Here is a 72,089-nt window from a genome sequence, read left to right on the forward strand (position 1 = left end):
AGACAATATTTCAGATGTTATAAGTGTTTTACAGCGAAAACACAATATAACGTTATATTAGCTTAGCACAGTAGCAAACCAAACAACAGCATTGATTCCAGCCAAACATAGCGATAACGTATTCACCACCAAAATAATAATTTTTTCACTAACCTTCTCAGAATTCTTCAGATGACAGTCCTGTAACATCATATTACACAATGCATATAGAGTTTGTTCGAAAATGTCCATATTTAGCGGCACAAATCGTGCTTATACAATGCGAAAAGTTGCCAAGCTCCCCAGAAAATTTCGGGCGCCATCTTGGAGAGTCACCTAGTCTAATCAATAAATAATCATAAACTTGACTAAAAAATACAGGGTGGACAGCATATGAAAGACAAATTAGTTCTTAATGCAATCGCTGAATTACATTTTTAAAATTAACCTTACTGCGCAATACTGGGTGCAATACAGGGTGCGATAGCGCAAGGCTACATGGAAAATAATGTCGTCTTATGCATTTTACTTTTTCAACAGAACAACGAATTATCAGCATAAATAGTACTTACTATTAGCTGAACTCCCATCAGAATCTTGGGAAAGGTGTCCGTTGGCCAAAAGAATCGTTGCTGGGTTGGAGAATGTTTCCTTCGACGTTGCAATTAGCAGTACACCATGGCATTCGAGAGAGAGATACCCAACTAAATACAACGTCACAAAATGAAATGCCCAAAAATCGCAATATACTGACATAAACTGATATAAATCGGTTTAAAATAACAAGATTATGATGTCTTTAAAGCCTATAGCGAATAAAAACAGAGCCGGATATATCTAGTTTCTAAAACCAGAGCTTCTAAAAAGACATGCCAAGACCCTCTCTGCGTCAGCGCGAAGTTCCAAAAGGCAGGACACCTCGGTTCCAACCAATTATCAACTTTCTGAACTGCGTAGAAACTCCATTTCAACTCTCCCTATTCGCTAACAACCAGGGGAAGGCGTATGCAGTGCATCTCAACCAATAGAAGACAGGCAAAGTTAAAGACAGGTCTCAGAGCAGATGAGAAAATTTGCCATTCTCACACAGACATAGGAAAAGTGCTCTAAGTCCAGTTCTCTTTCACTTACAGACATAATTCAAACGGTTTTAGAAACTAGAGAGTGTTTTCTATCCAATAGTAATAATAATATGCATATTGTACGAGCAAGAATTGAGTACGAGGCAGTTTAATTTGGAGACGCATTTGTGCTATGTCGAAATGACACCCCCCTAGTGGCAAGAAGTGAACCTGTCTCCTCCCCTTCATCTACAGTGATTTGAAGTGGATTTAACAAGTGGCATCAATAAGGAACCATAGCTTTCACCTGAATTCACCTGTTCAGTCAGGTCATGGTAAAGAGCAGGTGTTCATAATGTTTTGTCCACCCAGTGTAAATACTCTGTTATTGTCCTTGATGGAACCCATGCCAGTGTAGAATTTTAGCTTCCGATCAGGTATCTAGAGAAAAACTGACAGGCTTGATGGAGCAACTCTGAAATGTTTCCTCTATTGGGTCAGGTGTGTATACTTGGAGTGTCAGATGTGATTCAGTAAGCCATGCCTTGTTTCTACTGACAGTGATTCATTTGGACATAAAGAATAACAAGACCAGACGGGTGATTCTGAGGGGGGTACTAGAGGGATCCAACCCACAAATGGAAAGGTTAGGAAAAAATAGTGTTGTGTACATTACCTGTGCATGCATATAAAAAATTTGACAAAGCTGAGATTTCCCTGGCAAGACTGAAAGTAACATTAGACAACATTACTGCCAGGTAGAAAATAACCTAAATCAATAGACCAGATAGTGATGAGCTATGTGTTTCTATGTGGCGTTGCTCGTCATGGAAGACTGTTGTAGACTGAATTGGTCTAGAGATGACAGACTGTAGATCTGTGAATGTACAGACCGTTGCCTGACAACTGACCTGTTGTGATTGGTCCTGTCTGACCTCTGGTGCGTGGCCTACTTTAGGATCCCTAATATCTTGGAGCAACAACAGGACTTGATTGAGACCAGCCTGAACAGTAAGTATTGTGTGTGTGTATAGAGTGTTGCAAACTAGGTGTTTATGTCAACTTGTGCAACAGGAAGTAATCCCTCTCTTTTTCTGTGTGCGACTCTCTGTCTTCCCTCCTTTTCTTTTACTTCTTCTCCCTTTCCGCTCCTCCTCCCCCTCTTTGTCTGCCTGGGTGTGTAGTTGTCGATGTGCAGGACAGCAGTGTGGGGATGGGTAGTCTGTGTGTCTGTAGAGGGACTGGAGGCACTACAGTCTATCATGGAGGACCCAGACCATAACCACACTCCTGTTCTCACTGGAATCAGAGGCAGAGGGTTAAATCACACCACACTTTTCACTAGTGCGAAAGACTGCATCACTGTCTCCTGCATGCCACAAGACTGTGTTGGCTCACTGAGCTAAAGCCTAGGTATTAGCTAGCACAAGTCTTCTGGTCTCAGGCAAGGTTACTTATCTCATAAATGTTGTTCACCAAATCACCACTGTAACACTTTAAATACATTTTACTGCTGTTTACACATGCAATCGTCAATTTGCTTATTTATTCTGGAAGCTACAAGAAGTAAAACATGAAACGTAATGGCGAATATGGTCTATTAACTTATTTTCTATGTCATGATACTGTCATATATATACAGTATGTATCAAATCAGTAATTTGACAATTATACTGTATTTAGGTACTGTATTTTATTTATATATTTTTTTTAATAGTTGAAAGGGATTGTTTTATGAGACAACTTGGCACTCAATGTCAATGGCGTAATGTATGAAATTGTGTTTGTTAAACAGTGTGTTTTATAGGGCCTTGTGACATTGGCTCTGATGTTACTTTATTATAATTTTATAATTAGCACTTTCAAAATCCTGTTTAGGACATTTCAAATCAGGAGTAATGTATGGTTTGTGAAAATGTGTACCTCCAGAACATATTTTAGATCAAGTTTATTTCTCAAATTAGGTTGTTTAGTAGAGCTATAGAATGTCCAAAGCATTGAGCATGTAATTTTTTTTTTTATCTGTGTCTGTATTTTATTTTCTCAATTTTGTATTGGTTTCTATCCATTAGTTTAGTTTTAATGATTGCCAGCACAACCTATATTTGCAAACATTATCCTTTTGGTATATGTCAAGTATTTGGCAGGATTTCATATCGCAAGGTCCACTCGCTCCGATAACATGTGCTCAATGTCCCTACGACGTTTCCCAAAGCAATTGGGTGCCCACTCATTTGTCTTATAAAGCCCTTTGACATCAGGCTCATACTCATATTAGCAAATCCTCACATTCTGCTAATGGCCTGTGGTTGAGGGAATTAGGGTGCGTTCGTAAATTACTAAATTACCTCAAATTCACTATGGAGTGCCAGAGTGCGTTCTGTGCGTTCATAAATTCAGAACATTGTCAGATTGTCCGTTCTCTCAGAGCGTTCAGAGCGCACACCGGACGCTCTGGCCGAGGAGTAGGGTTGATCCGAGCGTTCTGACCTCACAACGACAGTCAAGCACCCAAGCTAACTGGCTAAAGTTGGCTAACTTGCCAACTACTTCCAGACACTCTGAACATTTTACTCACCTTAGCAGAGCTGGTTAGGCTGTTTTCATGTTATCCAGAGTGTTGGTGACTGTAACTGTGCTACTGGCAACACATTTGCCTCTAGAAATGTCCTCATTAGCTGGTAGAAATGTGTTCAACATCCACAGAAGTAGCTAGCAGGTTTACTAGATAGCTACAGTCAGTAGTTGCCTTAGTAAACAAACATACTTGCTAGTTTAGCTAACCAAACCATCAGTCCTAGCTTGCCATTATGAAAATCGACTTCAATAATGTTTTCAACAACGTTTGCTTTCAAAAGCAGCTCAAACAAAGAACATGTAAGAATAAACTATAGCCATTGAATTCTACCGTGCAAATATTCATAGGTTGCCATTTTTATGAATGTTCTCAAGCCGCCCTCTGGAGCCCTAAAGTTGTGATTAACACAGTAATTCTGGACGAAGGCTAACAAATTTAGATTAAATTACACTATAGTGCCTGGAAATACGATGACATTGCTAAAGTAGTTTTTAGTATGAAACAACTTTGCCAGCATTATTGTGTCGTCAAATTTACTTAAGACATGGCAATGTCATTAGCTAGCAAAGTTCGTGAAAAATAGCTAGCAATGCTAACGGTAGCTATCTAAAATTCGGTGTCCTCTTAATCTTATTTAACCTTTGTTTAACTAAGCAAGTCAGTTAAGAACAAATTCTTATTTACAATGAGGTCCTGCCAAAAGGCAAAGGGCCTCCTGCGGGGACGAGAGCTGGGATTTAAGAAAAATTATAATAATATAGGACAAAACACACATTACGATGAGAGAGACACCACAGAATTATATAAAGAGAGATATTGGGCACAGACAACAGCACACAGGGCAAGAAGGTAGAGACAACAATACATCATGTGAAGCAGCCACAACTGTCAGTAAGTGTCCATGATTGAGTCTTTGAATGAAGAGATTGAGATAAAACTGTCCAGTTTGAGTGTTTTTTTGCAGCTCGTTCCAGTCGCTAGATGCAGCGAACTGAAAAGAGAAGTGACCCAGGGACGTGTGTGCTTTAGGGACTTTTAACAGAATGTGACTGGCAGAACAGGTGTTGTATGTGGAGGATGAGGGCTGCAGTAGATGTCTCAGATAGGGGGGAGTGAGGCCTAAGAGAGTTTTATAAATAAGCAACAACCAGTGGGTCCTGCGACGGCATACAGAGATGACCAGTTAACAGAGGAGTATAGAGTGCAGTGATGTGTTGTTGTATAATGAGCATTGGTGGCAAAACTGACGGACGAATGGTAAAGAACATCTAGCAGCTCGAGTGCACCCTTATCCAATGATCTATAAATTACGTCTCGTAATCTATCATGGGTAGGATGGTCATCTGAATCAGGGTTAGTTTGGCAGCTGGGGTGAAAGAGGAACAATTACGATAGAGGAAACCAAGTCTAGATATAACCATACCCTGCAGCTTTGATATGTATTGAGAGAAGCCCAGTATAACGTATAGCAATACTCCCAAGTACTTGTATGAGGTGACTACCTCAAGCTCGAAACCCTCAGAGGTAGTAATCATACCAGTGGGGAGAGGGGCATTCTTCTTCTTCTCAAACCACATGACCTTTGTTTTAGAGGTGTTCAGAACAGGGTTAAGGGCAGAGAAAGCATGTTGGACACTAAGAAAGCTTTGTTGTAGAGCGTTTAACACAAAATCCGGGGAGGGGACTGCTGAGTATAATACTGTATCATCTGCATATAAATGGATGAGATAGTTTCCTACTGCCTGAGCTATGTTGTTGTTGAGAAGAGCGTGGGGCCTAGGATCGAGCCTTGGGGTACACCCTTGGTGACAGGCAGTGGCTGAGACAGCAGATGTTCTGACTTTATACACTGCACTCTTTGAGAGAGGTAGTTAGCAAACCAGGCTAAAGACCCCTCAGAGACACCAATACACCTTAGCCAGCCCACAAGAATGGAATGGTCTACCGTATCAAAAGCTTTGGCCAAGTCAATAGCAGCACAACATTGCTTAGAATCAAGGGCAATGGTGACATCATTGAGGATCTTTAAGGTTGCAGTGACACATCCATAACCTGAGCGGAAACCAGATTGCATACCAGAGAGAATACTGTAGCCATCAGAAAGCCAGTCAGTTGATTATTGGCAAGTTTTTCCAACACTTTTGATAAACAGGGCAAAATAGAAATTGGCCTATAACAGTTAGGATCAGCTTGATCTCCCCCTCTAAATAAAGGACCATGGCTGCCTTCCAAGTAATGGGAACCTCCCTAGAGAGGAGAGACAGGCTTGGCGATGATAGGGGCAGCAACCTTAAAGAAGAAAGGGTCTAAATCATCTGACACAGATGTTTTTTGGGGTCAAGTTTAAGGAGCTCCTTTAGCATCTCGGACTCGGTGACCACCTGCAGGGAGAAACTTTGTAACGGGGCAAGAGAAAAAGCGGGAGGAGCTTCGGGGCTAGTCGCATTAGAAGGGTTGGGAGATTAGTAAATGTTGGACGGGCAAGGAGGCCTGGCTGAGTCAAATAGGAATCCTGACTTAAGGAAGTGGTGATTAAAGAGCTCAGCCATGTGCTCCTTGTCAGTAACAACCACATCATCAACATTAAAGGACATGGGCAGCTGTGAGGAGGAGGGTTTATTCTCCAGGTCTTTAACTGTTTTCCAGAACTTCTTGGGGTTAGACCCACAGAGAGAGAACTGCTCCTTAAAGTAACTAACTTTGGCCTTCCGGATAGCCTGATGTCACTTATTTCTCATTTGCCATTCTGAGTATGCGTGTGCCGAGCCCTTCGCCAAATGGAATTTTTGAGGTGGAGTAACTTTATACTGCATCTAAAGTCAATCTGGCTGTATCAAAATGATAGCAAAAAGAAAATGTAAATAATAACATATACTTTAGTATCAAAAGTAAAAGTATAAATCATTTCAAATTCCTTATATTTAGCAAACCGGACTGTGCCATTTTCTGTTTTTTTTATTTACAGATAGCCAGGGGCACACTCCAACACTCAGACATAATTTACAAATGAAGCATGTGCCTTTAGTGAGTCTGCCAGATCAGAGGCAGTAGGGATGACCAGGGATGTTATCTTGATAAGCGTGTGAATTGGACTATTTTCCTGTCCTGCTAATTAAAATGTAACTTTTGGGTGTCAGGGAATATGTATGGAGAAAAAATTATATTATTTTCTTTAGGAATGTAGTAAAGTAAAAGTTGTGAAATATATAGATAGTAAAGTACAGATACAGTGGCTTGTGAAAGTATTCACCCCCTTGGCATTTTTGCTATTTTGTTGCCTTACAACCTGGAACTAAAATAGAATTTTGAGTGGTTTGTATCATTCGATTTACACAACACGCCTACCACTTTGAAGATGCAAAATATGTTTTATTGTGAAACAAACAAGAAATAAGACCAAAAAAAATGAAAACTTGAGCTTGCATAACTATTCACCCCCCCCCCCCCCCCCCCCCCCAAGTCAATACTTTGTAGAGCCACCTTTTGCAGCAATTACAGCTGCAAGTCTCTATAAGGGTATGTCTCTATAAGCTTGGCACATCTAGCCACTGGGATTTTTGCCCATTCTTCAAGGCAAACTGCTCCAGCTTCTTCAAGTTGGATGGGTTCCACTGGTGTACAGAAATGTTTAAGTCATACCACCGATTCTCAATTGGATTGAGGTCTGGGCTTTGACTAGGCCATTCCAAGACATTTAAATGTTTCCCCTTAAACCACTCAAGTGTTGCTTTAACAGTATGCTTAGGGGCATTGTCCTGCTGGAAGGTGTGTCGTAGCTGAATCAGAATTAGTTCGGTAACATATATAAATAAGATGTTTTAGATATCTTTATGCTTGTCATTAGAATGTCTTCTTTTGGACTATACTGTTAGCAGTTGCATTTTCCTTTCTCTCTAGGGAAAAGTCACTTGGGGCCCAGAGAGGGGAGAGGTCAGGCTTGTCTTTTACATGTCTGGTAATATGTGAATCATTTGTGAAACCATGTGAAGGGCTCCATTATGTCTGTAATCCAGTCACTCCCTTATTTTCCCTTTCTGGGGAGGAGTGTGGCAGTGTCTGGAACCATTATACCACCTCTTCTGATGACAGGTGAACCCCCGTCCCAGTCTCAAATCTCTGGAAGACTGAAACAGGTTTCCATCAAGAATTTCCCTGTATTTAACACCATCCATCATTCCTTCAATTCTGACCAGTTTCCCAGTCCCTGCCGATGAAAAACATTCCCACAGTATGATTGTGTTCTCGGGGTGATGAGAGGTGTTGGGTTTGCGCCAGACATAGCGTTTTCCTTGATGTCCAAAAAGCTCAATTTTAGTCTCATCTGAGCAGAGTACTTTCTTCCATATGTTTGGGGAGTCTCCCACATGCCTTTTGGCAAACACCAAATGTGTTAGCTTCTTATTTTCTTTAAGCAATGGCTTTTTTCTGGCCACTCCTCTGTAAAGCCCAGCTCTGTGGAGTGTATGGCTTAAAGTGGTCCTATGGACAGATATTCCAATCTCCACTGTGGAGCTTTGCAGCTCCTTCAGGGTTATCTTTGGTCTCCGTGTTGCCTCTGATTAATGCCCTCCTTGGCTGGTCCATGAGTTTTTGTGGGCGGCCCTCTCTTAGCAGGTTTGCTGTGGTGCCATATTCTTTCAATTTTTCAATAATGGATTTAATGGTGCTTCATGGGTTGTTCAAAATGACGGATATTTTTTTATAACCCAACCCTGATCTGTACTTCTCCACAACTTTGTCCCTGACCTGTTTGTAGAGCTCCTTGGTCTTCATGGTGCCACTTGCTTGGTGGTGCCCCTTGCTTAGTGGTGTTGCAGAATCTGTGGCCTTTCAGAACAGGTGTATATATACTGAGATCATGTGACAGATCATGTGATACTTAGATTGCACACAGGTGGACTTTATTTAACTAATTATGTGACTTCTGAAGGTAATTGGTTGCCCCAGATCTTATTTAGGGGCTTCATAGGAAAGGGGTAAATACATATGCACGCACCACTTTTCCGTTATTTAAAACAAATTATTATTTTTTTTTCACTTCATCGATTTGGACTATTTTGTGTATGTCCAATACATGAAATCCAAATAAAATCCATTTAAATGACAGGTTGTAATGCAAAAAAATAGGAAAAAACACCAAGGGGATGAATACTTTTGCAAGGCACTGTACCCCAAAAAACAACTTAAGTAATAAATATTTTTACTTAAGTACTTTTTTATTTGCCTCCTTTTGAATGTTATTGTATTTCCAAGCCACTGTAATGCACTTTTGATTCAATCTTCATCAGCGCTCATTGACGGTACATTGAGTAGAATGCTCAGTTGGGCATCTGTCCAAAACGAATGTTCAAAAAACTATTGTGACGATACACGTTTCCCATGAATTCCGTGCGTTATATGGAAATAATGTAAGCTCTAGAATGCCCTTCAAGCAAATCAGAAACAAGTATTCAACGATGCCATGGTATAAGCTTTGTTACCATATGAGAACTGTATCAAAACTCAGGGGCTCCCAAGTGGCACAGCGGTCTAAGGCACTGCATCTCAGTGCTAGAGGCATCACTACAGACCCTGGTTTGATTCCAGGCTGTATCATAACTGGCTGTGATTGGGAGTCCCTTAGAGGTGGTGCATAATTGGCCCAGCGTCATACGGGTTAGGGTTTGGCCAGGTAGGCCGTCATTGTAAATAAGAATTTGTTCTTAATTGACTTGCCTAGTTAAATAAAATACAAAATAAAAATGCTTGTCCCTTCCCAAACCACTCATTGCATAGCGATCTCATCTAATGGGACAGTCCTTTGTGCTGATAAACATTGTGTTTTTCAACAATGAGTTGACTGACAAAATAAGATGCCATTTAATAAATATTGGATGCAGTGTTGATGGAACAAAAGAACCACAAAGGATTTTCACGTTTTACATTGTATAATTTCAATCTGCATATAGCCGCAAGTAGCCCAACCGGCCGCCTGATGGCACTATTACTGCAGATGACAAGCGCCGTAAAACGAATAATAGCGACATCTGGCGGCCTATTGGGCTAAGATGCAAGTTGTTGTTACATAGTTATTACCAAGTTTCCTGCACAGCACTTGAACGTTGACTGGCAGCACGTGGGTGGTGGTTGCTACAAAGTTACACCGTATAGTGGCCAGAATGGGAACTTTTTCAAAACATCCATCCATCTAAAAAGGAAAGTATCAAAGTTATCAGATGTATTTTAGTATGTAGTGGCATACGTTGTTGATCGTCGAATGTTGAGCATAAACACCCGAACGCATTTTTTGTGGGCGGAAACCTCCTGTACGCTTGATGTTGCATTCACCAAACAACATACCATCCAAAATGTGACGTTGTACTGTACGCTAGCATTTGGCGTAGTCTTCTACGCACGATAGTAGCTTTCACTCAAATGACATTTAAATGCCTACACTGTACAGCACTGTATATCGGTACTCAAAATGTACGAAGAGTAACATTGTTTCAATGTACTTTGTAACAAACCGCGCTTGAGTTGACTCTGCTTTGCAACCTCATTGTTATTTGTACCCGAATCTAATTTGCCCCGACGTTTTTGACACGCATTTGAAATGAACGAGGAGAAAGACTTTTTGCAGAAAATAAGGCTGGGGTTTGAAGAACTCTGTCGAGCTTTGAATATGGACGTGGAGGCGAGCAACGAAGCATGGAGGAGTTACGAAAGCATAAGCAAAAAATACACATTAGAGGTATGCCTAATTATGTCTGTTGTATTGTATATTGTACAGTAAATTATAATTGTTCCTATTTTGGCAACCGGTTTAGCGGTAGTTCACGTGCAGAGTAGTCTGTCTCGCCTCTACCTTATATGACACGCATGTTAAGTCGTGACATTTTCTATTTAAAAGACGCAGCTTCTAATATTTTTTGTAGATTTTTTGTAGAAATATATCATAAAACGGCATTATTGCTAATATTTGTCTATGGAAAGGGGAGGAGTTTTCCGGTGTTTGTCAGGTTTGGAGGCGGACCAATCTCAGGGTCTAGAATAGGACTAGGTTGCTTACTCATAACACTGAGTATGATCAAACTTTTAACATAATTCAGTTTTTAGCCTATTATGTTGTTGAAATGTTCTATAATATATTGTTATAATATAGTCCGCAACCTCTAAATTCAAATGACAGTGTGCATTTTACATTGGCCTAATTTAAAAATGTCCGTAGGGATATGCAGTGGTGTGCCTATTTCAAGTTTCAACGTTTTATTGTCACATGCACAGGATACAGCAGGTGTACAGTACAGTGAAATGCTTAACTTGCGAGCTCATTCTCTGCAATGCAGAATAAAGGTAATAATATAGCTCAGAAGAAAAAAACACGTGAAATACGAGATAAGAAAAACATGACAATGCAGTTATATACAGGTCAGTGCCAGTACCATTAATATAATCTGCAGGGGTACTGGAGTGATTGAGGTAGGTATGAACATGTGAAGTCTGATAAAAGTGACTAGTAGTAGCAGTATAAATACCAATGGCAATAATGATAATCATAGTAATAGAACGGCTGGTAGCAGTGGCTGGTAGAAAGTGGCTGGTAGCAGGATAATTACTAATGGTAATAATCACCACAGCAGCGAATGGTAATAGTAGTCATTATAATCACTATGTGTATATATTTGTGTACATCTTAATGGTTTATTTTGGTTGTGGTTTTGAAGAAGCATAAGGTAACATGAAATATGAAGAAAATAAGAAACCCCTTGAGGGGAGAATTTCCAACATGACAACTCTAGTCCCTGGCCCCATCAGCTCTGGCTTACTATTGAGAGAGAACCCTGTGACAGAACAATCATTGAACCTCTCTCACACTCTCGTTCACGCATACACACACACAGGGCAGTGACCTACACTGGCTGGCCTGTGCCATCTATGTGGCCTGTAGAACACCAGTACCAACAGTGGATAAGGGTACTGCAGAGGGAAACTACGTCTCTCTGACCCGAATACTTCGCTGTTCAGAACAAAGGTACGTACGCCCATGCACTTATCTAAATGGTCTGGTTTGCCAAATTCAGATTACGCGAAATCCCGGACAAAACAGCGTGTTCAATGGAGATTACACACTGAACGTGCCTCTTATTCCAGGACTAGGCTTATTCTGTGTCCAGGAAACTGGCCCTAAATGTATCCCTTATCATACAGTACACAATTTACTGTAGGACCCAAATCCTCATCCAAATTCATCATTGACTTTCATACATGTCTTTATGGTATCTTGGCCAGATCTTAGATTCTTGTTCCAGCCTGGTTCTTTGTGCAATAAATTATGTGTTAATGTTTAAAAATGCTGAACAAATGACCACACATCAACTAATCATATCTATTTGTTGTAATATATAATTTAAAGAACAGTAAAATACAGTACTAATTGAATTACTCAAACAGTTGCCCTGTTTTCTGATTCCAGCCTCATTGAGTTCTTCAACAAGATAAAGAAATGGCAGGATATGGCCAGTGTTCCTCAGGACTTCCGCCAGAGCACGGAGAAGCTAGAGAGAAATTTCACAGTTTCCGCCGTCATCTTCAAGAAATACGTCCCCATCTTCAAAGCCATCTTTAAGGCGCCCTCGGATGAACCGCACAGAGTCCACAGGAGCCATAAACAGAGGTGAGTCAGTTGTTGATACTGTAGATAGATATGAACTTTTGATGCTTTACTATTTTATACTGTAGTTTGGCCACTCTTGAACAAAGCCAAGGGGTTTCTTTCCTGGTGCCAGCCTGATCACGCGATATCTCTGATCAACGCGGTCAGTCTGCTTGACCAGGCTTAAGCATTCTGATTAAACTTATGTATGGATTTATTCAGATTCAATTTATTTATGGATTTATTCTGATTTAATTTATGTATGGACTTATTCAGATATAACTTATGTATGAACTTATTCTGATTAAACTTATGTATGGACTTATTCTGATTAAATGTATGTATGGATTTATTCTGATTTAATTTATTTATGGATTTATTCAGATTTAATTTATGTATGGACTTATTCAGATATAACTTATGTATGGACTTATTCTGATTAAACTTATGTATGGACTTATTCTGATTAAATTTATGTATGGATTTATTCTGATTAAATTTATGTATGGACTTATTCTGATTAAATGTATGTATGGACTTATTCTGATTTACCTTATGTATGGGTTTATTCAGATTAAATTTATGTATGGATTTATTCAGATTACATTTATTTATGGATTTATTCGGATTTAATTTATGTATGGACTTATTCAGATATAACTTATGTATGGACATATTCAGATGAAACTTATGTATGGACTTATTCTGATTAAATTTCTGATTAAAGAAACCCAGCCTAAAACCCCAAACAGCAAGCAATGCAGGTGTAGAAGCACGGTGGCCAGGAAAAACTCCCTAGAAAGGCCAAAACCTAGGAAGAAACCTAGAGAGGAACCAGGCTATGAGGGGTGGCCAGTCCTCTTCTGGCTGTGCCGGGTGGAGATTATAACAGAACATGGCCAAGATGTTCAAATGACCAGCATGGTCAAATAATAATATCACAGTAGTTGTCGAGGGTGCAGCAAGTCAGCACCTCAGGAGTAAATGTCAGTTGGCTTTTCATAGCCGATCATTAAGAGTATCTCTACCGCTCCTGCGGCCTCTAGAGAGTTGAAAACAGCAGGTATGGGACAGGTAGCACGTCCGGTGAAAAGGTCAGGGTTCCATAGCCGCAGGCAGAACAGTTGAAACTGGAGCAGCAGCACGGCCAGGTGGACTGGGGACAGCAAGGAGTCATCATGCCAGGTAGTCCTGAGGCATTGTCCTAGGGCTCAGGTCCTCCAAGAGAGAGAAAGAAAGAGAGAAAGAGAGAATTAGAGAGAGCATACTTAAATTCACACAGGACACCGGATAAGACAGGAGAAGTACTCCAGATATTATTCTTATTCTGATTTAACTTATGTATGGACTCATTCTGATCGCACTTATGTGTGGACTCATTCTGATTTTACTTATGTATGGACTTATTCTGATTTAACTCATGTATGAACTCATTCTGATTTTACTTATGTATGGACTTATTCTGATTTAGACGCCATCCCTGCACCGTTGCTGAAGTGTTCAACTTCTGCTGGATTCTGTTTGTCCACGCTAAAGGTGAGTACTTCTGTTTTGTTCATTGTAAAATACAGGAAAAGAAGGGAGGACAGAGGGAAAGGGCTAGGGCTCAGTGGGGTACTTTGAAGGAGAAAAGGCTGGTTTGATTGTATTTGAAGTGTTCGCTGCTTGGTTACAGTCAAAGTACAAGTCAGTGACAAGGGCTAGGTACTCTACACTGGGCATGCCAAGGCCTGCACTGATGTGTTGACATCAGCAGGAGACCAGGTGCCAAGGCAAGTACTGTAGAGGTGTCCTTTTTATATCTCTTTAATCATTAATAATAACACACACACACACACAGTCAGATCCTTCAGGGTGTATCATTATCTTGGCAACATATTGCATTGGGGCAGGTCAGGACTTGCCTGTGTCACAGCCTGGATTTAGCACTGCCAGCAGGCACATGTGTTTATAATAGTTGGCAATACGACAGAGCAGCCTATTTAGCTTGGAACGCAGTGATTGCTACTTTCAGATAGATACATTTGCGGTGACATTTTGGATACGCAAATTGCAGTGAGCAAAATCAATGTTTGAGGCTACCAGCACTACTCTGCAGTCAATACAATACCTCTATCCTTCAGATTAATTCTATTCAACAAGCTTTATTGGAATGACCAGATCATTGAGGGGGATTCCATTGTCCGTTGTGTCAAAGCGTATTTTGGTCTTTAGAAGAACACAATAAAATCCTATGTATGATTATGTCTCCTACATTTCTCTGACATGTCGCTTCTCTCTCTCTCCCTCTGCCAGGAAACTTCCCTATGATCAGTGATGACCTGGTGAACTCGTACCATCTCCTTCTGTGTGCTCTGGACCTGGTCTTCTCCAACGCCCTGCTCTGTAATACCAGGAAGGAGCTGCTCAACCCCAACTTCAAAGGTGCACTCCCAGCCCACGCCTATATCCCCTCCATAGGCCTACATCCCCTCCGTAGGCCTACATCCCCTCCATAGGCCTATGTCCCCTCCGTAGACCTATATCCCCTCCGTAGGCCTATATCCCCTCCGTAGGCCTGTATCCCCTCCGAAGGCCTATATCCCCTTCGTAGGTCCGCATCCCCCTCATAGGCCTGCCTCCCCCACCATAGGCCTGCCTCCCTTCCGTAGGTCTGCATTACCTCCGTAGGCCTATATCCCCTCCGTAGGCCTACATCCCCTCCGTAGGCCTATATCCCCTCCGTAGCCTTATATCCCCTTTGTAGACCTATATCCCCTTCGTAGACCTATATCCCCTTTGTAGACCTATATCCCCTCCGTAGGCCTATATCCCCTCCATAGGCCTATATCCCCTCCCTAGACCTATATCCCCTTCGTAGGCCTATATCCCCTTCGTTGGCCTATATCCCCTTCGTAGGCCTATATCCCCTTCGTAGGCCTATATCCCAACAATGCAGAGAGAATGTTATTTGAAACAGTAGGAAAAAAATGAAAATAATAGAGGAATAAATAAAAAATAATAACACAAGGAATAAATACACATTGAGTAACAACTTCGCTATTTACACGGGGTACCAGTACCGAGTCGATGTGCAGGGGTACAAGGTAATTGAGGTAGATATGTACATACAGTGCATTTGAAAAGATTCAGACCTCTTTACTTTTTCCACATTTTGTTACGTTGCAGCCTTATTGTAACATTTTATGAAATTGTTTCCCCCCCCCCCCCCCCCCCATTATGACAAAGTAAAAACATGTTTTTGGGAATGTTGGAAAATTTATGAAATATTAAAACGGAAATATGACATTTAGGGAGTTTCTCCCATTCTTTGGAGATTCTCTCAAGCTCTGTCAGGTTGGATGAGGAGCGTCGCTGCACAGCTATTTTCAGGTCTCTCCAAAGATGTTTGATCGGGTTCAAGTCCGGGCTCTGGCTGCGCCACTCAAGGACATTCAGAGGCTTGTCCCGAAGCCACTCCTGCATTGTCTTGGCTGTGTGCTTAGGGTCGTTGTCCTGTTGGAAGGTGAACATTCGCCATAGTCTGAGGTACTGAGCGCTCTGGAGCAGGTTTTCATCAAGGATCTCTCTGTACTTTGCTTCGTTTATCTTTCCCTCGATCCTGACTAGTCTCCCAGTCCCTGCCACGGAAAAACATCCCCACAGCATGATGCTGCCACCGCCATGCTTCACCGTAGGGTTGGTGCCAGGTTTCCTCCAGACGTGACACTTGGCATTCAGGCCAAAGAGTTCAATCTTGTTTTCATCAGACCAGGGAATCTTGTTTCTCATGGCCTGATAGCCTTTAGGTGCCTTTTGGCAAACTCCAAGCGGGCTGTCCTGTGTCTTTTACTGAGGAGTTGCTTCCATCTGGCCACTCTACCATAAAGGCCTGATTGGAGGAGTGCTGCAGAGATGGTTGTCATTTTGGAAGGTTCTCCTATCTCCACAGAGGAACTCAGGAGCTCTGTCAGATTGACCGTTGGGTTCTTGGTCACCTCCCCGATCAAGGCCCATCTCCCACGATTGCTCAGTTTGGCCGGGCACCTTGGTGGTTCCAAACTTCTTCCATTTAAGAATGATGGAAGCCACTGTGTTCTTGGGGACCTTCAATGCTGTAGACATTTTTTGGTGCACTTCCCCAGATCTGTGCCTCGACACAATCCTGTTACGGAGCTCTACGGACAATTCCTTCGACCTTATGGCTTGGTTTTTGCTCTGACATGCACTGTCAACTGTGGGACTTTATATAGACAGCCTTTGCAAATCATGTCCAATCAATTGAATTTACCACAGGTGGACTCCAATCAAGTTGTAGAAACATCTCAAGGATGAGATGAGCAATGGAAACAGGATGCACCTGAGCTCAATTTCGAGTCTCATAGCAAAGGGTCTGAATACTTATGTAAATAAGGTATTTCAGTTTTGAATTTTTAATGCATTTGCTAAAATTTCTAGAAACCTGTTTTCACTTTGTCATTATGGGGTATTGTGTGTAGATTGATGAGGATTTATTTGTATTCTTTTTCTTTTTTGAATAACGCTGTAACGTAACAAAATGTGGAAAAGGGGAAGGGGTCTGAATGCTTTCCGAATGCACTGAAGGTAGGGATAAAGTGACTAGGCAACGGGATAGAAAATAAACAGGAAATAAAGCATATGTGATGAGTCAAATTTTAGTGAAAAACAGGATCAATGCAGATACTCCAGGTAGCTATTGGTTAACTATTTAACTAACTATTTAGCAGTCTTATAGCTTGGGGTAGAAGCTGTTCAGGGTCCTATTGGTTTTAGACTTGGTGCATCCGTACTGCTTGCCATGCAGTAGCAGAGAGAACAGTCTATGACCTGGGTGGCTGTATAGAGGGAAATAGTCCTATAATTCCTATAATAACTACAACCTAAAACTTCTTACCTGGGAATATTGAAGACTCATGTTAAAAGGAACCACCAGCTTTCATATGTTCTCATGTTCTGAGCAAGGAACTGAAACGTTAGCTTTCTTACATAGCACATATTGCACTTTTACTTTCTTCTCCAACACTTTGTTTTTGCATTATTTAAACCAAATTGAACATGTTTCATTATTTGCTTGAGGCTAAATTGATTTTATTGATATATTATATAAAGTTAAAATAAGTGTTAATTCATTATTGTTGTAATTGTCATTATTACAAATATATATATTTTTTAAATCGGCCGATTAATCGGTATCGTCTTTTTTGGTCCTCCAATAATCGGTATCGGTATAGGCGTTGAAAAATCATAATCGGTCGACCTCTAGCTTCAAGCATTGCGAAGAGCTGTTGGCAAACACAGGAAAGTGCTGTTTGAATGAATGCTTACGAGCCTGCTGCTGCCTTCCACCGCTCAGTCAGACTGCTCTATCAAATATCAAATCGTAGACTTAATTATAATATAATAAACACACAGAAATACGAGCCTTAGGTCATTAATATGGTCAAATCCGGAAACTATCATTCCGAAAACAAAACGTTTATTCTTTCAGTGAAATACGGACCTGTTCCGTATTTTATCGAACGCGTGGCATCCATAAGTCTAAATATTGCTGTTACATTGCACAACCTTCAATGTTATGTCATAATTATGTACAATTCTGGCAAATTAATTACAGTCTTTGTTAGTAAGAAATGGTCTTCACACAGTTTGCAATGAGCCAGGCAGCCCAAACTGCTGCATTTACCCTGACGCGAATGCACTTTTGTTAAATCATCACCCGTTTGGCGAAGTAGGTTGTGATTCTATGATAAACTAACAGGCACCGCATTGATTATATGCAACGCAGGACAAGCTAGTTAAACTAGTAATATCATCAACCATGTGTAGTTAACTAGTGATTATGTTAAGATTGATTGTTTTTTATAAGATAAGTTTAATTCTAGCCAGCAACTTACCTTGGCTCCTTGCTGCACTCGCGTAACAGGTGGTCAGCCTGCCATGCAGTCTCCTCATGGATTGCAATGTAATCGGCATCCAAAAATGCAGATTACCGATTGTTATGAAAACTTGAAATCGGCCCTAATTAATCGGCCATGCCGACCTCTAGTATACGCTACCCTGTGTACGTAGAGTATGTTAAATCTGTATGGTACGTTTGTGTATACAAATATGCATAGTTACTGAAATACCTTATCACGCATCTAATGCAGGAAGCTATTATGTCTCCTCTGATCCACAGGCCTTCCTGATGACTTCAGCAGTAAGCACTACAAGCCCACTGCAGGGCCTTACTGCTTCATAGAGCAGCTGTGTGAACTGCATGATGGCCTGGTGCTGGAGGCCAAAGGGGTGAAGGAACACTTCTGGAAACCCTTCATTAATAGGCTCTTCCATAAGAAGGTTAGGCAAATACACACACACATGAGCCACACAGACACACATACACATGCACTCAAACACACGCACAGGCACGTACAAACACGCATACACACACACACACGCCTCAGTCCTACTTGTATGCTCTGCCTCATCTTGGATATTCTGTGTCCTCAACAGATTCTCAAAGGGAAAGAAGAGAGCTTGACTGGCTTCTTAGATCCTATGAATTTTGGAGACAGTTCGTATGTGTCAATCCTATAAGACTATATTGATAGTCTTTTGAGTGACATTACTCATATATTTGTGTATACATTTGTTTGTGTAGTGTGTCCATGGGCCGTGTGTATGAGGAGCATGTTCTGGCCACTGGAGGTCTGGATGATAGGATATTTTTGGGAGAGGGGGCCAATGAAGACATTGGCACCCCAGGCCCCTGTCTCTGTGAGGGAGGGGAGAACCAGGACGCCTCAAGATACAGACTCTACAGCAGTAAGACTGTAAGACACACACACACACACACATCCGTTACTTGTGTCTTTGAGTCTGAATTCAATCATATGTACAGTAATCCCTGTGTTATGTCTCCTGTGTGTGCCCTGTAGGCCTCAGTCCTGAAGGTGTCCACTCCCTTTACGGGTCTTAATTATGTCCAGGACAACAGTCTGTGTACGCCGGTCTCTACTGCCATGCAGAGTGTTGGTCGACTACACAGCCTGCTCACTGGACTGAAGCGCGGCCCCAGTCGGAGACTCACAGACTTACTGAGGTATTGCACACCATACAAATAATACATTTACAGAGCGACTACGGGATACGGAGTTTCTCTATCCCAATTTGCCCAGGCAAAAATTACGGATATTTCTGCGCATGAGCAGGATTGTTTTTTACTTGGCCGAGTGCCCACTCCGCTGCCAATGTAGCTGCTGTGCTGAGTGCTCCGCTGTCAACGTAGCTGCTGTGCTGAGTGCTGCGCTGCCTCTCCCCCTTCCTTCATCTCCTTTGTCTGGTCGCTGGTGTAGCCTACAAACTTCATGTTGTACACAAAACTGTTCTCACTATTGCGTTCCCTGTCTCAGTAAGCAAAAGAGCCATTTCATGTTCCTTTTTCAGGAGGGGAGTAGGCTACATGCAGCTATTTACGTGTTTTATACAAAATACATTATCGACATGTTCGTACAAACTTTGTTGTCAGTATTGCAAACATAAGCACGACACAAACAGGCAGTCTGGCGATTTCATGATCTTCTTAGCTGCTGAGTTACATGCAGCCACAGTTGAAGTCAGAAGTTTAGATACACTTAGATTGGAGTCATTAAAACTCGTTTTTCAACCACTCCACAAATTTTTTGTTAACAAACTATAGTTTTGGCAAGTCGGTTAGGACATCTACTTTGTGCATGACACAAGTCATTTTTCCAACAATTGTTTACAGACAGATTATTTCACTTGTAATTCACTGTATCACAATTCCAGTGGGTCAGAAGTTTACATACATGAAGTTGACTCTGCCTTTAAACAGCTTGGAAAATTCTAGAAAATGATGTCATGGCTTTAGAAGCTTTTGATAGGCTAATTGACATAATTTGAGTCAATTGTAAGGGAACCTGTGGATATATTTCAAGGCCTACCTTCAAACTCAGTGCCTCTTTGCTTGACATCATGGAGAAAATCAAAATAAATCAGCAAGGAGGAACCAAGACTGGTTCATCCTTGGGAGCAATTTTCAAACGCCTGAAGGTACCACGTTCATCTGTACAAACAATAGTACGCAAGTATAAACACCATGGGACCACGCAGCCGTCATACCACTCAGGAAGGAGACGCGTTCTGTCTCCTAGAGATGAACGTACTTTGGTGTGAAAAGTGCAAATCAATCCCAGAACAACAGCAAAGGACCTTGTGAAGATGCTGGAGGAAACAGGTACAAAATTATCTATATCCACAGTAAAACGAGTCCTATATCGACATAACCTGAAAGGCCGCTCAGCAAGGAAGAAGCCACTGCTCCAAAACCGCCATAAAAAAGCCAGACTATGGTTTGCAGCTGCACATGGGGACAAAGATTGTACTTTTTGGAGAAATGTCCTCTGGTCTGATGAAACAAAAATAGAACTGTTTGGCCATAATGACCATCATTATGTTTGGAGGAAAAAGGGTGACGCTTGCAAGCCGAAGAACACCATCCCAACCGTGAAGCACGGGGGTGGCAGCATCATGTTGTGGGGGTGCTTTGCTACAGGAGGGATTGGTGCACTTCACAAAATAGATGGCATCATGAAGAGGAAAATTATGTGGATATATTGAAGCAACATCTCAAGACATCAGTCAGGAAGTTAAAGCTTGGTCGCAAATTGTCACGATCGTCGTAAAAAGCGGACCAAAACGCAGCGCGGTTTGAATACATTCTTCTATATTTTAATGAAGAACACTTAAACAAAAATAACAAAACGAATAAGACGAACGTGACCGCTATATAAACACTGTGCTAACATGCAACATAACATAGACAATAACCCACAACCCACAATACAAATACCTAAATATGGTTCCCAATCAGAGACAACGCAAAACGCCTGTCTCTGATTGAGAACCATATCAGGCCAAACACATAGAAATATACAAACCAGACATACAACATAGAATGCCCACACAGATCACACCCTGACCAACCAAAACATAAAACATACAAAGCAAACTAGGCTGTGCGTGACCGTACCCCCCCCCCCCCCCCCCCCCCCCCCCCAGGTGCGGACTCCGGCCGCAAAACCTGAACCTATAGGGGAGGGTCTGGGTGGGCATCTATCCGCGGTGGCGGCTCTGGCGCTGGACGTGGCCCCCACTCCACCATAGTCAATCCCCGCTTCCGTGGCCTCCTAGGAACGACGACCCTCCTAAATGACCCCACTCCACTGAGGGGCGCCTCTGGACTGAGGGGCGCCTCTGGACTGAGGGGCGCCTCTGGACTGAGGGGCAGCTCCGGACTGAGGGGCAGCTCAGGACTGAGGGGCAGCTCAGGATTGAAAAGCAGCTCCGGACTGAAGGGCAGCTCCGGACTGAAGGGCAGCTCATGACTGAAGGGCAGCTCATGACTGAAGAGCAGCTCATGACTGAGGGGTAGCTCATGACTGAGGGGTAGCTCATGACTGAGGGGTAGGCGGCTCAGGCGGGCGGCTCTGGCGGCTCCTGACTGGCGGGCGGCTCTGGCGGCTCCTGACTGGCGGGCGGCTCCTGACTGGCGGGCGGCTCTAGCGGCTCAGGACAGACGGGCGGCTCTGGTGGTACTGGATAGACCGGACCGTGAAGATGCACTGGAGGTCTTGAGCTAATGGCCTGCACAACCCGTCCTGGCTGGATGGCAACTCTAGCTCGGCACGTGCGGGGCGCAGGCACAGGACGCACTGGGCTGTGCAGACATACGGGAGACACAGTGCGCGACGCCGGCGCAGGATATCCTGGCCCGAGGAGACCCACTGGCTGTCTGGAGAGCAGGGCTGGCACCATCTTCCCTGGCTGGATCCTCACCCTAGCTCGGCAGATGCGGGGAGCTGGGATGTAGCGCACCGGGCTAAGCACGCGTACTGGAGACACTGTGCGTTCTACCACATAACACGGGGCCTGACCAGTACGACGCTCTCTCTCTCCATAGTAAGCACGGGGAGTTGGCGCAGGTCTCTTACCTGGCTTCGCCACACTCCCCGTGTGCCCCCCCCAAGACATTTTTGGGGCTGCCTCTCGGGCTTCCTACCGCGCCGCCGTGCTCGTTTCGCCAACTCCATTCTTCTGTAACCCTCCTCGCACTGCTCCAGCGAATCCCAGGCGGGCTCCGGCACTCTCACTGGGTCGACCTCCCACCTGTCTATCTCTTCCCAAGTTGTATAGTCCAGATTCTGCTCCCATGTCCAGAAATCCTGACATCGCTGCCTCTCCTGCTCCTGCCCGTTACCACGCTGCTTGGTCCTATTTTGGTGGGTTATTCTGTCACAATCGTCGTAAGAAGCGGACCAAAACGCAGCGGACCAAAACATAAAACATACAAAGCAAACTATGGTCAGGGCGTGACACAAATAGGTCTTCCAAATGGACAATGACCCCAAGCATACTTCCAAACTTGTGGCAAAATGGCTTAAGGACAACAAAGTCAAGGTATTGGATTGGCCATCACATAGCCTTGACCTCAATCCCATAGAAAATTTGTGGGCAGAACTGAAAAAGTGTGTGGGAGCAAGGATGCCTACAAACCTGACTCAGTTACACCAGCTCTGTCAGGAGGAATGGGCCAAAATTCACCCACAACTTATTGTGGGAAGCTTGTGGAAGGCTACCCAAAACATTTGACCCAAATTAAACAATTTAAAGGCAATGCTACCAAATACTAATTGAGTGTATGTAAACTTCTGACCCACTGGGAATGTGATGAAAGAAATAAAAGCTGAAATAAATCATTCTCTCTATTATTATTCTGACATTTCACATTCTTAAAATAAAGTGGTGATCCTAACTGACCTAAGACAGGGAATTTTTAGTAGGATTAAATGTCAGGAATTGTGAAAAACTGAGTAAAAATGTATTTGGCTAAGGTGTATGTAAACTTCCGACTTCAACTGTATATCTGCATATATGGCCTGTGGCATAGCTATGGCACCGAGCGATGCAAAACGAACTCGCCCATGTTTACCAGTCCGGATACACGCTCGGCTGCTTAGAATGTTCGGCTGCCCAGAGGTGGAACGTAGCAAGACACAGACATGCAGTCTAAACAGCGATTGAATGTTCTCTTTTCATCATCATTGCAAACACTGGCTTAGCTGTGCAGGAGGCAGACAGGCAGTCAAGTAGTGTTGTTTTTTCAGGAACTACGATATAACAGCAGGGGTGTTGTAACAGCAGGGGTGTTGTAACAGCAGTGGTGTTGTAACAGCAGTGGTGTAGTAAGAGTACGTTCTTCTGTGTTGTCTTGTGTCAGGGCGTGTGCCAGAGACCCCAGTGAGGTCATCTCCACTAGGCTGAAGGACATGTGTCAGCTCTTCTGCCAGCACTATGAGGGCAACGGGGAAGAGAACACAGGACTGGGGAAAGACATCACGGTGTACTTCTGCCTGGCGGAGGCGCTCTACTATAAAACCCTGGAGGCCGTCATTGACCAGGAGAAGAAGAGACTGGGCAACTTGGATCTCTCTGTGAGTCTCACCTGCCCTGCTAGCTTAGCTCAGTTTGCTGTAACTAACTAGAAATTCCACAGAAGTTTCCCATTGACGTCAAAGCATGATTTATAGAAAGGTCCAAGTTACGCTCTTGTATTTTTGGTTCACAGATGTGTTAGAATTTATCCATATGTTGAGATATTGCATGTTATGACACCTTTGACACTGTTGTCCCTGCCAGTATTGCTTGTAAAATATGAACAATCAGCCCTGTGTTCTGGTGTCTGTCCTTAGGGTATTCTGGAGCAGGATGTGTTCCAGCGCTCTCTGCTGGCCTGCTGTCTGGAGATTGTCATCTTCTCCTACCGACCCCCAGGGGACTTCCCACGAATCATACACATTTTCCAGCTCCCTGCATACCACTTTTATAAGGTACATACTTGTACTTATTTCTGTATTATGTATTTGTACTTTTTATTTATTTTATTTTATTTCACCTTTATTTAACCAGGTAGGCTAGTTGAGAACAAGTTCTCATTTGCAACTGCGACCTGGCCAAGATAAAGCATAGCAATTCGACACATACAACAGCACAGAGTTACACATGGAATAAACAAAACATACAGTCAATAATACAGTAGAAAAAATAAAATAAAAAGTCTATATAAAGTGAGTGCAAATGAGGTAAGATAAGGGAGTTAAGGCAATAAATAGGCCATGGTGGCGAAGTAATTCCAATATAGCTGTCACGGCCGTTTAAAGGAGTGGACCAAGGCGCAGCGTTTTGAGCATACATACCAACGTAGTGCATCCAGGCAACTAAACATGGACAACTACCCACAAAACCAACATGGAAAATGGCAACCTAAATAGGCTCCCCAATCAGAGACAACGATAAACAGCTGTCTCTGATTGGGAACCCATTCAGGCCACCATAAATCTACATACCCCTAGACAAGACAAAACCCCCCTAGACAATACAAAAACTAAACAAACCACCCTTGTCACACCCTGACCTAACCAAAAAATAAAGAAAGCAAATATAACTAAAGTCAGGGCGTGACAGTACCCCACCACAAAGGTGTGGACTCCCGGCCGCAAACCTAAACCTATACGGGAGGGTCTGGGTGGGCATTTCTCCGCGGTGGCGGCCTTGCCGCGGGCCCCGGACAGGAGGGCGACTCTGGCAGCTCCGGACAGGAGGGCCACTCTGGCAGCTCCGGACAGGAGGGCCACTCTGGCAGCTCCGGACAGGAGGGCCACTCTGGCAGCTCCGGACAGGAGGGCCACTCTGGCAGCTCCGGACAGGAGGGCGACTCTGGCAGCTCCGGACAGGAGGGCCACTCTGGCAGCTCCGGACAGGAGGGCGACTCTGGCAGCTCCGGACAGGAGGGCGACTCTGGCAGCTCCGGACAGGAGGGCGACTCTGGCAGCTCCGGACAGGCGGGCGACTCTGGCAGCTCCGGACAGGAGGGCGACTCTGGCAGCTCCGGACAGGAGGGCGACTCTGGCAGCCCCGGACAGGAGGGCGACTCTGGCAGCCCCGGACAGGAGGGCGACTCTGGCAGCCCCGGACAGGAGGGAGACTCTGGCTGCTCCGGACAGGAGGGAGACTCTGGCAGCTCCGGACAGGAGGGAGACTCTGGCAGCTCCGGACAGGAGGGCGACTCTGGCAGCTCCGGACAGGAGGGCGACTCTGGCAGCTCCGGACAGGAGGGCGACTCTGGCAGCTCCGGACAGGAGGGCGACTCTGGCAGCTCCGGACAGGAGGGCGACTCTGGCAGCTCCGGACAGGAGGGCGTTGCTGGAGGGTCCGGACTGGAGGAAGACTCTGGAGGGAGGAGACGCAGAGACATGCTAGTGCGTTGGGCTTCCACAGGACCCACCAGGCTGGGGAGACCTACAGGAGGCCTGGTGCGCAGAGGAGGCACCGGATGAACCGGGCTGTGGGGGAGCTCTGGTGCGCAGCCTTGGCACCACTCCTCCAGGCTGAATGCCCACTTTAGCCCGGCCCCTCCAGAGTGCAGGCACAGGTCGAACCGGGCTGTGGGGGAGCACTGGAGATCTGGTGCTCAACGCTCGCACCTCTCCATTAGGCTCAATGCCCACTTTCGCCCGACACGGGCGAAGCGCAAGCATAGGACGAACTGAACCCTCCCAGCGCCCCGGAGACACAGTACGCAGAGCCGGCGCAGGATACCCTGGGCCGAAACAGCGCACCGGAGACCAAACACGCTGAGCTGGCACAATCCGCCCTGGCTGGATGCCCACTCTCGCATGGCAATTGCGGGGGGCTGGCCTATAGCGCTCCGGGCTATGAGCGAGCACTGGCGACACCGTGCACTTCACCGCATAACACAGTGCCTGACCAGTACCACGCTGCTTCCGGTAAGCACGGGGAGTTGGCTCAGGTCTATCGCCTGACTCCGCCAATCTCCCCGTGTGCCTCCCCCCAAAAATTGTTTGGGGCTGCCTCTCGTGCATGCTGCGCTGCCTTGCCTCATATCGCCGCCTCTCAGCTTTCGCTGCCTCTAACTCCTCCTTCGGGCGGCGATATTCCCCAGCCTGTCTCCAGGGTCCCTGTCCGTCCAATATCTCTTCCCAAGTCCAGGAGTCCTGAACCCTCTGCTCCTCGATACCACGCTGCTTGGTCCTTTGGTGGTGGGTAGTTCTGTCACGGCCGTTTAAAGGAGTGGACCAAGGCGCAGCGTTTTGAGCATACATACTTCTTTATTTAACGATGTCGCCAACAAAACAATAAACATCCAAACGACACGTGAAGCCAACGTAGTGCATCCAGGCAACTAAACATGGACAACTACCCACAAAACCAACATGGAATATGGCAACCTAAATAGGCTCCCCAATCAGAGACAACGATAAACAGCTGTCTCTGATTGGATACCCATTCAGGCCACCATAAACCTACATACCCCTAGACAATACAAAATCCCCATAGATAACCAATGGTGGCGGACGTAAAGGTAATGGCGGACTAAGCGAAGTTATGTAGAGCACCTCAAGATAAAACGTAATATTCAATATCGGCAAGTTAGACTAAAATATTAGCACTACATAATCTGGTGGGTGATAACCTTCAATCTGGATAATAACACAAAACAAATCTTAAGACTAGAGACATTTATCGACAAATATTACGAAAACAAGCAACACCCAAACATGACGGAGAGTAAGACAGGGGAACCGATTTCAAAACGCAAACGTGACTCTTCTACAGACACAGATGATTTAATATTTTCACCACCGGGAATGGTAAAGGTTGAAACCGATCTGTTAAAATCAATAAATGACAAACTGGGTATACTTGAATTAGTTAGTAAGGATATAAAAGAGTTGAAGGCAAGCCTCGAGATGAGTGATGAAAAAGCTGTGACATTGGAGAAGGAAACACACAAGCTAAAAGGGACAGTCAATAAGATTGAAACCGAAATGAATGAACTTTACTTGACATAAAGACTAGATCAATGAGAGAGAATCTGGTACTTACAGGTATCCATGAGAAAGAAGGGGAAGTTCCTGAATCTATAGTTAGAGAGTTCCTCCTTACAGCGCTTCAGATCCCACAAGAAGTTATCGACAAAATCCAACTTGAACGTGTACACCGATTCGGACAGAGAGGCCAAAGGTATGAACGCCCAATCGTTGCCAAATTTGCTTCATTTAAAGATAAAATAATGGTTAAAAGCCTGGGTAAAAGACTTGCTGGGACCAAAATTGGCATGAATGATCAGTTTCCGAAGGAAATTGCAGAACGGCGCAAAGTTCTGTATCCAATTTTCAAAGAAAATAGATTAAAAGCGAAACGAGTAGCTCTCGTCGTTGATAAACTATATATTGATAACCAGTTGTTCAGAGACACAAAGACTACTCCATGGTTATTTAAAAAATTACGAAGTTCTCATAGATGAGGAAAATAAGGTCGTCAAGGTTCTCATTTATTAAAACTTGTTACAAATGATGGAGTCACGCATGATTCACCAAATGATATTTTGAAAGAGGAAATAAAGTACTTTAAGAATATGTTTTCGTTTCAGGCTCCTCCATCTCCACTAACTGAAACTTATTGTATGGATTTCTTTCCTAATAATAATGTAAAATTAACGTCTGTACAGAAAGACTCATGTGAAGGCCAAATTACAGAGGAGGAACTGCTTGATGCAATTGGGGCCTTTAAGGATGGGAAAACTCCAGGGCTGGATGGCATACCAGTGGAAGTATACAAAACTTTTTTTGATATACTCAAAGCACCATTATTAGCTTGTTTTAACCACTCCTATATAAATGGTAGATTATCAGACACGCAACAAGAAGGTCTGATATCATTATTACTGAAACAGGACCCAAGTGGTATATGGACGATACATTGGAGATAATATAAGACAAGTACTGGAAACAATAGAACACTATGAAATATCGGGGACACCAGGCCTGGTTTTCATAGCTGATTTTGAAAAGGCTTTTGATAAAGTACAACTGGAGTTTATATATAAATGCCTAGAATATTTCAATTTTGGGGAATCTCTTATAAAATGGGTTAAAGTTATGTATAGTAACCCTAGGTGTAAAATAGTAAATAATGGCTACATCTCAGAAAGTTTTAAACTATCTAGAGGAGTAAAACAAGGTTGTCCACTATCGGCATATCTATTTATTATTGCCATTGAAATGTTAGCTGTTAAGATTAGATTAAACAATAATATTAAGGGATTAGATATCCGTGGTTTAAAAACTAAGGTGTCATTGTAAGCTGATGATTCATGTTTTCTTTTAAAACCACAATTAGAGTCTCTCCATGGCCTCTTAGAGGATCTAGATACTTTTGCTATCCTCTCTGGATTAAAACCAAATTATGATAAATGTACCATATTACGTATTGGATCACTAAAAAATGCACATTTTACATTACCATGTAGTTTACCAATTAAATGGTCTGACGGAGATGTGGTCATACTCAGTATACAAATCCCAAAAGAAAGAAATGATCTCACTCCAATAAATTTTTATAGAAAGTTAGCAAAAATAGATAAGATCTTGCTACCATGGAAAGGAAAATACCTGTCTATTTGTGGAAAAATCACCCTGATTAACTCTTTAGTTATATCACAGGTTACCTATTTGCTTATGGTTTTGCCTACACCTAGTGACCTGATTTTTAAATTATATGAACAAAAAATATTAAATTTTATTTGGAACGGCAAGCCAGATAAAATTAAAAGGGCTTATTTATATAACGAATATGAATTCGGAGGGCAGAAATTATTTAATATTAAAGCATTAGACCTCTCACTAAAGGCATCAGTCATACAAAAGTTATACTTAAATCCAAACTGGTTCTCTAGTCAATTGGTACGAATGTCTCATCCTATATTCAAGAAGGGCCTTTTCCCCTTTATTCAGATTACACCTGCTCACTTTCGGTTGTTTGAAAAGGAAATAATCTCCAAAATATCTTTCTTTTTTAAACAAGCCTTAGAAAGTTGGTTGCAATTTCAGTTTAATCCACCCGAAAGGACGGAACAAATAGTACAACAAATATTGTGGTTAAATTCAAATATACTAATTGATTAAAAAAAAATGTATTTATCGAAGAAATGTTTACAAAAGGTATCATTTTAGTGAATGATATCATAAATAGGACTGGTGGAGTTATGTCACACATGCAGCTAACACAGACATATGGACATGTCTGCTCTCCCCAAAATTACAACCAATTAATTGCAGCATTACCACAAAAATGGAAGAGGCAAGTAGAAGGGGAAAAAAATAAGGAACTTGTATGTCGGCCCTGTATTAAAGAACATAAATGGTTAAAGAAAAGTGTGATAAATAAAAACATATACCAATTTCATTTAAGGACCAAAAAACTGACAGCTGTGCCATATAAATTGCAAAATAGTTGGGAAGAGATTTGATGTACCCATTCCATGGCACATGGTTTATGAATTCATACGTAAAACAACGCCGGATTCAAAACTTCGAATTTTTCACTTTAAATTACTATACAAAATTCTTGCAACTAATAGAATGTTATATATATGGGGGATACAATCTTCCCAGCTCTGCAGATTCTGCTGTGAGGCAGAGTCATTAGATCATTTATTTTGGTATTGTCCATATGTAGCTCATTTTTTGGTCACAGGTCCAGGAATGGCTGAAGAATTGCAACATTTACCTAGAACTAATGCTACAGATAGCAATACTGGGTGATTTGAAAAGCCATAGTCAATGAATCAATAATATAATAATTATTTTAGCAAAAATGTTTATTTTTAATTTACAATCTGTAGAAGCTATGAGAATAGGAAGGTTCAATTCTTTTGTGAAGCATCACAGCACGGTTGAAAAATATATGGCAAATAGAGATCCGAAATGGATGGTGTTGAGAGATAGATGGGAGGGATTGAATGGAGCTGAAGGGTGGGACTAATAACAAGATAAACAATGTAAAGCATACGGGATCTGTAAAATGTATATAGGTTCGGAACTTTTGTGAAATAGCATAGTTACAAATAGAAATCAAACTGGATGGACATCAGAAATAGAGGAAGGACTAAGAACAAACAAGAGAGAACTATTGTAAAGTAGACTGTGTCTGTAAAATGTGTATAAGATGTATAAATTGAAGGTAAAAGCAGAAGTGTTTATTAGTTTACTCCAATTGGGGGATCGGTGGTAGAGTTTGCGGGGAATAATAATAAAGGTATTGTAACGCTCGTCTTCCTCCTTGTCTGAAGAGGAGCAAGGATCGGACCAAAACGCAGCGTGGGTTGAATACATAATAATTTTAATAATAATAATAACGAAGACGGAAAAAAACACTTGAACAAACTACAAAATAATAAACGACGTTAACAGACCTGAACTTGAGAACACATAAAACATGAACGCACGAACAGGTAGGAACGAACCGAAACAGTACCGTGTGGTGAAACAAACACAGACACAGCAACAATCACCCACAAACAAACAGTGAGAACAGCCTACCTTAATATGGTTCTCAATCAGAGGAAACGTAAAACACCTGCCCCTGATTGAGAACCATATCAGGCTAGTTGAATGAACCCAACATAGAAACACATAACATAGAATGCCCACCCAGCTCACGTCCTGACTAACTAAACAATACAGAACAAAGGAAATAAGGTCAGGAACGTGACCGGTATATTCTTTTAAAAAGTATGTATGTCTATATAGTTATGTGTATGTATATATGTGTATATGTATGCATGCGTGTATGGATATATATATTTACCAAAAAAATATGGGGGATTGGAAATGATGCAGACAATTACATTGGAAGCAATATTAAGCTGATCCACCCCTTAAATTTTTTTTTAAACAGCTGTCTCTGATTGGGAACCCATTCAGGCCACCATAAACCTACATACCCCTAGACAATACAAAATCCCCATAGATAACCAAAAAACCCTAGACAATACAAAAACTAAACAAACCCCCCTTGTCACACCCTGACCTAACCAAAAAATAAAGAAAGCAAATATAACTAAAGTCAGGGCGTGACAATAGCAATTAAACACTGGAATTGTAGATGTGCAAAAGATGCATGTGCAAGTAGAGATACTGGGGTGCAAAGGAGCAAGATAAATAAATACAGTATGGGGATGAGGTAGATAGATGGGCTGTTTGCAGATGGGCTATGTACAGGTGCAGTGATCTGTGAGCTGCTCTGACAGCTTGTGCTTAAAGCTAGTGAGGGAGATATGAGTCTCCAGCTTCAGTGATTTTTGCAGTTTGTTCCAGTCATTGGCAGCAGAGAACTGGAAGGAAAGGCGACCAAAGGAGGAATTGGCTTTGGGGGTGACCAGTGAGATATACCTGCTGGAGCGCGTGCTACGAGTGGGTGCTGCTATGGTGACCAGTGAGCTGAGATAAGGCGGGGCTTTACCTAGCAGAGACTTGTAGATAATCTGTAGCCAGTGGGTTTGGCGACGAGTATGAAGGCCAACCAACGAGAGCGTACAGGTTGCAGTGGTGTGTAGTGTATGGGGCTTTGGTGACAAAACGGATGGCACTGTGATAGACTGCATCCAATTTGTTGAGTAGAGTGTTGGAGGCTATTTTATAGATGACATCGCCGAAGTCGAGGATCGGTAGGATGGTCAGTTTTACTGATGTTTGGCAGCATGTGTGAAGGATGCTTTGTTGCGATTCTAGATTTAATTTTGGATTGGAGATGCTTAATGTGAGTCTGGAAGGAGAGTTTACAGTCTAATCAGACTCAAATCAGATTGCATAGCGGAGAAGGTACGGTGGGATTCAAAATGGTCGGTAATCTGTTAACTTCTTATGGCTGCAGCCCGACGTCGGTACACTTATGACAACAGCCAGCTCAAAGTGCAGGGCGCGAAATTCAAAAGATATTTTTTTTAAATATTTAACTTTCACACATTAACAAGTCCAATACAGCATATGAAAGGTACACATCTTGTGAATCAAGCCAACATGTCCGATTTTTTAAATGTTTTACAGGGAAGACACAATATGTAAATCTATTAGCTAACCACGTTAGCAAAAGACACCACTTTTTTTACTCCATCAGTAGCTATCACAAATTCGACCAAATAAAGATATAAATAGCCACTAACCAAGAAACAACTTCATCAGATGACAGTCTGATAACATATTTATTGTATAGCATATGTTTTGTTAGAAAAATGTGCATATTTCAGGTATAAATCATAGTTTACATTGCAGCTACAGTCAGAAATTGCACCGAAAGCAGACAGAAAAATTACAGACACCAACGCCAAATAACTAAATACTCATCATAAAACATTTCTGAAAAATACATAGTGTACAGCAATTGAAAGACAGGCATCTTGTGATTCCAGACAATATTTCCGATTTATCAAGTGTTTTACAGCGAAAACACAATATAGCGTTATATTAGCTTAGCACAATAGCAAACATAACAACAGCATTGATTCAAGGCAAAAATAGCGATAACGTATAAACCACCAAAATATATTAATTGTTTCACTAACCTTCTCAGAATTCTTCAGATGACAGTCCTGTAACATCATATTACACAATGCATATAGAGTTTGTTCGAAAATGTGCATATTTAGCGGCACAAATCGTGCTTATACAATGAGAATAGTGTCCAAAATCTCAAGCAATCTGTCCGGCGCCATCTTGGAAAGGCACCTATTCTTATCGAAAACTATTCATAAACTTGACTAAAAAAATACAGGTTGGACAGCAATTGAAAGACAAATTAGTTCTTAATGCAATCGCTGAATTACATTTTTAAAATTAACGTTACTGCGCAATACAGGGTGCGATAAAGCAAGGCTACACTGCAAGTAATGGCGTCTTATGCATTTTACTTTTTCCAACAGAACAATGAATTATCAGCATAAATAGTTCTTACTTTTTGATGAACTCCCATCAGAATCTTGGGAAAGGTGACCTTTGTCCAAAAGAATCGTTGCTAGGTTGGAGAACGTCGTCTTCAACGTTGCAATTAGCAGTAAACAATAGCCATGTGGGCCAGAGATACCCAACTTCCTACAACGTCACGAAAATAAATACCCGAAAATCGCAATATACTGACATAAACTGATATAATTCGGTTTAAAATAACAACATTACGATGTCTTCAACACCTATATCGAATAAAAACAGAGCCGGATATATCTAGGAGCTAAAACGGGAGCTTCTAAAATGACATGCCAAGACCCTCCCTGCGTCAGAGCGAAGAGTGGAAAGATGGGACGCTTCGGTTCCAAGCAATTTATAACCTTTGGGAACTACGTAGAAACTCCATTTCAAGTCTCCCTATTCGCTGACACCCAGGGGAAGGCGTATGCAGTGCATCTCAACCAATAGAGGACAGGCAAATTAATACACAGGTCTCAGAACAGCCAGCAAAATTCTGCATTCTGACATACACATAGGAAAATTGCTCTAAGTCCAGTTCTGTTTCACCCACAGATATAATTAAAACGGTTTTAGAAACTAGAGAGTGTTTTCTATCCAATAGTAATAATAATATGCATATTGTACGAGCAAGAATTGAGTACGAGGCCTTTTTGAAATGGGCACCTTTTATCTGGCTACTCAATACTGCCCCTTGAGCCCAAACAGGTTAACTTGGCTTTCGAAGACCTTAGAAAGACAGGGTAGTATAGATATAGGTCTGTAGCAGTTTGGGTCTAGAGTGTCACCCCCTTTGAAGAGGGGGATGACCGCGGCAGCTTTCCAATCTTTGGGAATCTCAGATGATACTAAAGAGAGGTTGAACAGACTAGTAATAGGGGTTGCAACAATTTCGGCATATAATTTTAGAAAGAGAGGGTCCCGATTGTCTAGCCCGGCTGATTTGTAGGGGTCCAGATTTTGCCGCTCTTTCAGAACATCAGCTATCTGGATTTGGGTGAAGGAGAAATGGTGGGGGCTTGGGCGGGTTGCTGTGGAGGGTGCCGGGCAGTTGACCAGGGTAGGGGTAGCCAGGTGGAAAGCATGGCCAGCCGTAGAGAAATGCTTATTGAAATTCTCAATTATAGTGGATTTATCGGTGGTAACAGTGTTTCCTAGCCTCAGAGCAGTGGGCAGCTGGGAGGAGGTGCTCTTATTCTCCATGGACTTTACAGTGTCCCAGAACTTTTTTGAGTTTGTACTACAGGATGCAAATTTCTGTTTGAATAAGCTAGCCTTAGCTTTCCTAACTGCCTGTGTATATTTGTTCCTAACTTCCCAGAAAAGTTGCATATCACGGGGGCTATTCGATGCTAATGCAGAACGCCACAGGATGTTTTTGTGCTGGTCAAGGGCAGACAGGTCTGGAGTGAACCAAGGACTATATCTATTCCTAGTTCTATATTTTTTTAATTGAGCATGCTTATTTAAGATGGTGAGGAAGGCACTTTTAAAGAATAACCAGGCATCCTCTACTGACGGGATGAGGTCAATGTCATTCCAGGATACCCCGGCCAGGTCGATTAGAAAGGCCTGCTCGCAGAAGTGTTTTAGGGAGCGTTTGACAGTGATGAGGGGTGGTCGTTTGATCGCAGACCCATTACGGATGCATGCAATGAAGCAGTGATCGCTGAGATCTTGATTGAAAACAGCAGAGGTGTATTTGGAGGGCGGGTTAGTTAGGATGATGTCTATGAGGGTGCCCGTGTTTACGGATTTGGGGTTGTACCTGGTAGGTTCATTGATAATTTGTGTGAGATTGAGGACATCAAGCTTAGATTGTAGGATGGCCGGGGTGTTAAGCATGTCCCAGTTTAGGTCACCTAGTAGCACGAGCTCAGACGATAGATGGGCAATCAATTCGCATTTGGTGCCGAGGGCACAGCTGGGATCAGAGGGTGGTCTATAGCAGACGGCAACGGGGAGAGACTTGTTTCTAGAAAGGTGAATTTTTAGAAGCTCGAATTGTTTGGGTACAGACCTGCATAGTAAGACAGAACTCTGCAGGCTATCTTTGCAGTAGATTGCAACACCGCCCCCTTTGGCAGTTCTATCTTGGCGGAAAATGTTATGGTTAGGGATGTAGATTTCAGGGGTTTTGGTGGTTTTCCAGAGCCAGGATTCAGACACGGCTAAGACATCCGGGTTGGCAGAGTGTGCTAAAGCAGTGAGTAAAACAAACTTAGGGAGTAGGCTTCTAATGTTAACATGCATGAAACCAAGGCTTTTACGGTTACATAAGTCAACAAATGAGAGCACCTGGGGAGTAGGAGTGGAGCTAGGCACTGCAGGACCTGGATTAACCTCTACATCACCAGAGGAACAGAGGAGAAGTAGGATAAGGGTACGGCTAAAGGCTATAAGAACTGGCCGTCTAGCACGTTCGGAACAAAGAGTAAAAGGAGCAGGTTTCTGGGCACGATAGCATAGATTCAAGGCATAGTGTACAGACAAAGGTAAGGTAGGATGTGAGTACATTGGAGGTTAACCTAGGCATTGAGTAATTATGAGAGAGATATAGTCTCTAGAGACGTTTAAACCAGGTGATGTCATCTCATATGTAGGAGGTGGAACAACATGGTTGGTTAAGGCATATTGAGCAGGGCTAGAGGCTCTACAGTGAAATAAGACAGTAATCACTAACGAGGACAGTAATGGACAAGGAATATTGATATTAGAGAGAGGTATGCGTAGCCAAGTGATCATATGGGTCCAGTGAGTGGTTGGGCTGGCTGGGGACACGGCGATTCAGACAGTTAGTAGGCCGGGGCTAACAAGCTAGCAGTTAGTAGGCCGGGGCTAACAAGCTAGCAGTTAGCAGACCGAGGCTAGCAAGCAAGCAATTAGCAAACCGGGGCTAGCAAGCTAGCAGTTGCAGACCGGGGCTCGCAAGCTAGCAGTTAGCAGACCGGGGATAGTAAGCTAGCAGAAGGGCCTTTGGGGGACGTCGCGATGGAGGTAAGTCTGTTTTTACCTCCTCGTGCTGTGACGTCGATAGACCAGTCGTGGATTAGTATGGTTCCAAGTAGCTCTAGATAGCTAGCAGGCCGCAGTTAGCAGAATGGGCCTTCTGCGGACGTCGCGCCTGAGGGGCCTGTTGGAATCCTCGGGCAGATTATGTCGGTATTCCAGTCGTAGAGGATTGGCGGTGTTCCGTGCCCCGTACCGGCAGTAGAAGGGGTCCGGATATTGTAGCCCAGGAGTGGGTAGCCCAGAAGCCCTAGCCGGGCTAGCTTCAGGCTAATTGGTGCTTGCTCCGGGATGGAAACGCTAGCCAGAAGTAGTCACCCGGGATTGCGGTTAGCTAGTTGCGAAGATCCAGATGAAAAGGTTCAGAGTTTGCGGTAGGAATCCGGGGATATGGAGAGAAAAATAGGTCCGTTATGTACTTTTTTGAGTCACATTGTATGAACTGGCGAGAGCTTTCCGAGCTAAAGGTTAGCTGATGACCTCTAGCAGTGGTTTGCTGACTGATAGCTGGTAGCTAGTTAGCTGGCTAGCTTCAGTTGAGGGATTCCAGATCCGAAGTAAATAGAAATACTTTAGAAAAAAACAGATCCACGCCGCATTGGGTGAGGCGGGTTGCAGGAGAGTATTTAGAAGTTGAGGTTTAGGAAAATATTTTTAAAAGATATGCGAAGAAAAATATATAAAAAGATATATACAAGGGACACGACAGGACAAAGACGTCTGACTGCTACGCCATCTTGGAATCATCACACATACTGTATGTGTTGACTGTTCTATTCACGAGTAATTGATTAGACTGTATGTAACCCCTGTCTGAGTGCTTCCATGTGTTTATGGATATATGTGTGCATGCATATCATATCTGTTTAATGTATCTCAGGTGATCGAGGTGCTGGTGCGGGTGGAGCAGGGTCTGTTCAGGAAGGTGGTGAAGCATCTGAACCAGGTGGAGGAGCAGGTTCTGGAGAGCCTGGCCTGGAGGGGGGGATCCCCGCTGTGGGACAGCGTCAGGGGGGCCAAGAACCAACCACCCTCCTGCCAGGAGGTAGGACATCCACAGTACCCCTCCCAATCCTCATCACATTAACAGACAGGAAAATGATGCCAAGTCTCACTTCTCACCCACATGCTGAATCATGTGAACCCAAAGGAATACTGAATTCAATGTCTTGAAAAAGATGGACTGGACTGAAATTAGTACAAAATAATAATTGTTCTCATTGATGTTCAGGTGATGCCATCACAGCATCTGGAAGATGGGGACGAAGCCGCCCCTCTCACCCCCAACAACCATGGCACTGACCTGGGCGCCAACCGTGGTGGGAAAGGTTAGTCAGTTAGCTTTTTATTCAGAAAGTCAGTTTGTCATTTAGCTCAAAATCAAATCAAGTGAAATTCTATTGGTCACATACACATGGTTAGCAAATGTTAATGTGAGTGCAGCAAAATGCTTGTGCTTCTAGTTCCGACAGTGCAGTAATATCTAACAAGTAATCTAACAATTTCCCAACAACTACCTAATACACACAAATCTAAAGGGGTGAATGAGAATATGTACATAAACTCTGCAAAAAAAGTAACGTCTTCTCACTGTCAACTGCGTTTATTTTCAGCAAACTTAACATGTGTAAATATTTGTATGAACATAACAAGATTCAACAACTGAGACATAAACTGAACAAGTTCCACAGACATGTGACTAACAGAAATGGAATAATGTGTCCCTGAACAAAGAGGGGTCAAAATCAAAAGTAACAGTCAATATCTGGTGTGGCCACCAGCTGCATTAAGTACTGCAGTGCATCTTCTCATGGACTGCACCAGATTTGCCAGTTCTTGCTGTGAGATGTTACCCCACTCTTCTACCAAGGTACCTGCATGTCCCCAGACATTTCTGGGGGGAATGGCCCTCTCACCCTCCGATCCAACAGGTCCCAGACGTGCTCAATGGGATTGAGATCCGGGCTCTTCGCTGACCATGGCAGAACACTGACATTCCTGTCTTGCAGGAAATCACGCACAGAACGAGCAGTATGGCTGGTGGTATTGTCATGCTGGAGGGTCATATCAGGATGAGCCTGTAGGAAGGGTACCACATGAGGGAGGAGGGTGTCTTCCCTGTAACGCACAGCGTTGAGATTGCCTGCAATGACAACAAGCTCAGTCCGATGATGCTGTGACACACCACCCCAGACCACGACGGACCCTCCACCTCCCGCTCCAGAGTACAGGCCTCGGTGTAACGCTCATTCCTTTGATGATAAATGCTCATTCCTTTGACGATAAAAGTGAAGAGCACTTTTTGCCAGTCCTTTCTGGTCCAGCGACGGTGGGTTTGTGCCCATAGCCGACGTTGTTTCCGCTGATATCTGGTGAGGACCTGCCTTACAACAGGCCTACAAGCCCTCAGTCCAGCCTCTCTCAGCCTATTGCGGACAGTCTGAGCACTGATGGAGGGATTGTGCGTTCCTGGTGTAACTCGGGCAGTTGTTGTTGCCATCCTGTACCTGTCCCGCAGGTGTGATGTTCAGATGTACCGATCCTGTGCAGGTGTTGTTACCCGTGGTCTGCCATTGCGAGGACGATCAGCTGTCCGTCCTGCCTCCCTGTAGCGCTGTTTTAGGCGTGTCACAGTACGGACATTGCAATTTATTGCCCAGGCCACATCTGCAGTCCTCATGCCTCCTTGCAGCATGCATAAGGCACGTTCACGCAGATGAGCAGTTTGCCTCCGGTGATGTGTTGTGCAGACCGCACCACCCTCTGGAGAGCCTTGCGGTTGAAGGCCGTGCGGTTGCCGTACCAGGCTGTGATACAGCCCGACAGGATGCTCTCAATTGGGTGACAAGCCAAATTTCTTCAGCCTCCTGAGGTTGAAGAGGCGCTGTTGCGTCTTCTTCACCACGCTGTCTGTGTGGGTGGACCATTTCAGTTTGTTCGTGATGTGTACGCTGAGGAACTTAAAACTTTACACCTTCTCCACTCCTGTCCCTTCGATATGAATAGGGGGTGCTCCCTCTGCTGTTTCCTGCAGTCCACAATCATCTTCTTTGTTTTGTTGACGTTGAGTGAGAGGTTGTTTTCCTGACACCACACTCTGAGTGCCCTCGCCTCCTCCCTGTAGGCTGTTTCGTCGTTGTTGGTAATCAAGCCCACTGCTGTTGTGTCGTCTGCAAACTTGATGATTGAGTTGGATGCGTGCATGGCCACGCAGTCATGGGTGACAGGGAGTACAGGAGGGGGCTGAGCACGCACCCTTGTGGGGCCCCAGTGTTGAGGGTCAGCGAAGTGGAGATGTTGTTCCCTACCTTCACCACCTGGGTCGGCCCGTCAGAAAATCCAGGACCCAATTGCACAGGGTAGGGTTGAGTCCCAGGGCCACCAGCTTGATGATGAGCTTGGAGGGTACTGAGCTGTTGTCAATGAACAGCATTCTTACAAAGGTATTCCTCTTGTCCAGATGGGATAGGGCATTGTCTCTGGACCTGTTGGGGCGTAATGCAAACTGAAGTGGGTTTAGGGTGGCCGGTAAGGTGGAGGTGATATGATCCTTGACTAGTCTCTCAAAGCACTTCACAATGACAGAAGTGAGTGCTACGGGGCGGTAGTCATTTAGTTCAATTATCTTGGCCTTCTTGGGTACAGGAACAATGGTGGCCATCTTGAAGCATGTGGGGACAGCAGACTGGGATAGGGAGCTATTGAATATGTCTGTAAACACACCAGCCAGCTGGTTTACGTGTACTCTGAGGACGCGGCTAGGGATGCCGTCTGGGCCAGCAGCCTTGCGAGGGTTAACACATTTAAATATTTTACTCACGTCGGCCACAGAGAAAGAGAGGGGGGGGCGCAGTCCTTGTTAGTGGGCCGCGACGATGGCACTGTATTATCCTCAATGCGGGCAAAGAAAGTGTTTAGTTAGTCTGGAAGCGTGGCTGGTTTTCTTTTTGTAGTCCGTGATTTCCTGTAGACCCTGCCACATATGTCTCGTGTCTGAGCCGTTGAATTGCGACTCCACTTTGTTTCTATACTGACATTTTGCCTACACTGTAACTACACTGTTTATATTTTATATTCAGTCATATTCCCAGACCTCTTTCCATGGTTAAATGAGGTGGTTCGCGCTTTCAGTTTTGCGTGAATGCTGCCATCCATCCAGAGTTTCTGGTTAGTGTAGGTTTTAATAGTCACAGTAGGTACAACATCTCCAATGCACTTTTTTAATAACTCACTCACCAAGTCAGCGTATAGATCAATGTTGTTATCTGAGGCTGACCGGAACGTATCCCAGTCCGCGTGATCAAAACAATCTTGAAGCGTAGATTCCAATTGGTCAGACCAGCTTTGAATGGTTCTAGTCACTGGTACATCCTGTTTGAGTTTCTGCCTGTAAGACAGTAGGAGCAAGATGGCGTCGTGGTGGAATTTGCCGAAGGGAGGGCGGGGGAGGGCTTTGTATGCATGATCGAGTGTATTACACCCGCGCGTAGTGCAATCAATATGCTGATAGAATTTAGGTAGCCTTGTTCTCAAATTTGCTTTGTTAAAATCCCCAGCTACAATAAATGCTAATTCAGGATATATGATTACCAGTTTACATAGAGTCCAGTGAAGTTCCTTGAGGGCCGTCGTGGTGTCTGCTTGAGGGGGAATGTACACAGCTGTGACGATAATTTACAATAATTCCCTTGGGAGATAAATGACTGGCATTTGATTGTAAGGAATTCTAGGTCTGGTGAGCAGATGGACTTGAGTTCCTGTATGTTGTTAGGATTACACCATGAGTCGTTAATCATGAAGCATACACCCCCGCCCTTCCTCTTCCCAGAGAGGAGTTTACCTCTATCTGCGTGATGCATGGAGAAACCAGGTGGCTGAACCGATTCTGACAACATATCCAGAGAGAGCCATGTTTCCGTGAAACAGAGAATGTTACAAACTCTAATGTCTCTCTGGAAGGCAACCTTTGCTCGAATTTCATCTCCCTTGTTGTCAAGAGACTGGACATTAGCGAGTAGTATACTCGTGGGCGACGTGCACGTCTACGGAGCCAGAACAGGAGGCCACTCCGTCTGCCCCTCCGTCTGCCCCGTTGTTTTGGGTCGGCTTCTGGGATTAGGTCCATTGTCCTGGGTGGTGGTCCAATTAACCATGTCAAGTTAACCATGTCACTCCTCCCTTTCCTCTCCCCCCCAGGTGTGTCCACCACCACCATGTTGGACCGCTACAGCTGCCCCACCACGGGCTCGGCCAGGAGACGGCTGTTTGTGGATGTGTCCTGCGACGCCCCCTCGGACCCCTCCACCACCACCCCTACTACCAACCTCAGGACCTCCCAGGCCATCCCTGCTGGACAGACGGTGGTCACCATGGCAACGGCCAAAGTTACCGCTAACAACGGACAGACGGTCACCATACCTGTGCAAGGTGACATTTGCAGATGAATTACTGTACAGTATGTCATTATGTTTTTTTGTACACCTTATGCCCCTACTGCCAAATTACTGTATGACTCCTATATGCATTATATAGGGGGGTTTCTGACTCCAATGCAGCATGCAGGTTGCTACACTATGATGAATCCTATACAATTATTTCATATTATAAATGAGCAATATCATGCTCTCTGACCTTTTTAGGAATAGCCAATGAGAACGGAGGCATCACCTTCATCCCTGTCAAGGTCATTGTGACGGGACAAGGTACGGCCACGCTCCAGCCCCTGTCTGCCCAGTCCCTGACTGGCACTTTGACCAGCCAACCACAGACCACCACCACCCTGAACAGTCCCACTCTCCAGGGCAGCCACGCCGCCGGCAAGCCAATCAAGAAGCCGGCAGCCCAGGGCCCGTCCAATAACGGGCCTCAGAAAAAGAGTTCCCTCTCGCTGTTCTTCCGCAAGGTAAGGGAACACAAACACCATCTTCATCTGGCACGGAATTTAAAGGGGTACTTCAGGCATGTTACAAATCTAACTCATCTTTTGGATATGGATAAAATCGTTTGGATCCGTCCTAGTAGTCTGTTTCTGCCCAAGCTTTAAGAACCGTACAACTATAGTGCTTCATACCATACATTTTTGCTTGAGTTTAAAGACTTAAAGCCACTGTGCTGTGCCAACAGGTGTACCACCTGGCCAGTGTGCGTCTCAGAGACATGTGTGCCAAGCTGGACATCTCTAGTGAGCTGCGGAGGAAGATCTGGACGTGTTTCGAGTACTCTCTGGTGCACTACACAGAGCTCATGATGGACCGACACCTAGACCAGCTCCTCATGTGTGCTGTGTACGTCATGACCAAGGTAGGTTAGAGTGTGTGTGTGTGGGATGTTTGTGTGGGGCGGGGGTTATGGGTGTGCGTGTGCATAAGGTACTGTACCATGCAGTTTATGTGTAGCATGCAGATTGTTTGTGTGTCCTCTTCCTAAAGACTTGTATTTGTGTTTCCTACCGTTGTTAAGGTGACCAAAGAGGACAAGTCCTTCCAGAACATCATGAAGTGTTACCGCTCTCAGCCCCAGGCCAGCAGCAGCGTGAGTAATGTAGTAGGGCCTTATGGCTAGGGTCAGGAGATTTTCCTGACCAGTAATAACTCCAGGCTCTAGTTTGAGCCTATTGTACTGTGGCAGCGTCATTGTTTTTCCCTTATAGACACTGGAGTATTGTCAGTTGGTAGTGGCAAAGCTATCATTGGACCACCAGCTGTCTGATTTTGTTTACCAGGTCTACAGGAGTGTGTTGATCTCTGGGAGGAAGAGACGTCACTCAGGAAGCAGTGAGGGAAATGGACAGAGCTCTCCTACACAGACCAGCCATGAGGGTAGGAACACAAACACACACACACACACACACACAAACGCTATTTTCCATCTCCCTTTCTCTCTACGCCCCTTAGGAAGTGGAGACAGCAGCCCCGTACCCATGCGTTCCACCAGCACCCTACCCACCCCTCAGCCTGGCAGCACCCCATCCACCCCCACCCTGGCCCCCTCCACCTTCCTCTCCTCATCCCTCCCTCCCTCCCAGCAGCAGGATGATGAAGGGGGAGTGGTGGTGGGGGGGGAGCAACGAGGAGACCTCATCCACTTCTACAACCGGGTCTACATCAAACAGATGCGCCACTTTGCCCTGCGCTACTCGCCCAGCTCATCCTCTGCAGGGGTGAGAGAGAGAGAGAAAAGAAGGAAGTTATGTTTACAAACTAGCCTCTATTCTGCAAACCTTTCACTTTTTGCATTGTCTTTTGTTTTGAAAACGAACTCTGCTGCGTGTGTTTATCCTTGACAGCTAGAGTCTCCTCCCCTGTGCCTGTACCCCTCCCTGAGGACCAGCTCCCCTCGCAGGGTCCTCCTGTCCCACAACCACTCCATCTATATCTCTCCCCATAAGGCTAGTGACAGCCCCCCCACCGCTACCGCACAGGACAAGATATTCTACTACATCTGCAGCGGCCCAGCCAACGTGAGTCACAAGTACACGCACATACATTACTCATGCACACAATGTACACTGGTTCAGCACAGTATTTTTCAAAGCCTTACAGTGGCTAATTGATTGGTTGAATCAGGTGTGTTAATGCTGGAGTAGAACAAAAGCCTACACTCCCTATAGTGGAGCTTCAGGACCAGGTTTTGATGGCGTCTCGTACTAGTGTCCTTAATCTAAAAACCCTAACTGTTTCTGGAACCTTACCTGACCTATGATGATGATGAACCTCCCTAACCTGTGTCTCTGACCTCTATCTCTTTATGTGCAGCGCCTGGCGGAGATCAACAGTATGATCCGCACCGGGGAGACGCCCACCAAGAAGCGCAGCATGCAGCTGGAGGAGGAGCCGTCCCCCAAGAGGTTGTGTCCGAACAACCAGACAGCCCTCTTCCGCAGGCTACAAGACGTGGCCAACCATTGTAGCTCCTCCCACTAAGGTTGAACACACCCCCTTCAGAACACACCACTGGCTGAAGTCGGTAGTCACCATACTAGACTGCCATGTTAGAAACAAATAAACTGGCAACATCATCAATATCAAAATTGATGAGGATACATTTGTTTTTCATAAAGGATAAGATCTTCTAGTCTAAGGTTAGTATGATGGTTTAAGTTCAGAGTTAGCCTGAACTATTGGTGGTTGGTAGTTAAACATCAGATTTTAGGTTACTTCCGTGTGTTCTAGCATGGCCAGATTGTAAGTCCCTTAACACCATATTTTTCTATATACACCGAGTGCACAAAATATTAGGAACACCTTCCTAATGTTGAGTTGCTCCCCCCATTTTGCCCTCAAAACAGTCTCAATTCGTTGGGGCATGGACTACAAGGTGTCGAAAGCATTCCAAAGGGATGCTGGCCGATGTTGCCTCCAATGCTTCCCACAGTTGTATCAAGTTGGCTGGATGTCCTTTGGATGGTGGACCATTCTTGACACACAGGAAACTTGATAGTGAAAATCCCGGCGGCGTTGCAGTTCTTGACACACTCAAACTGGTGCGCCTGGCATCTACTACCATAACCCGTTCAAAGGCACTTAAATACACAATCCACGTCTCAATTGTCTCAAGGCTTAAAAATCCTTATTTAACCTGTCTCCTCCTCTTCATCTACACTGATTGAAGTGGATTTAACATCAATAACGTATCATAGCTTTCACCTGGATTCACCTGGTCAGTCTATGTCATGGAAAGAGCAGGTGTTCTTAATGTTTTGGACACTGTGTATGTCCAGAGTCGAATATATTTTGTCTAGAATACACAGCAATTACAGAATGGACCGCCATTGTTGTGGAGCTTTGCAAGTTTGCATATATGGTGGAGTATAATTCAAAATCACATGCATTTTGAAGTGTATTCTATCAGTGTTACTAACTTGCTTCATGCTCAGAATTTAGCTGTTCTATATACTATGAATGAATTCCTTTCAGTGTTTTGATATTCTTCTTGAGACAAAATCCATCATTACACTCATATTCAGTATGTATTTAGGATTTCATATCTCAGAAGTTTATAAGATGAGTTTTTTAATGAGTTGCGTCAGAAGAGAAGAAAGCACTTAACAATGACCATGTTCTTAAAATATTTTGTACATTGTTTGGCCTTGAGTACATGCAAGCATTTCAAATAAGTATTTTTAAAGCTTTTGTAACACTGCCGGGTTTCTTTTCCAAAGTCTTTGAGCTTAATTTTATGTTGTTATTTTGTGTATAATTATTTAACTAGGCAGGTCAGTTAAGGACAAACTCTTATTTTCAATGACAGCCTTGGAACAGTGGGAAGGAACTGCCTTGTTCAGGGGCAGAACAACACATTTTTACTTTGTCAGCTCAGGGATTCAATCTTGCAACCTTTTGGTTACTAGTCCAACACTCTAACCACTAGGCTACCTGCCGCCGTAACATATGTATGCTATTTTTCTAACTTTAGATATGTTAGCAAGAAACAGTAACTTTCCTTTTTAGCAATGACGATACTTAGTAGTAGAATCACTGACAACAATATTTGTTTTCTGTCTCATGTAGCTTCCATTAATTATACAGTAATACTTTTAGTATCCAATACATTTTATAATTGTGTTGTTAGTCACAATGGCATGTTATCGTTTTGTTGATCAGCAACTGAAAAGTCATGGAAAATGTCTTTGTCTTAACATTGTTGTAAAATAAATAAAAAATAAAGCATATTATTTTATCGTAGGCAGTGTGATTAGTGCCTTTATCTGTTTCTGAAGCAATTAATTTAAGCGATGTAGTACTTGTACATGTCTTTGTTTAACTTGTCTTCCCTTTAAAAATAATCATCCTTTGGAAATAAAAAGATCTACTTAGGAACCATACAAAAGTGCCCTTAATTCATCACAAGATGTTATGTTTGTGATTGTCAGTAAGCTCACCACTAGATGTTCACCACTAGATGGTGCTGTATGTATATCCAGTAGTAAAATACTACGGCGAGATGACCTGAGGTCTTTACAAAGTACAGAATCACTGAATCACAAAAATCACAGACTTCTATAATGTGTGAGGAGTATACAGGAGGACAGGGATTGTGCTTTATGTGAATGTCTTTGTTGTTAGTTTTTCAATTAGGCATTCAACTGTCTCCACATGTACATATGTCAATGTTGTTCCTTCCATGAGCCAATAGTTTATCAGATCATAATAATACGCATTTTCTCTACACAACATCTGATTTGTAAGGGGGACAGTCCGACCTCAGCTGTTGAAGATAGCCAGGGCTGAAACCTGACTAGGTCATAAGCAGCAGGTAGCATAGCGATTAAGAGCATTGCGTCAGTAACCAAAAGGTTGCTGGTTTGAATCCACGAGCTGACTAGGTGAAAATTTGGTTGATGTGCCCTTGAGCAAGGCACTTAACCCTAATTGCTTGTGTAAGTCACTCTGGATAAGAATGTCTGCTAAATTACTCAAATGTAAATAAGCAATGTGCCATAATCCCATCTCTTAACTTCAATGGTACAGAATACAAAGCTTCCTGCTCTTGAACTGAAATATGTCAAGGTTACGATAATCCCAACATGGACAGTGGTGTGTTATGTTGTGACTTTGACAAAGCTCTGTCCACAGCAAAGATACCTGGGTTAAAGATACATTCAATAAACCCAACTAAAAGGCATTCACACAACAAAATGTGACTATGGCTATGTCACAGATGTAACTAATTGCCTATAATTTAAATGTATTAATTGACTCTAATGGAAATTAAATAATTGACTATTTAAGTGGTCATCTGTACTATATTTAACCCTTTGTTCTGTCTTGTTGAGAAAGTGGTGAATGTATTTGACAGACAAAAACTACAAGGAAAGCAGACGGCTGCTTCCTGGGCTGCACCACTTCCTGTGCTTTTCACTTATTTTCTTTTGAACCGTTTTATTTGTATGGTTTATTGAATGCTTGTTTCTGAGAATGTGTTAATGTGTTCAGATAATTTCCCCGGCTGAGAGGTGAACAACTGTATAAACCATTCTATTATTTATTAAATGTGTACTCTTTTGTGTTAGCTTCTACTTCATGCTGCTGCTCAATCCAAAATCAACCCCTTCAATTTTCCACCTTTTGACATTTGGCAGGATCTGTGGCACTAATGCTGTGTTTACACAGGCAGCCCATTTTTTATATTTTTCCACTAATTGGTCTTTTGACCAATCAGATCAGCTCTTTTGCCAATAAGATCAGAATGGGCTGCCTGTGTAAACATAGCTTTAGTGGGCAGATGTGGGTTAGATCCAGTTTTCTCTCAATTGGTGGTTCTGGGGGTGGCTGGAGCAGAAGATGCAACTTATCTACCTGTTGGTCTTGTCGGAGACAAAGTGTTGGCTCTTAAATAAAGTTGTGATTGGAAAAGAAGCTCATTCATTTCATGGTTTATTGGTCAATTGAGGAGAAATTAGCAACAACAACAACAAAAAAGACTCCTGGGCTGTGCTTCTCCGCCACTGAAGCTGGATGCTTCCTGAAAGAACACGAAAGCTCTACCTCCCGTGCCTTTGGCTTCTTTTCTTTGATAAGTTTGAAGTTTTTTTTCTGGGGTCAGGTAATTAATTGCTCCTACTCAAAAGGTGAACTGTCTAAATGACGCCCAATCATTTTTTAAATTAGTACTCTTTTTGTTTGCCTTTACTCCATGCTGTTAGGCCTTAACCTGAAACCCACAAGGGAATAGGCCAAGAAACACATGGAGGCAGGAGCTTGAGGCAGATACTAAGAAAACCGGCATAGGGTGGAGCGAGCTGGAGAAGACTGCCCAGATCAGAATGTGATGGAGATTTGTCAATGGCCCTATGTGCTTCCTGAAGAGTGATAGTAAAACATGATTGGCTCATGGTAAAAAGCATCATGCTGTTTTTGCTCCCACTGTACTATTGTGACCTAAACTCAGGCAGGATGTTTCTCTCTTAATTCTCCATGTCCTTCCAGACCCTTTGGTCTCTTCAAATCAAGTCAGATTCCTTTTGGCACTCAAAATGCACCTGCCACTGTGCTACAAAATGTTATTTGCATGAGCTGCTGTGGTCGTGAGTGTCACAGAGCGACAACACTCTCATCCTTATATTTTAATGTTGATATTCACCTTTTAAATACATTTATACATAGCATCTCTCCCTCTATGGATTTGATGTGTCTGTTATACAGATGTAGGATCTTAATTTGACCTATATTGTCACAGCAAAATAGTCCTGCAGCAACAGGATTTTTATGTTTAGTCCATAATGTTGCTTGATCAGTGGTTAGGGTATTACCTACAAACTCAACTCTGGACCTCGAACCCAGTTCCACTGCAGTTTTACCTGGAACACCAGGTGTGTGCCATTAGTTATCAGGTAGAACAGAACACCAGCAGGCTCCGAACCTCGTAGGGCAGGTCTGGGCATCTCCAGTCCTCGGGGGCCTGATTGGTGTCACACTTTTGCCCCAGCCCCAGCTAACACACCTGACTCCAATAATCAACTAATCATGATCTTCAGTTAATAATGCAATTTGTTTAAATCAGGTGTGTATGCTAGGGGTGGGGGAGAAGTGTGACACCAATCATTGCCCCCAAGGACTGGAATTGCCCAGGCCTGTCGTAGGGTAAGAGTTTAATACCCCTGGGCAATTATCTGGCCAAAAGTAGCTTACATGAAACGTGCAATACTATTAATATATATAAACATCTGTTAGTGTGGGTTTTCAGTGAATTTATGTAAATCAGGAAGCTCATCTGCATTCCCTGGGTGGCAGTAAAATTCTCAACAACAAAAGAGTGATCAAATTAAGATCCTACATCTTTAGGAATGGCAGCTTAAATAGAAACCCAACAAACACCCATTGCTTGTTGAAATTATTACTAATGCAGACCATTGTAAAGTACAGTATTACACATTTCAGCAACCCTTGGAGAAATTGAAGGGGGGAAAATGCTAATTGTGTTTAGTGGTAGTATACAGTGCATTTGGAAAGTATTCAGACCCCTTCCCTTTTTTCACATTTTGTTAAGTTACTTGTTTTAAATTGTAGTTTTCCCCCCTCATCAATCTACACACAATACCTCATAATGAAAAAGCGAAAAAAGGTTTAGATTGAATATGAAATATCATATTTACATAAGCATTCAGACCATTTACTCAGTACTTTGTTGAAGCACCTTGGCAGCGATTACAGCCTTGAGTCTTCTTGGGTATGACGCTACAAGCTTGGCACGCCTTTATTTTGGGAGTTTCTCCAATTCTTCTCTGCAGATCCTCTCAAGCTCTGTCAGGTTGGATAGGAACTTTGCTGTACAGAGATGTTCGATCGGGTTCAAGTCCGGGCTCTGACTGGGCACATTCAAGGACATTCAAAGACTTGTTCCCGAAGCCACTCCTGCGTTGTCTTCGCTGTGTGCTTAGGGTCATTGTCCTGTTGGAAATTCAACCTTCGCCCCTGTCTAAGGTCCTGAGCGCTCTGGAGCAGGTTTTCATCAAGGATCTCTGTACTTTGCTCTGTTCATCTTTCCCTCAATCTCTCGAAAATCTTGTTTCTCATTGTCTGAGAGTCATTTAGGTGCCTTTTGGCAAACTCCAAGCAGGCTGTCATGTTCATTTTACTGAGGAGTGGCTTCCATCTGGCCACTACCATAAAGGCCTGATTGGTGGAGGGCTGCAGAGGTGGCTGTTATTCTGGAAGGTTCTCCCATCTCCACAGAGGAACTCCGGAGCTCTGTCAGAGTCACCTCCCTGATCAAGGCCCTTCTCCGCGGATTGTTCAGTTTGGCCTAGCGGCCAGCTCTAGGACGAGTCTTGGTGGTTCCAAACTATTTCCATTTAAGAATGATGGAGGCCACTGGGGGACGTTCAATGCTGCAGACATTTTTAAGTACCCTTCCCCAGATCTGTGCCTCGACATAATCCTGTCTCAGAGCTCCATGGACAATTCCTTCAGGCCTCATGGCTTTGTTTTTGCTCTGACATGCTCTGTCAACTGTGGGACCTTATCAAATCAAATTGTATTAGTCACATGCGCCGGATACAACAGGTGTAGATCTTACAGTGAAGAGCCCACAACCAACAATGCAGTTTCAAAAAATACGGACAAGAATAAGAGACAAAAGTAACAAGTAATTATAGAGAAGCAGTAAAACAACAATAGTGAGACTATATACAGGGGGGTACCGGTTAGTTGAGGTAGTATGTACATGTAGGTAGAGTTATTGACGTAACTATGCATAGATGACAACAACAGAGAGTAGCAGCGGTGTAAAGAGAGTGGGGGCAATGCAAATAGTCTGGGTAGCCGTTTGATTAGATGTTCAGGAGTCTTATGGCTTGGGGATAGAAGCTGTTTAGAAGCCTCTTGGACCTCGACTTGGCGCTCCGGTACCGCTTGCCGTGCGGTAGCAGAGAGAACAGTCTACGACTAGGGTGGCTGGAGTCTTTAACAATTTTTAGGGCCTTCCTCTGACACCGCCTGGTATAGAGGTCCTGGATGGCAGGAAGCTTGGCCCCAGTGATGTACTGGGCCGTTCGCACTACCCTCTGTAGTGCCTTGCGGTCGGAGGCCGAGGAGTTGCCATACCAGGCAGTGATGCAACCAGTCAGGATGCTCTCGATGGTGCAGCTGTAGAACCTTTTGAGGATCTGAGGACCCATGCCAAATCTTTTCAGTCTCCTGAGGGGGAATAGGTTTTGTCGGGGCCTCTTCACAACTGTCTTGGTGTGCTTGGACCATGTTAGTTTGTTGGTGATGTGGACACCAAGGAACTTGAAGCTCTCAACCTCCTCCACTGCAGCCCCTTCGATGAGAATGGGGGCATGCTCGGTCCTCTTTTTCCTGTAGTCCACAATCATCTCCTTTGTCTTGGTCACGTTGAGGGAGAGGTTGTTGTCCTGGCACCACACGGCCAGGTCTCTGACATCCTCCCTATCGGCTGTTTCGACGCTGTCGGTGATCAGGACTACCACTGTTGTGTCATTGGCAAATTTAATGATGGTGTTGGAGTCGAGTCGTGCCTGGCCGTGCAGTCATGAGTGAACAGGGAGTACAGGAGGGGACTGAGCACGCACCACTGAGGGGCCCCTGTGTTGAGGATCAGCGTGGCGGATGTGTTGTTACCTATCCTTACCACCTGGGGGCGGCCCGTCAGGAAGTCCAGGATCCAGTTGCAGAGGGAGGTGTTTAGTCCCAGGGTCCTTAGCTTAGTGAGGAGCTTTGAGGGCACTATGGTTTTGAACGCTGAGCTGTAGTCAATGAACAGCATTCTCACATAGGTGTGCCTTTTGTCCAGGTGGGAAAGGGCAGTGTGGAGTGCAATAGAGATTGTATCATCTGTGGATCTGTTGGGGCAGTATGCAAATTGAGGTGGGTCTAGGGTTTCTGGGATAATGGTGTTGATGTGAGACATGACCAGCCTTTCAAAGCACTTCATGGCTACAGATGTGAGTCCTACGGGTCGGTTGTCATTTGGGCAGGTTACCTTAATGTTCTTGGGCACAGGCACTATGGTGGTCTGCTTAAAACATGTTGGTATTACAGACTCGGACAGGGAGAGGCTGAAAATGTCAGTGAAGACACTTGCCAGTTGGTCAGCGCATGCTCACAGTACACGTCCTGGTAATCCGTGAATGTTGATCTGTTCAAAGGTCTTACTCACATCGGCTGTGGAGAGCGTGATCACACAATGTTCCGGAACAGCTGGTGCTCTCATGCATGTTTCAGTGTTATTTGCCTCGAAGCAAGCATAGGTGTAGTTTAGCTCGTCTGGTAGGCTCGTATCACTAGGCAGGTCTCGGCTGTGCTTCCCTTTGTAGACTGTAATGGTTTGCAAGCCCTGCCACATCCGACGAGCGTCAGAGCCGGTGTAGTATGATTCGATCTTAGTCCTGTATTGACGCTTTGCCTGTTTGATGGTTTGTCAGAGGGCATTAGTTTAGAATCCCGCACCTTGAAAGCGGCAGCTCTAGCCTTCAGCTCAGTGCAGATGCTGCCTGTAATCCATGGCTGGTTGCGGTATGTACGTACGGTCACTGTGGGGATGACGTCATCAAAGCACTTATTGATGAAGCCAATGACTGATGTGGTGTACTCCTCAATGCCATCGGAGGGATCCCGGAACATATTCCAGTCTGTGCTAGCAAAACAGTCCTGTAGCTTAGCATCTGCTTCATCTGACCACTTTTTTATTGATCTAGTCACTGTTGCTTCATTCTTTAATTTTAACTTGTAAGCAGGAATCAGGAGGTTAGAATTATGGTCAGATTTGCCAAATGGAGGGCGAGGGAGAGCTTTGTGTGCGTCTCTGTGTGTGGAGTATAGGTGGTCCAGAGTTTTTTGTCCCTCTGGTTGCACATTTAACATGCTGATAGAAATTTGGTAAAACGGATTTAAGTTTCTCTGCATTAAAGTCCCCAGCTACTAGAAGCGCCGCCTCTGGGTAAGCGTTTTCTTGTTTGCTTATGGCGGAATACAGCTCATTCAATGCTGTGTTAGTGCCAGTACTTTGCTCTGTTCATCTTTCCCTCAATCTCTCGAAAATCTTGTTTCTCATGGTCTGAGAGTCATTTAGGTGCCTTTTGGCAAACTGTGGTGCTATGTAAACAGCTACGAAAAATACAGATGAAAACTATAGATGTATATTGTTGTCTACAGCTTGTCATGAGATACTCTACCTCAGGCGAGCAATAGCTCGAGACTTCCATAGATATCGTGCACCAGCAGTTATTTACAAAAATACATAGTCTACGGTAGCGGCAACATTATGTACAAAATAAGTAAAACAATAAGTTACAAACAACGCAAATAAACAAACAAAAAAAACACAATAGGTTGGGGACACGTAAAACGTCTGCCTTTCTCTCCATCGCCATCTTACTTATATAGACATGTGTGCCTTTCCAAATCATGTCCAATCAGTTGAATTTACCACAGGTGTACTCCAATCAAGTTGTAGAATCTCAAGGATGATCAATGGAAACAGGATGCACCTGAGCTCAATTTCGAGTCTCATAGCAAAGGGTCTGAATAGTTATGTAAATAAGGTATTTTTTTTGTTTGTTTTTTTCACAAAAAAATAAACAGTTTTCGCTTTGTCATTATGGGGTATTATGTGTAGGTTGATGAGGGAAAAAATGTATTCATCAATTTTAGAATAAGGCTGTAACATTACAAAATGTGGAAAAGGGAAGGGGTCTGAATGCTTTCCGAATGCACTGTACATCGTATCTGTTCTTGTAGTGCTGAGTCACACACACACACACACACACACATGTTGTTTTACTGTCCTTGTGGGGACCAAACAATTGATACCCATTCAAAATCCTAACCCTAACTGTAACCCCAAAATCCTAACCCTAATTGTAACCCTAAACCTAACCCTTGGCCTAAAATTGCCTTTTCCTTGTGGGGACTATCCTTGTAAGGACTTCTGGTCCCCACAAGGATAGTAAAACCAGAAACACACACACACAGATGAACACAAACAATGGCTCATCAGTTACTCTCGATTATCATATCAGCCAGCTGCCCTGAGACATAATTTGTGAACAATGATGTACCAGCATGTGCCAGCCGGGCAGCGTGCCATGCTTGGCGGACAGAATTCATAGTCATATTCAGTACCAGTTAATCCAGTTGTTGTACAGTCAGTGGTTGCATCCCAAATGGTACCCTATGCCCTATATAGTGCACTTCTTTCGACAAGGGCCCATAGGTAGTGCACTATATGACACTGTCCAGACCACTGTAACACAGCTGGTCTGGACAGTGTCATTTTCTCATGATGTCAGCACAGAAAAGACCAATGAAACAGAAATAGAATGAAAGGCCTCTAATGGCAATACTAAGTAGTTACAGCAACTTTGAACAGAATGCTGACAAATGATTTCAAATCAAGGAAGTTTAATAATGATGATGTGATGTTTCTGTACAATTCCAGTGAATACCATAAATAGTGTTCTACGTACAATCTGTTCACATTCATTTCATCCCAGACAGACACGATGCTTATACACTGAGTATGCAAAACATCAAGAACATCCGCTCGTTCCATGACATAGACTGACCAGGTGAATCCAGGTGGAAGCTATGATTCCTTATTGATGTCACTTGATCAGTGTAGATGAAGGAGACAGGTTAAAGACGGATTGCTAAGCCTTGAGACAATTGTGTGCCATTCAGACAAGACAAAATATTTAAGTGCCTTTGAATGGGGTATGGTAGTAGGTGCCAGGCGCACCAGTTTGTGTCAAGAACTGCAACGCTGTTGGGTTTTTCACGTTCAACAATTTCCCGTGTGTATCAAGAATGGTCCACCACCCAAAGGGCATCCAGCCAACTTGATACAACTGTTGGAAGCATTGGAGTCAACATGGACAGCATCCCTGTGGAACACTTTCAACACCTTTTAGAGTCAAAGTTAACTATCTGAGCGGAGCGGTGCAGCCCACAGTGCATGATCCCCACAGTAGACAGTCATTATCACTCTTATAGCACAGTCAGAGCCTAGCGCTCCATAGTCTGAACTAAATGACTATCGCCCCGTAGTCTGAACTAAATGACCATCGCCCCGTAGCGCTGCCTTTTGTCATCATGAAGTGCTTTGAGAGACTAGTCAAGGATCATATCACCTCCACCTTACCTGTCACCCTAGACCCACTTCAATGCAATTGGGTCCTGGACTTCCTGACAGGCCGCCCCCAGGTGTTGAAGGTAGGAAACAACATCTCTACTTCACTGATCCTCAACACTGGGGCACCACAAGAGGGCGTGCTCAGCACCCTCCTGTACTCTCTGTTCACCCATGACTGCGTGGCCACGCATGCCTCTAACTCAATCATCATGTTTGAAGACGACACAACAGTAGTAGGCTTGATTACCAACAATGACGAGACAGCCTACAGGGAGGAGGTGAGGGCACTCGGAGTGTGGTGTCAGGAAAACAAACTCTCACTCAACGTCAACAAATCAAAGGAGATGATCGTGGACTTCAGGAAACAGCAGAGGGAGCACCCCCCTATCCACATCGACGGGACAGCAGTTCCTCGGCGTACACATCACGAACAAACTGAAATGGTCCACCCACACAGACAGTGTGGTGAAGAAGGCACAACAGCGCCTCTTCAACCTCAGAGGGCTGAAGAAATTTGGCTTGTCACCTAAAACCCTCACAAACTTTTACAGATGCACAATTGAGAGCATCCTGTCGGGCTGTATCACCAACTGGTACGGCAACTGCACCGCCCACAACCGCAGGGTTCTCCAGAGGGTGGTGCGGTCTGCACAACGTATCACCGGGGCAAACTACCTGCCCTCCAGGACACCTACAGCACCCGATGTCACAGGAAGGCCAAAAAGATCATCAAGGACAACAACCACCCGAGCCACTGCCTGTTCACCTCGCTACCATCCAGAAGGCGAGGTCTGTACAGGAGCATCAAAGCTGGGACCGAGAGACTGAAAAACAGCTTCTATCTCAAGGCCATCAGACTGTTAAACAGCCATCGCTAACACAGAGAGGCTGCTGCTAACATACAGACTTGAAATCATTGGCCACTTTAATAAATGGATCACTCGTCACTTAATAATGTTTATATATCTTGCATTACTCATCTCATATGTATATACTGTGTTTTATACCATCTATTGCATCTTGCCAATGCTGCTCTGTCATTGCTCATCCATATATTTATATTTATATATTCTTATTCCATTCCTTCACTAGATTTGTGTGTACTAGGTAGATGTTGTGGAATTGTTAGATTACATCTTAGATATTGCTGCACTGTCGGAACTAGAAGCACAAGCATTTGGCTACACTCGCAATAACATCTGCTAACCATGTGCATGTGACCAATAAGATTTGATTTGATAATGGCAGCTCTTGCTCCTTAATAATGAATTTTGATGCCAAAGCAGAATTATCATCTGACGTTCGTCCCCACTATAGGGGTGAATATGTACATCAGAGTTTTAAGTCCATAGCCTTGCTGTGTGTACATCAGCCTGCCAGCTTTGGGCCAATTCAGGCCTCAGTCTCACAATTTATTTAAATTTGGTTTCAAAAGTGTCACGCAATGATGCATGGTCCCTCTACCAATGCAAATTAAATATATTAGGAGGTGAATAGCCTCTAGTGAAGATTGTAATGACTGAGCAGTAGATTTGCATATTTATATTATAGGTTACTGATAAAAGGTGTAGCTGCAGATAGTAGGAGATGCATGTGTTTGTCATTCACCTTAACTGAACTGGTATTAACCACTTGCTTGGACAACACAGGATTCTTACTAAGATTTTCAGATGGATCCAGTAGGCTATACCCTATCAGGTTTTTATTATTATTATACAGGCATTATTCACAATGCATGGGTAATGCTGTTATTTACAATGACAGTTTCCTCTACGGTGTGTCAAGTTAAAGAGCAGAATAGGAAGTGAATGGGGGGTATATGCTGTATCTCTCTCTCTCTCCTTCTCTATCCCCTCCTTCCCCGTTCTCCCCCTACTAATCTCAGTGAAGCGCAGGTGATCTCTCTCTTGCTCCTCTTGGGTGGATCAAAACCTTGTGAACGGCAATGTTTCACCTCTCTCACTATCTCCTTCCATGTCCACCCTCACCCCCACCACCCTGCTCAAATCCCCCGTCTCTCCTCTGTGACAGACATCACAGCAGCACCCAGCTATTACTATTCAGAAAGCACACAGCTCTCTCACTGAATGAAACACCACACTAGGTCTATGTCCCAAAGGGTACTTGATTCCCTGTGTAGCGTACTTCATAGGGCTCTGGTCAAATGTGGTGCACTATACAGGGACTAGGGTGCCATTTGGGGCACATCCAACGGTTGTTTTTAGGGTTACCCATCTCTCTCAGCTGGATTTTTAAAGGGCAATCTGTCCCTGCCAATCATCAACTTGAAAAAAATGTCTAAAACTCCAAGTAATGCACTATATAGGGAATAGAGTGCAATTTTGGACACATCCCATGTATTGGAGGTCAGAGGCCTGCTGGTCAGAATGAAATACTGTCATGTCTTTTGTACATCAACTGGGTCGAAAAGATACAAGATTACTAGAAAACAAACGCAGTCCAGTAGCCCTAGAGGAATGCAGCCCAGGTGCAGACTCTCCTAGCCACAGGCTAATAATGTATTAAAACATATAAGCAGGGGGCCGTTGTGTGTGACAAAGTGGAGATCAGGTGTTTAGTGAGGATATGAGGTTAAGATGACAGTTGCTGAGTGATATTAGGATAGACAGAGAACTAGCCAACCCTGAGGGAAGGATAACTTATACACCGCTACACCTGATACAATGTCACTCAAAGTAGAGCTTACACCACTGTATAGGACATACTGAATAAGAAAGGTATATTGGATGTTGGCTCTCTGTTTTTGGCAGATGCCTCAATGCAACATTGAGAGATGAGATATTGATTGATTTAATACAGGTATGATAAACAGTAAGCTTGTAAAAGGAGAGGGCAGCTTACAGCAGTGAGAGGAGTGAGGACACAAACAATAGTATTACTGACACACCACTAAATCCATATCTACTAATATCACAGACAGGGGCTGTTATCCTATGATGAGGGCAATGGCGTGATTCGTTGATAATGGAAGAAGAAGTGATCATACAGTATGACTGATGACAGACGCATCAACACAATGCTATTTGTCACTGTTAACTAACTAAATCCACACAATGCGGTTTTATGGATTCAGGCAGTGACTGACAAATACATACCTGTATAAAATAAAGCAGACTTGAAAGATTATGTTAACGTTAAGTGTCAGTTATGAGGCCCCAGCCTTTACTAATGGACGAGAAGAGAAATGTCTGGATGGAAGAACAGCTTCATTTATTAAAGATTTCATACATGAGGTTATTTGTAGAAAAATGCAAATTGCAGCTAACAGAAAACATTTACAAAAAAGTAGCCCACCAAGTCATTTTAAATAACTGATTATTATTAGTATGGAATCACCCTTCTAGTCATACTTTCAACAAAGTAATACTTTTAAGGCTTAATGCCACAATAAACCTTCATAGACCCTTAATGCCTGTAAAGATTACATTCACGAGTTGCAGTTAATTTGAAGTGGGGGCCTATAACTCTATTCAGATAATAACACAATTCTTGTCATGTTCCAATTGAGAGGCTATACAGCACTATGCGACGGAACTAAGCCAGCTATGAGCGTTGAGCTATCAGAAGGTTGACAAATATGGACCAGGCTAAAGCTGCCTGCTGCCAACCTCGCTCTAGAAACACAGGCATAAACAGTCCCGGCCCGGCCGGCGGGTCACCATGAAACAGTTGACCCATGCAAGTTTATGATCAGAAATTATCTGTGCAATAGGCACGTCAGATAGACACAAAAGCATAAGAACAATGTTGACAACGCTCTGGTTCGGGGAGGGGGGGGGTTAGATTTTCACCCTGCCGGAGATTTGGCAGGTCTTCTGTTATTGAATATTTCCATTGTCACTGCAACAAAAGTGTGATGATCACTGTTCAAATGCTTACAAAGGAAATGCCATCTTGCAAACAGCACGCTGACCTCTGCAGTTTTGAAGTGAAATATGCAATGATTAGACAGGCACGTTTGTTTTCCTGCGATGAGTGTGCCGCTTCTGAAACCCCCACCTGCCTTACTCCTCTGTCTGTTCCTCTTCAATGTATTCTGAAAAACACCGAAGATATTTTAAAAATACACTGGAAACCTGGACAGAGGTATAATCATTTTGGAATGTATTCTGACACTCCAGTCCAGAGTATTCTATGGTTCTCAAAAAGAAAGGAGGACCAAGGCACTCTTCATATAATTAATTAAAATGCCTTTATTAGTATGGCATGTTCAATAGAAACAAAGTTGTTTAAAAACCGACGCGTTTCGGCTGCATGGCCTTCGTCAGGGAGTACAGAAAATTCTATGGTTCTATTGTGGAACGAGTCAACACCAAGGACGTTATTCCACTGTGAAGCACATACACTCACTCACACCCACACAAACCATTAATTTGTAACATTGATATCACCAGAGATATTTTCTGCGGTGGCAGACTCACATTCAAAAGATTATCAAATGTGAACTAGTTAACCAACTGTTTTGACTTTATCTGTTATTTATTGGCAAGTCAAGGGCAAACTCAGTCTGACAATCAATACATATTGTTGAAAACTTTTCCGCTTGCCAGTATCTAATTTCTCAGAAAGAGAACATCAAAATTCTCCAAATTTAACATGGCTTATGACTTAAATTAGTTATATCTCAAGTGATAACACACTTTAACAAATTGTATTGGGTGCGTGTGCGTGTGCGTGTGCGTGTGCGTGCGTGCGTGCGTGCGTGCGTGTGTGTGTCCGCATGCGTGTGACTGATTCATCTCTGTCTCTATCAGATATATATCTTTGAAAAGCTTCAGACCAACTGGCCTTTGTTTAGGGCTCTGCGATGGTTCATTCCAGTTGATTACTCATGTTCTAATGCTAATGACAGAGGGCTGGTTTAAGGTTTCAGCCCTGTCATCTGGTCAGTGGGACTGTGACATATGTGCAATAGGTTGTGACAGTGGCACAGGGACCATGTCTCTTTCACAGGAGATTTGATATGTGGGATGAATGTGGTTACTCTCAATGGACATATTAGTGGCCATTATTAGTCAGAGGTGTTGTGCATTTCGTTAAGCTTTTCACTGGGATCCTGCTACAGCCATACATGCTGCATAGATGACTCAATGGGGTAGTGTTTCACAACCAGCGGGAAGTCAGACTGGTGGTGCATTTTATATCAGGTTTACTCCCTAGTGTAGAACAGGAGACAACAGTCCTGGCTCAAATCTTCATTTGGTGAGTTATTGTATCAACATGAAAATATTCAAACAGAAAACGTTTCAGAATTTATTGAAAATGTGAAATTAAACTTGCAGCAATGTTTGAAAAACCAAAGCCAAAATACGGTCATTGGTCTTCGTTTAAACACTGACAAATTGACAATATGATAGCAAGACAATGTTGAGTCCAGGTGTCAAGATAACCACACATAATATCCTGAGGTGATCCCGAGTGACTGACATCGCATTCTCTCCAATTTAACAGTGACACGGTATATTACACAACAGGAAAGACAACAAGTCACAAAATTCATCTGCTTTAGGGCAACATGTCTGCATTAGCTGTTACCTGGAAAGTGATATGTCATATCAAATGAACACAGAGTATCTTCAGCAGAGGGCATCAGATGCAGGTGTGCAAGCACACACACACACACCTGAATGCTGAATGTGGTGACCATACACCTCAGGACAGAAACAGGGGCATCTAGAAGGGGCATCTAGAAGGACAATAATTCAAAGCTATATCCCATCTCAATCTTTAAATTGTATTTTGAGGTGCAGTTAACCTGTATATCAATTGTTACTGAACAGGGGAAACGAGATAAGTGTCCACAGCATATCATAGAAAAGGATTCTACAACCACTGAGGTACAGAAGTTGTGAAATAATATTGTTCTATAATGGCCACTCTTTTTCTGAAAACCAATGGCAAAGTGATATACAAAATATTACCTCACCTTAAGTAACAGTTTACAGTTGATCTACATGTACAATATATGTTGCCTCCTTATTTTGTATTGAACATCGTTATTACATACTACTCATATGTTGTTGTTTTGAGAAATATCAAACTAACACAAATTACAATAGAACACTGATATTGACACAAATAAATGATCTATCCATGTATTTTACAAAGATATGACAAGATACTGTATGTTACAAGTTGAATTCCTTTTCAATAACATCAACACCTCAATGATTAAAAAAAACATAAATGCAGATTATAGGATTTTAATTTGATCACTCTTTTGTTGCTGAGAATTTTCCTGCTCAGCAGGAAACGCAAACTTGTAGTGTATTCAAGGTTTTAAAACGCTTCCAAAGTTTGTAATTTCCACTTTAAAATGTCAGACTTAAAAAAATAAAAATAAAAATGTATTTAACCTTTATTTAACTAGGCAAGTCAGTTAAGAACAAATTCTTATCTACACTGACGGCCTACCAAAAGGCAAAAGGCCTCCTGTGGGGATGGGGGCTGGGATTAAAAATCAAAATCAAAATCACTACATAAAGATAGACCTAAGACAACAACATAGCAAGGCAGCAACACATGACAACACAGCATGGTAGCAACACAACATGACAACAACATGGTAGCAACACAACATGGCAGCAGCACAGTTTACAAACATAGAGACAACAATACATTACGCAAAGCAGCCACAACTGTCAGTAAGAGTGTCCATGATTGAGTCTTTGAATGAAAAGATTGAGATAAAACTGTCCAGTTTGAGTGTTTGTTGCAGCTTGTTCCAGTCGCTAGCTGCAGTGAACTGAAAAGACGAGCGACCCAGGGATGTGTGTGTTTTGGGGACCTTTAACAGTATGTGACTGGCAGAACGGGGTTGTATATGGAGGATGAGGGCTGCAGTAGATGTCTCAGATAGGGGGGGGTGAGGCCTAAGAGGGTTTTATAAATAAGCATCAACCAGTGGGTCTTGCGAAGGGTATACAGAGATGACCAGTTTACAGAAGAGTATAGAGTGCAGTGGTGTGTCCTATAAGGAGCATTGGTGGCAAATTTGATGGCCGAATGGTAAAGAACATCTAGCAGCTCGAGAGCACCCTTACCTGCCAATCTATAAATTACGTCTCTGTAATCTAGCATGGGAGGATGGTCATCTGAATCAGGGTTAGTTTGGCAGCTGGGGTGAAAGAGGAGAGATTACGATAGAGGAAACCAAGTCTAGATTTAACTTTAGCCTGCAGCTTTGATATGTGCTGAGAGAAGGACAATGTACTATCTAGCCATACTCCCAAGTACTTGTATGAGGTGACTACCTCAAGCTCTAAACCCTCAGGGGTAGTAATCACACCTGTGGGGAGAGGGGCATTCTTCTTACCAAACCACATGACCTTTGTTTTGGCGGTGTTCCGACCAAGGTTAAGGGTAGAGAAAGCTTGTTCGACACTAAGAAAGCTTTGTTGTGAAGCGCTTAACACAAAATACGGGGAGGGGCCAGCTGAGTATAATACTGTATCATCTGCATATAAATGATAAACCCAGCCTCCTGGGTGGCGCAGTGGTCTAGGGCACTGCATCGCAGTGCTAGCTGCGCCACCAAAGTCTCTGGGTTCGCGCCCAGGCTGGGCTGGGTTCGTGCCCAGGCTCTGTCGCAGCCGGCCGCAACCGGGAGGTCCGTGGGGCGACGCACAATTGGCATAGCGTCGTCCGGGTTAGGGAGGGTTTGGCCGGTAGGGATATCCTTGTCTCAGTATGTAAAATGTAATAAAATGTAAAATGTAATAATGTAATAAAATGTATGCACTCTACTGTAAGTCGCTCTGGATAAGAGCGTCTGCTAAATGACTAAAATGTAAATGTAAATGGATGAGAGATCTTCCTACTGCCTGAGCTATGTTGTTGATGTAAATTGAGAAGAGCGTGGGGCCTAGGATCGAGCCTTGGGGTACACCCTTGGTGACAGGCAGTGGCTGAGACAGCAGATGTTCTGACTTTATACACTGCATTCTTTGAGAGAGGTAGTTAGCAAACCAGGCTAAAGACCCCTCAGAGACACCAATACTCCTTAGCCGGCCCACAAGAATGGAATGGTCTACCGTATCAAAAGCTTTGGCCAAGTCAATAGCAGCACAACATTGCTTAGAGTCAAGGGCAATGCTGACATCATTAAAGATATTTAAGGTTGCAGTGACACATCCATAACCTGAGCGGAAACCAGATTGTATACCAGAGAGAAGACTGTAGACATCAAGAAAGCCAGTCAGTTGATTATTGCCATGTTTTTCCAACACTGTTGATAAACAGGGCAAAATAGAAATAGGCCTATAACAGTTAGGATCAGCTTGATCTCCCCCTTTAAATAAAGTACGAACCGTGGCTGCCTTCCAAGCAATGGGAACCTCCCCAGAGAGGAGAGGCAGGTTAAAAAGGTCAGAGATAGGCTTGGCGATTATAGGGGCAGCAACCTTAAAGAAGAAAGGGTCTAAACCATCTGACCCAGATGTTTTTTGGGGGTCAAGTTTAAGAGCTCCTTTAGCAGACCGCCTGCAGGCAGAAGCTTTGTAGCGGGGCAGGGGAAAAAGAGGGAGGAGCATCGGGGCTAGTCACATTAGAAGGGTTGGGAGATTAGTAAATGTTGGACGGGCAAGGAGGCATGGCTGAGTCAAATAGGAATCCTGACTTAATGAAGTAGTGATTAAAAAGCTCAGCCATGTGCTTCTTGTCAGTAACAACCACATCAACTTTAAGGGACATGGACAGCTGTAAGGAGGAGGGTTTATTCTCCAGGTCTTTAACCGTTTTCCAGAACTTCTTGATGTTAGACCCACAGAGAGAGAACTGCTGCTTAAAGTAACTAACTTTGGTTTCCCGAAGGCCTGAGTGCACTTATTTCTCATTTGCCTGAAAGAGAGCCAGTCAGCCTGAGTATGTGTGTGCCGAGCCTTGAGGTGAAGTAACTCTGCAAGATCAAGGTCGAACCAGGGGCTGAACCTGTTTTTAATTCTCATTTTCTGTATAGTGGCGTGTTTGTTAACAATATCACTGAAAATATCAAAAAAAGAAGGTCCAATCGTCTTCGATAGAGGGGATCAAGCTGATTCTGTACCAGGACAGGTCATGATGGAAGTTTTTTAGCAAGCGTCTATGACAAATTAGGACAGGTCGTTTCACTGAGCAGTCATTACGAACATAGGCTGTAAAACAGTGACCACTAAGGTCATTACAGAAAACACCATCTTGATACCTATCAAGATTATTTGTGAGGATAACATCAAGGAGAGTAGCCTTTTCTGGGTGTTTGGAGTCATACCTTGTGGGATTGGTAATAAACTGAGAAAGATGTAGGGAGTCCCATTACTTGAGGACTTGGTCAGGTTGTTTAAGCATGTCCCAGTTTAGGTCACCTAGCAGGACAAATTCAGACTTAGTGTAAGGGGCCAGGAGAGAGTTTAGGCCAGGTAGGGTACAGGCCGGTGCTGATGATTGTTGATAACACCAAGCAACAGTTAACGAAGAGCTATTTGAACGTTTTTGCCCTATCAACCCCTACAAAAAATGTCCATTAATTATGATCCACATAATAATTCAGATTTCCTGTCGCTGCAGGAAGCAAACTGGCTCAAATTAAGACCCTACATCTGTACACAACCAGTATGCTACTCTACCCATGTGAATAGGTAATACAAATAGTCCAACTCTAATAAGCACACTGAAAAGCAAGGAGAATTTCCTAGCCACTTGACTCCAAATAAGGTTATTATCATTTATATACAAACTCCTAAAAACTCTGTTTATTCCAACATCGCAGTTCATTTCCTCCTAAGATAATATTCAGTCTCTTTAATTTGTAATCATTTCCTTCCTCTCATCTATCAAACGAGTGAAACAGAAGTGAGTCGCTCTTTTGGTATCATCTTTACCAGGCAGCGCAAGAGCAGCATTGTGTTCTGTATGGTGAAATTTGTCCCGACCAACATTTACGCCCCCTATGGGTGAGCTGGCCCCATGCCCCATTGGTCCAGAGAGGTAAGGCCCACCTCCGACTGAGATATCATTGGTCCTCATGGCCAAGTTCTTGGAGAAGGAGTCTGTACAGTGGTTCCAGATAAAAAAGGAGTCTCCATTACTGGACCTAATGTCTGGCCTCTGGGGAGGCTCTGGTAGCTTCACAGGATGAGTTCCCATAAACGTCAATGGTCCGTCCACAGACAGTCTGCGTCCTCGCCTGGTGGGGGTGCTACACCACATGTGAGTTCCCATATGGACCTACATGGGGAAGAGAGCAAGGGTGAGTCACACTCCTTTTATGAAGACAAATGGTTCGATATACTACATTTCTCGTGGACAGAGTACGTAACATAAATGGTATCGTAACATCTGTCAGAAGACTAACAAGCAACAGTTGTTCCGGTGAACTTTCTTTTCGCCACTGATTAGTTGGAAGATTAAGATTAAGATTTAGCAGGTGTGAGCATCTTTTGAAATTCGGAACGGGAGGGGACATTTGGCCCATAGACTTGAATCGAGTAACTGGCGCAAGATTTCCGTTCTGGGTTTTCTAAATTATATATACTGAATTAATGAAGGAAAAAAAAGCTGAACTTTGCATGATTTTATATCAAGTGTCCATCTCTTTCACAGTTTTCACATTTTGTTTCTTGACAATCTCTCTAAACCCTATTTCATAAGTGTAAAAGTGGAATGTACCTTCATATTCCCTTTGGTGGTGAATGCCCGACCACAGACAGTGCAGGCAAACGGCTTCTCCCCAGTGTGAGTCCTCTCGTGGATTTGCAGAGCACTAGAAGAAGAGAAGGTTTTCCCACAAGTGTGGCAGTAATGCTGCTTGGGAGTCCGTCGAGCTGGCGGGGTGGCAAGCGCTGGGGAGGAAGAGGCAGAGGACGTCCTCAAACTCAAACTGCCTAGAAGATCCCTTGGTACCCCATAGCGGGCACTACCCAGGAAACTGTTCACTTCTGTCTTGATCATTTGGGAGCTCAGAGGATGTACAGAGTTGTTGCGGCAGGAGGCAAGGCTGGGAGTGGTGGGCTCAAACAACTGGCATGGCAGGTCCCTCATCTGATGTGTTAGCATGTGCTGCTTGAGGTTCCCCTTGGTGGAAAACCCTCTGTTGCACACTGTACAAATAAATGGTCTCTCCCTGGTATGGCTTCGATAATGGATGTCCAAGGCACTTTGGCAGGCAAAGGTCTTACCACAAATATCACATTCAGTGTTCTTGAATATGCCTAGTTGTTCACGGAAAGTGTAGACCATGTTAGTGGGATCCTTCAGTGGGTTTAAAGATTTTAGGTGGTCAAGGGACACCAGTGGACCAGTGCCAGTGATATGTGCCTGGGATAAAGCTTTCTGGTACATTTCCTCAAAGCTTGTGTGGCTAGAACATACTGGAACACTCTTGCTTTGGGAAAGAGACTGCTTGTCAACGGTATTCTCAGAAACAGCAAGGCTCCTACCACTTTGGTCACCTCCAAGAGATGACGAGTCATAGACCTTCTGATCCTCTTTAGCCATTCCCTTTGACTTAAGCCAGTTGACCTGCTTCTCCTCCACTGGCCTATGATAGTTAGTTGTCCTTTCGGCATCAGAGGAGCCTGCTTCTGTACTATCAGATGGAGAGGAAGATATGCTGCCGGACGAGGAGTTATTAAACCTAGACATGCCTGCGATCCCACTGTCATTGAAGTCTATATCATCAGAAGGGTTCTCCAACTCTTCTAATTTCCTCTCATCTATTGAACCTCCATCAGACTCCATTGACATTGGGTAGTTCTGTTCAGAGAGAGGGGTGTTGGGAATCTGGCAACCCATATGCATACGGATGTGCTGCTGAAGGACAACAGCGTTAGTGAACTTCCTCTGGCAGATAGGGCAGGAGTGGTGGACCCTCAGTGGCGGTGTGGTGCGATGAACCGCATGGTGCGTCTTCAGGTTCCCTTTGGTGGAGAACGCCCGTCCGCACACTTTACATCTGAAGGGCCGCTCTCCTGTGTGGGTGATGTAGTGCATCTTGAGGGCGCTCTGACAACTGAGTATGCGGTTGCAAATGACGCACTCATTGGGGTCTGTCACCTTCTTGTCAATGTTCTCAACCAGCTGTTGGAGTTTCAAGGTCTCTGATGTCTGCATGGGATCAAGGACTCCTCCTCTGAAGGGATGTTTGGTCTTGAACTGCTCCAACTTAATGGGATTTGTGCTGTTGGAAGTGACATTGGCAGATACATAGTCAGCTGATCTTTCTGTTGTGGAGCTCATCTTCGAGCTAAAGGTCAAGGGAGGTATAAGGTTGTCTGTTTTCAGATTCATGGTGGGGAACGTTGGGACTTTTCCAGCCTCTATCAAGTCTACGCTCTTGGTAGACTTTACTGCACTAGATGAATCACGTACAACTGGACTGGAATATGCAGTTATTGAAACAGGCTGCTCCTCTTTCTTGATGAGAAAGGGTAAGTTGGGTGATCCAGTTTGGAGCAACAGGCCTACAGAAGTAGTCAAGGTGGCTAGGGATGGTTTACTATCTTGCCAGCATGTAACTGTTTTTTCTGGTGGCATAGACATGCCATAAGGGATTCCTGTGCTGGTTGGGATGTTGTCCAGGTGTTCTGGAACAGGGTAAGGGTTCATTTGGATATGGGGGAACCTCTCTTTGTGCCGCTGGAAGTGTACCTTCAAGTTCCCACGGGTGGAGAAACGATTCCCGCAGATGTTGCACTTGTATGGCCTCTCCCCAGTGTGGGATCGCAAATGGATCTGTAAGGCACTGTCACTCCCAAAAACCTTAGAGCAAAACCTGCATTTATGTTTAAAGAAAGCCTCTTTGGAAGAGCTTTTGGGTTCGAAATAAGTCACATTGGGTGGTTTTCCTTTCCTTTGTTCGGCTAGCGCCTTTAAGGCATTCAGGTCCTGCACAATTGTGCCAATGCTTGGTCTAGCGCTAGAGAGTGTTTGATTGCTGGGTGGTGGCTGAGGTAGACGTGGTGTATTTGATCGGTTTAGCGAGCTACCTGTGCCAAGTGCCGGTGAGTTCTTTATGGTTTGGGCTGAAAAATTTAGTTGAGGGTGCAGACCGCTAGCAAGAGTGTACTTCTTTCTAGAGTGGGGCTTGCTAACTGCTGAAGCTATGTGTTTACGTATACTTTGTAAGGGTTCAGTGCTAGAGTGCACAATACTCCTTCCAAAGGGGCTCTGTGGTAATTGTACTTTTGCTGTTAATCGTTTAAAGTGTCCGATGCTGGCAGACTGGCTGGCGAGACTCTGGGCTAACCCAGCAGCTGCAGCTAGCTGCTGGGAGAGTTGGGAACTGAGGGTTGTCAACTGACTGGCCTGCGTTGATGCTAGACTAACCTGAGGGCAGCTGATGGGTGTTTGTGTCAGTGTCTCTGATACCTCAGACCTCTGGGAAGCAAATAGTAAGACCTGGTGACGAATCTGATCAATCAGCTGCAGCTGTTGGATCTGATGCAGCTGCAAGGCCAGGAGTTGTTCCATCAGAGATGAGACAGCCATCTTACTGCTGCCACTGCTGCCGGTGTCCGATCGGCTCTGCTGGGGAAACTGGGCCACTGCCACTTTAGTGCTCTCTAGGTTTTCAAAGATGACATTGCTGTTGAACCATGAGAATGTCCCCTGATGTTCCAACAGATCGCTGCCAGGTTGAGGTAGTGAAATTGGGAGAACTGAGGTACATGAAACAATGTCAGTCATGCTGTCTGTACTGCTTTTCCGGCTGCGACTGATGCTACTGGGGCTATCTAGCCGGCAATGGCTATTCTTAGTTCTGGAAACATTCATGGATTCTTCCTTCACTTCTGACTTCTCCTCCAACAGATCACCGCACTCTTCCATTTCAGAGTTGTTGACTGTTTCGCCTGGTTCCACTGCTTTACGAGGCGACAAGGCTAGATGGAACATTTCAGCAGACGACACTGGATCTTCATTACCATTGACGATCAGGACTAACTGATTGGGAGAGCAATCCCTGACATGTAGTTCCAGATCTGATAGTTCAACAAACTCAGCACAGCATCTGCTGCAGACATGAGTACAAGAGACCAAAATGGGGGGAGTCGCTAAACTGTCGTGTGTGTCCCCTGAAACAGACAAGAAGGAGGCAAAGGTTATTTATTTATACAGTACCAGTAAAACATTTGGACACACCTACTCATTCAAGGGTTTTTCTTTATTTTTACTATTTTCTACATTGTAGAATAATAGTGAAGACATCAAAACTATGAAATAACACATATGGAGTCATGCAGTAACCTAAAAGTGTTAAACACATTTTTTAAAGTTGCCACCCTTTGCCTTGATGACAGCTTCACACACTTTTGGCATTCTTCATGAGGAATGCTTTTCCAACAGTCTTGAAGGAGTTCCCACATATGCTGATCACTTGTTGGCTGCTTTTCTTTCACTCTGTGGTCCAACTCATCCCAAACCATCTCAATTGGGTTGAGGTCGGGTGATTGTGGAGGCCAGGTCATCTGATGCAGCACTCCATCACTCTCCTTCTTGGTCAAATAGCCCTTACACAGCCTGGAGGTGTGTTGGGTCATTGTCCTGTTGAAAATCAAATGATAGTCCCACTAAGCACAAACCAGATGGGATGGTGTATCGCTGCAGAATGCTGTGGTAGCCATGCTGGTTAAGTGTGCCTTGAATTCTAAATAAATCCCAGACAGTGTCACCAGCAAAGCACCTCCACACCATCACTCCTCCTCCATGCTTCACGGTGGGAACCACACATGCAGAGATCATCCGTTCACCTACTCTGCGTCTCACAAAGACACGGTGGTTGGAACCAAAAATCTCAAATTTGGACTCATCCGACCAAAGGACGGATTTCCGCCGGTCTAATGTCCATTGCTCGTGTTTCTTGGCCCAAGCAAGTCTCTTCTTATTATTGGTGTCCTTTAGTAGTGGTTTCTTTGCATCAATTTGACCATGAAGGCCTGATTCACGCAGTCTCCTTTGAACAGTTGATGTTGAGATGTGTCTGTTACTTGAACTCTGTGAAGCATTTATTTGGGCTGGTAACTCAAATTAACTTAACCTCTGCAGCAGAGGTAACTCTGGGTCTTCCTTTCCTGTGGCGGTCCTCATGAGAACCAGTTTCATCATAGACCTTGACGGTTTTGCGACTGCACTTGAAGAAGCGTTCAAAGTTCTTGAAATTTTCCGCATTGACTGACCTTCATATCTTAAAGTAATGATGGACTGTCGTTTCTCTTCGATTATTTGAGCTGTTCTTGCCATAATATGGACTTGGTTTTTTACCAAATAGGACTATCTTCTGTATACCACCCCGACCTTGTCACAACACAACTGATTGGCTCAAACGCATTAAGAAGGAAAGAAATTCCACAAATTAACTTTTAACAAGACACACCTGTTAATTGAAATGCATTCCAGGTGACTACCTCATGAAGCTGGTTGAGAGAATGCCAAGAAGTGTGCAAAGCTGTCATCAAGGCAAATGGTGGCTACTTTGAAGAATCTCAAATATAAAATATATTTTGATAAGTTCAACACTTTTTTGCTTACTACATGATTCCATATGTGTTATTTCATAGTTTTGATGTCTTCACTATTATTCTACATTGTAAAAAATAAAGAAAAACCCTGGAATGAGTAGGTGTGTCCAAACTTTTGACTGGTACTGTATATTTGACAAATTACATTTACTTTTGATACTTAAGTATATTTAAACCAAATACTTTTAGACTCAAGTAGGATTTTACTGGGTGACTTTCACTTTTACTTGAGTCATTTTCTATTAAGGTATCTTTACTTTTACTCAAGTATGACAATTGGGTACTTTTTCCACCAATGAATAGTATTGCAGTTAAGAGTATCACAAGGACAGTGATCAAAAATAATTTGTTGGTCCTGTAGTTTAGCAGCCACATTACCCACCCTTTTTAGCAGCAGGTAGTGGGGCAGCAGGTAGCCTAGTGGATAGAAATTTGTGCCAGTAACCGAAAGGTTGCTGGGTCGAATCCCCGAGCTGACAAGGTAAAAATCTGTCGTTTTTCCCTGAACTTGCCTAGTTAAGTAAAAAATTCATCAATTCATCAATTTCCAAATAAACTAATACGTTAAATGCAATGAATTATTGACTATAAAAAAGATGTATTACTTATTTAGCCAGGAATAGTAGAAAATGTTAACTCATAATTTATGACTACATCATTTCTGTTCAATTGAAAGGGGCAGACACACAGATTTCATGTCTGACATGAAAATTGAATTGTGATGACTGTTTTTGAGACATTATTAGTAATAAAATGTAGGCTATGGACAATTAGCCTAACAATAATATTTGACATTATAAAAAAATGAAGCCTCCATTGTCAATCATCACACAATGAAAAAAGTTATCATTTTCAACTTCTGTAAGCCTAAAATTGCCCTAAACCTATTACAGAATTGCACACAACTATTAAATGATCTTCATATCATTTTCAATTGCATCATATGTCCCCTATTAATCATTTAGCCTACAGTTTCGTCCAAAACTTACCAATGCGTTCCGATAAAGCCAAATTATGATCCGACTGTGCATGTTGAGGCTTTGCTTGTTTCCTGCGCGACATGATGATGTCCCAGTTCCACACATCAATTCAGACAGAAGAGAACATGTCAAAAGAAATATGCTTCGGAAGTTCAGAGTTATGGAAGCTGAATGCATTCATACAGTTTGTTGTGTTCAATGAACTCTGTAGTAGTTATTGCCAGCTGACAGAGCGCGCACCACTGTTTTCTCTTTCGTGGAGGAGACGGCACTTGACAGCGTGCGCAGAGTTGACGACGCGCGCACATTTACAGTTTATGTCAAGGCAATCCGCTGTGGGTAGTGTCCATATTCCAACTGTCTAATCCTTGGAAAAAGTTAATAAACTAATTTTGAAATGTAACAAACGTCACCGTTTTATTGAAATGCTGTTGATAATACTGAAATGTATATCTTACATTCTATTAAATCACTGAAAACGCGTAGTGCTCATAAGAAGTACTTTAAAATAAGTTATTGTGTTCACTGTTAAGTGTTTGATATTGTAGTCTGTTTCTAGTATCCAGCATGATTTGAAGTCAACAATGCTGGCCAGCAATGCTATTGGTTACCAAGCTATTGTATCAAAACTGAAAGGGTGGAGGAAGAGAGTGAGTATGAGTGTTTGTACCGATCAGTGTGGGATTGTGTGTAGGCTATCTGCTGGTGCAATGTCACACATCTAAGTCTGTGAGTGTGTGCAATCAATTGGCTGAAACAGTTTCAATGATTATCACACTCATTGGTAACTCATTCATGTTAAAATTATAAGTCTTTTTCCATTTTTTGTGTGTAGCCTACTATTCCCATACAGTATCATTAACTG

At 43.6% G+C, this 72,089-nt stretch overlaps 3 protein-coding genes across 4 annotated transcripts in view; 2 read left to right on the forward strand and 1 right to left on the reverse strand.

Moving 5' to 3' along the window:
• Positions 1-2,261, forward strand: part of rpgrip1l (RPGRIP1 like) — a 15,630-nt gene extending 13,369 nt beyond the window's left edge. Inside the window, 3 exon segments of the mRNA XM_039016918.1 lie at positions 1,602-1,707; positions 1,999-2,051; positions 2,239-2,261. Of these exon segments, the coding sequence (XP_038872846.1) occupies positions 1,602-1,707; positions 1,999-2,051; positions 2,239-2,261 (182 nt within the window).
• Positions 2,262-9,719: 7,458 nt separating this feature from the next.
• rbl2 (retinoblastoma-like 2 (p130)) lies at positions 9,720-44,466 on the forward strand. Of its 2 annotated transcripts, XM_039017632.1 has the most exons (21): positions 9,720-10,348; positions 11,499-11,629; positions 12,071-12,271; positions 13,722-13,786; positions 14,546-14,674; positions 18,429-18,589; positions 18,746-18,810; positions 18,894-19,065; positions 19,171-19,334; positions 23,532-23,745; positions 24,004-24,141; positions 37,022-37,186; positions 37,373-37,469; positions 41,338-41,568; positions 41,781-42,043; positions 42,265-42,441; positions 42,601-42,672; positions 42,863-42,959; positions 43,035-43,300; positions 43,427-43,600; positions 43,896-44,466. In XM_039017632.1, exons 1-21 carry the CDS (start codon positions 10,211-10,213, stop codon positions 44,061-44,063), a joined length of 3,288 nt encoding a protein of 1,095 aa, XP_038873560.1. In that variant the 5' UTR covers positions 9,720-10,210; the 3' UTR covers positions 44,064-44,466. The 2 variants fall into 2 exon arrangements, with proteins under 2 accessions (XP_038873560.1, XP_038873559.1); XM_039017631.1 differs by having other exon boundaries at positions 42,863-43,300.
• Positions 44,467-64,530: 20,064 nt separating this feature from the next.
• sall1b (spalt-like transcription factor 1b) lies at positions 64,531-71,306 on the reverse strand. Its single transcript, XM_039016919.1, has 3 exons — positions 71,234-71,306; positions 65,398-68,801; positions 64,531-64,956 (listed from the first exon to the last, which is right to left on the reverse strand). Exons 1-3 carry the CDS (start codon positions 71,304-71,306, stop codon positions 64,531-64,533), a joined length of 3,903 nt encoding a protein of 1,300 aa, XP_038872847.1.
• Positions 71,307-72,089: the final 783 nt, after the last annotated feature.

This window comes from Salvelinus namaycush, chromosome 21 (assembly GCF_016432855.1).
Source record: "Salvelinus namaycush isolate Seneca chromosome 21, SaNama_1.0, whole genome shotgun sequence".
Lineage (NCBI taxonomy): Eukaryota > Metazoa > Chordata > Actinopteri > Salmoniformes > Salmonidae > Salvelinus > Salvelinus namaycush.

Excerpts from the sequence above, each read along its gene's own strand:
- rbl2 (XM_039017631.1), top strand. The coding sequence starts at position 10,211 with ATGAACGAGGAGAAAGACTTTTTGCAGAAAATAAGGCTGGGGTTTGAA. Across the intron at positions 18,590-18,745 it reads ATAGGCTCTTCCATAAGAAG|ATTCTCAAAGGGAAAGAAGA; the intron begins GTTAGGCAAATA and ends TGTCCTCAACAG. Across the intron at positions 42,044-42,264 it reads TCTCGCTGTTCTTCCGCAAG|GTGTACCACCTGGCCAGTGT; the intron begins GTAAGGGAACAC and ends CTGTGCCAACAG.
- sall1b (XM_039016919.1), bottom strand. The coding sequence starts at position 71,306 with ATGTCGCGCAGGAAACAAGCAAAGCCTCAACATGCACAGTCGGATCAT. Across the intron at positions 68,802-71,233 it reads GGCTTTATCGGAACGCATTG|GGGACACACACGACAGTTTA; the intron begins GTAAGTTTTGGA and ends TGTCTGTTTCAG. Across the intron at positions 64,957-65,397 it reads CCACCAAAGGGAATATGAAG|GTCCATATGGGAACTCACAT; the intron begins GTACATTCCACT and ends TTCCCCATGTAG.